This window comes from Adiantum capillus-veneris, chromosome 2 (assembly GCF_014529385.1).
Source record: "Adiantum capillus-veneris isolate H3 chromosome 2, ASM1452938v2, whole genome shotgun sequence".
Taxonomy (NCBI): Eukaryota; Viridiplantae; Streptophyta; class Polypodiopsida; order Polypodiales; family Pteridaceae; genus Adiantum; species Adiantum capillus-veneris.
Genome location: NC_140932.1, coordinates 160,027,048 through 160,099,136, shown reverse-complemented (window position 1 = coordinate 160,099,136; position 72,089 = coordinate 160,027,048). Strand labels below are relative to the sequence as shown.

General features: G+C 40.5%; 2 protein-coding genes and 2 pseudogenes across 2 annotated transcripts; all 4 read left to right on the top strand.

The window, feature by feature from the left end:
- Nucleotides 1–33,320: 33,320 nt before the first annotated feature.
- Nucleotides 33,321–34,137, top strand: LOC147463957 (uncharacterized). Its single transcript, XM_086529828.1, has 2 exons — nucleotides 33,321–33,435; nucleotides 33,545–34,137. Exons 1-2 carry the CDS (start codon nucleotides 33,322–33,324, stop codon nucleotides 33,968–33,970), a joined length of 540 nt encoding a protein of 179 aa, XP_086385954.1. The 5' UTR covers nucleotide 33,321; the 3' UTR covers nucleotides 33,971–34,137.
- A 5,954-nt stretch (nucleotides 34,138–40,091) lies between these two features.
- Nucleotides 40,092–41,833, top strand: LOC147463956 (uncharacterized; annotated as a pseudogene).
- A 10,758-nt stretch (nucleotides 41,834–52,591) lies between these two features.
- Nucleotides 52,592–55,294, top strand: LOC147463955 (uncharacterized). Its single transcript, XM_086529819.1, has 3 exons — nucleotides 52,592–52,885; nucleotides 53,114–53,128; nucleotides 54,512–55,294. The coding sequence occupies exons 1-3, from the start codon at nucleotides 52,592–52,594 to the stop codon at nucleotides 55,292–55,294; spliced, it is 1,092 nt and encodes a 363-aa protein (XP_086385945.1).
- Nucleotides 55,295–56,643: 1,349 nt separating this feature from the next.
- LOC147463954 (uncharacterized) lies at nucleotides 56,644–57,270 on the top strand (annotated as a pseudogene).
- Nucleotides 57,271–72,089: the final 14,819 nt, after the last annotated feature.

The following is a 72,089-nucleotide window of genomic DNA, read 5'->3' as shown; positions in this document are numbered from 1 at the left end:
AGTCCAAAACTTCTTCAAGCTTCACCATTACAAGGATTTCCTCACTTCATTCAACCATCCACCTCATTCTACCCATTGTAAATATAACATTAACTTTCTAGTGATTACTAACACTAACCACTAACATACTAACACAAAATAGCCATGGACCTAACCATAAAAGACACCTCACCTCAAGACATGTGCATAGTAACTCTCTCTCTCTCTGTCTCTCTCTCTTCTTCCTTAAAACTATAATTTCACCTTATCTACCATTAATTATGCTCTCTTTTGAAGCCACATCATGACTCAAGCAGACAAAGAAGGCCCGCAATGTTTTGATATTCATAAAAAATCATAATCCTGATTTGTTAGCTTGTAAATTAGAATTTTCAATAATCTTAATGAGGGGTCTCCAACCTATAAATAGGCTCCTCTCATTTTTGTAAAACAACCTACAATATCTCACACAACACCCCAACACTCTATGTGTGAGGAGAGACTTAGGCGTAGCAACCAATTTGTGAGCTTCACTCTTGGTGTGAGAGAAGCTTTTAAGCTACACATTGCAAGTGAGAGAGAGTGAGTTCAAAATCTCAAAACCACTATTGTATATGTTCCTCCATCATCAATAAATTGAGGTTTGGTGCATCAAAGGCGTGATTCGACGTTCAAATCTTCGTCCTTCCACTTGTGCGGTACGGTTTAGTGAATTCAAGGTGACTTGTGTATTTTGAGTTTCTATCATTTAATCTTGTTTTAGAAAGTGTTTTAGTGTGTTTTTCATTGCCAATTTTGTGTCCATTGTAAGAGGGTATTGTAGTGAGAGGTCTCCCACACCCTAAGACAGTGTGAGTGTGTTGGCAATGTTTAAATAAGGTATTATGCAATATCCATTCCTCTCTCTCTTCCCTTTGCTCTAGCTCTCGCTGGTCCATTTTGTGTGTGTTTTGGTGTGAGGTTGCTTGTGTGTGTTTTGTGGTGCATCTTCTTGGTTGTGACAAAATCTCTCTCGCGTCCTAGTTCGCATACCATAAATAGGTGGTGCTCTTATCTTGTTTGGGGTTTGGTTGTGGGTTTGTTGTTGTGTTGTGCTTGTGGTTTCCCTAGTCCCAATTGAGCAGCATGGGAGCCTTGAGGGGTGTTTAGAGGTCGCCTCTCTTATTGCCCGCCCCGAACCGCCTCAGTACTATAAACGCATCATGTGCATAAATCAGCGTGTTTAACATGATGAAATAATCATGGGGCAACTTTGTACGTACTTGGTTAATCCATACATGCACTCGTATGCGAAAAAACAATCACCGAGAGGGTGACTACTCAAAAAAACGACATAGAGAGAGAGATGATGGCTATGGAGTTTAGAGCCTCTCACCGTGCTTTAGAATCTATTAGAGGCTGTCGAAAGGATTCTTGCTTTGCCGCAAGAGAGCGGTGATGAGAGCTATGTAGAGATATCCGCCATGAAAGCTTCCGGAGAGCGTGTACACCGTGAAACGAGAGAGAAGATAATAAGCAAGTAGAGAGAGAGTGTGTCCTTCTTCTTCTTCTTCTTCTTCTTCTTTTCAAGAGAAGAGCTTATGGATATGGTGATAAAGAGCTTGCACCACTCCGTAAAATAGATACGTATAGCCTTGCGGTAGTAGAGGCAACAGACGACTGAAGACTGAGCACTCTATGCCAATTTATAAGTTTTGTAGTTGCTCAAATTGATGCCCAAGCTACAGGTAGCGCTAGATTTTTGCCTGGAATAGCTTTTGGGAAAAGACTACAGTCTTTTCTAAAATCATGGCACAGCTTTTGGTGGTCAACTGCCCCACTTACCATTCAATTTTTTAACAACAAAATTGGCCATCTGAGTAGTATCTGGCCAATTAATGGAAACCGTAGCTAGACTATGCCGCACCGTACTCTCCCGACATAATTATGAAAAATCCCGTAAAAATCCGGTCTGGTCCCATTTTTGGTCTAGGTGATCATTTTTAAATCCGACAGAGACTAAAATTAACATTTTTAGGTTTAGGTCATCATAAAAAGCACATTGCTTTTCAAAAACACCAAAAAGCACGAAAAGCTAAAAATAGCATAAAAAGAAAAAAAAGAGCAAAATTTTTTAAAAATGAACATGGATTCCCCTCGTCCACTAGAATAAGAAAGCGGACCTGCTTTTCACTAAAAAGCACTAAAAATCGTGAAAAAATAAAAATAGAGTAAAAAGCACTCAAAAAGCAGGTTTTTATATTAAATTAAACCGTAGCTTCCCCGAAACACGTAGATTAAGGATTCGACCTTGCTTTTTGCAAAAAAAGCACCTAAAAGCATGAAAAAGCTAAAAATAGCACATTTTTCCAAAACTGAACCAAACGTCCGTCTAATCTACTGGAACATGGAAACGACCTTGCTTTTTACTTTAGAACCTTCCAATACTGTCAATCTAACATCTTAAGTAAAAAATTTGGCAAAATAAATATTGAAAGCTATTTTTCTTATTTTTAGAAGAGACCCAAAAATTGGGGATCTTACATCCTCCCACATTTGAAAAATTTGAGGTGTCGTTACCTCGACATGAACTCTGGATAATTTAGTCTCATTACAGCATCACATTCCCAAGTGGCATCTTCTGGAGGATACGTTGACCATTTAACAAGGTGTTCAATAATGGTCTGATTATGTAGAGGCTTGGTTCTGCTCTGAAGTATTACTTCGGGATATACTTTGAAAGTTCCATCAGTAGATGTAGATAATAGAGAATCATCAAGAATATTTTGCGGACCAGGTACATACTTTTTGAGCAAGCTGTCGTGGAAAACATCATGTACCTTTATGTGTGGTGGTAACAAGAGTCTGTAAGCTTGATCATTAATCCGTTCTGTGATTACAAAAGGTCCACAATATCTGGCACTTAGCTTCTTACACTTACCCATTGATAAAGAACTACATTTGGGTTTCACTCTAAAAAATATCATATCGCCCTCTTTGGCAGATCGTTTTGGATCAACATAACTCTTCTGTCTATCTTGAGCATTCTTAATATCTTGTCGTATAAGATTTATTTGTAGTTGCATTTCATCCAACATTTCTTTGGATGCTTAAACTCGTATGAGAGGGTCTGTCCATTTGAGTGGAGTAAGACACTCTTCTCCATACAATGCTTGAAAAGGAGACATTCCAATTGAGCGTTGAAACGAGGAATTATACACAAATTCAACCAAATACAAATATCTAGTCCATTTACTCTGCTCATGCATACAATAAGCTCTTAACATGTCGTCAATGATTTGATTTGTCCTTTCTCTCTGCCCATCAATTTGAGGATGATAAGCAGTACTAAAGGCTAACTGGGTTCCTGTAGCCGAGAATAAGGCTTTCCAAAAATTTGAGGTGAACTTCGCATCACGATCAGAAATTATCCATTGAGGTGAACCGTGATACATAAAAACACCTTTCATGAAGCCTTGAGCTATATCTTTAGCCATAAATGTTGTCTTGACTGGAAATAAATGTGTCATTTTTTAAAGCATATCAACAACCACGAAAATAGAGTCATATCTCAAAGATGTAGGAAGTCCTATAATGAAATCCATGGATATGCATTCCCATTTCATTTGTGGAGCATCAATAGGTTGAAGCTTACTGGGGTATCGAATACGTTCTGCTATAATATGTTGGCATGTTAAACATATTGTAACATATTTCAACACATTGCGCTTTAGTCTTGCCCAAAAGAAACTCTTTCTTATAGTAGAGTAAGTCTTAATGTATCCTGGATGTCCTGCTATAGGTATATCATGAGCTTCTTGTAATCTCAAGTTTGACTCCCACCTTCATATGGAATACAAAGACGATTACCAAAGTAAAGGTCATCACCTTCAACATGAAAGCCTTTGATTTGCCTTTCTTGTTTCTCTGTGCAATTATTTAAGTTCATCAAGTACTGGATTTTTAAGTAATACGGGTCATTAGTCATACCTTCTCAAATAAGGTCAATTAAAGAAGTAGTAGAGGTTGTGATAGCCACTACATTACTCTTCTTGCTCAAATCATTGGCCACAAGATTTTCCTTCCCAGGTTTATATTCAATTCCAAACTCAAAGTCGCATAACAACTCCATCCATCTTCGTTGCCGTGTATTAAGGTCAGGTTGGGTGTAGATCTCCTTTAGGCTTTTATGGTCGGTATGTAGTTCAAATCTCCTTCCAAAAAGATAATGTTTCCATAATTTAAGAGCATGCACAATGGCCAATAGTTCCAAGTCATGTGTAGGATAATTTAACGCATGTATACGTAGCTTAGAATATTTATAAGCTATTGGTTTTCCTTCTTGAGAAAGAATGCCACCAATTGCTTGTCCTCTTGCATCAGTGAGCACAGTGAATGTCTTTGAGAAGTTTGGAAGCTGTAGTATGGGAGAATTCACCAAGGCTTCTTTGAGTTTCTCAAAAGTAGCTTGAGCATGTCCATTCCAAGTAAACACTTTAGCCTTCTTAAGCATATTAGTCAGTGGAGATGCAATCTTAGCATATCCTTCAATAAATATACGCGATACCATCTTGTCAAACCAAGAAAGCCACGTACTTCTCGTACTGATTTTGGTGTAGGCCAAGCTATGACAACTTACTTGAATATAATAAAGCCCAAATATTCCACCTTGTCTCATTGAAGAAGGTGCATTTGCTAAGTTTGGCACAAAGTTGATTTTGATGGAGAAGTTCAAGTACTCGCCGCACATGTTGTTCATGTTCTTCTCTGTTTCTTGAGTAAACTAGGATATCATCAAAGAAGACAAGAAAAAAATCATCAAGACGCTGTGAAAATATGTCGTTCATAAGATGATTAAAAGTTGCAAGAGCATTAGTAAGTCCAAAAGGCATAACTGTAAATTTATAATGTCCAAAACGAGTATCAGATCTTGTCTTTGGTATGTCCTCCTCCTTGATTTGGATTTGGTAATACCCTGACTTAAGATCAATCTTTGTGAAGATAGAAGATTTGTGTAATCGATCAAGCAATTCATCAATCCTTGGAATTGCATATTTATTCTTGACTCTTACATGGTTCAATCTACAATAATCAATACAAACGTAGAGTATTATTCTTCTTCTGATTAAAGAGAACAATAGTACTCCATGGAGAAACGTTGGGTCGAATAAAGCTTTGCTCAAGGAATTGAGTTCATTTCTCCTTGAGTTTCGTAGATTCAGGTATTGACATTTTTTAAGGTCTACAAGAAATTGGTTGAGCTCGTGAAGTAAGCTCTATTGCATGATCAACATTACGCTTGGGTGGTAGCTGTGAAAGTTCTTCAGGAAATACATCATCAAATTTTGATATCCATTCGAGTTTGGTTGAATCTATCTTCTTCTCCTTAGGGTTAAGCTTCACTGTGTAAATCCTCTCATTCTTCCTATGACTCTTTATAATTTTGGTAAAGTTCACTAGTCTGAGCTTAGGCTTTCCCTGTTTCCCAGTAACTGTAACCCTAGAGTTTTGGTCGTTTTTGAAAGTCAATGAATCATCTTTACAATGTATGTGAGCATCATTGGCTTTAAGACAATCCATTCCTAGAATTCCATAGTAAATTCCTATGGGTAAGACTTTGAAGTTTGCAGAAGTATTATGACCATCAAAAACAAAATTCAAGTTACCCACTCAAGTAGAAGATCTAACCTTCCTACCCATAGCTAATTCTACTATAAGGTCTGTATCAGGGTGTTCAGGCAAAATGAGGTTTCTAATGCACTTAGGAGATATGAAAGAATGTGTACTCCGTGAATCAATCAATAAGGTAAAATGGTTACCTTGATACTCCGCTGGGGTTTGTATTACTGAAAATTTTTCATTCACTCCTTGATGTTCAATTGCAGCATGAACATACGTGTTTTCCTAATTTCCTTCACCTCTAGCCCCTTGAGCTATGTTAATATGAGGTCTTCCTTGAGGTCTTTGATTTCCTCCTCCTCCTCCTGGACGAAGTTGATGATTAACATTCCTATTGTTATTATTGTTGACAGGCGGTCCATTTCAAACAAAAGGTGGATTGCTTGGCCTAAAATTCCTTTGGTTTTGAGACTGTCTCTGGTTTAGGTTAAGTTTTGCTGATTGAAGTCCCTGTCTAAAATTTCCAAAGTTTCGATTTGGATTGAAGTTTCTATGTTCATAATTGTCCACCAATGTTGTGAAGTTTGAATTGTTAAATGGAAAATCCTTGAATTGATGACCAGGATCAAGATAATTGTAGCACAAATGATCCTATATGGCTTTCATACATAATAAGTTCTCTCTTCTTTGCTGTGGATTTCCAGATCTTTGTTCCTCCTCGGGACAATGTCTTTTGTTTCACAAACAGGAACAGGTTCTGGTTTTCTCTTTTTGGTAGTAGATAATTCTATTTCAATGGGTTTTCCTGCATCAAGGATATCTCCAAAATTGGTAAGACGAAGACTTTGGAGTCTAATATTCATAAGATTATGTAACCCTGACACGAATCCAGCTACCTTGACCTCTTGAGTCATCCCTGTTGGAGCATACTTGACAAGAGTTAAGAAATGTTGGTAGTATGATTCTAGATCTCTGGTTCCTTGAGTACAATCAAGAAACTCATTCATAAGATCTGAATGATAGACCTTGTTTTAATAGTTCTTCTGAGTTTGGGTCTTAAGATAACCCCAAGTTGCAGCATTAGGATCAACATTGTTGTCTGTGCAATGGTCTCTCCACCAACGCTTGGCTATTTTCTTTAGTTTGAACTTAACGATAATAGCTTTGTTTACTGCTGACGAATGGGCTAAGTCAAAGTAGTCATACATGCGCTCAATCCAATCTTAAGAACTTTGTCTACATCTTTGCCTTCCCCGCTAAAATTTCTGGGTTGAGACTTGCGAACCATAGCATTGATGTCTCTATCGATGATGGTGTGTTGAGGAACAATAGGTGTATTTGCGTTAGCAGCAGCCTCATTTCCTCTAGGAGGCATGGTAACTTAATGCACTATATCAACCAAGGTCACATTTAGTAAAATATTCTATTTTGCTCGAAGTTCTTAAACGAGATGGAATAGACTTTTAAAGATAAGATGAGAAGAAAATAGGAGAAACAATAATGAATAGATTAATCCAATTTCTATATCACAAAACTTTGGGTTTTCAAAAAGTCTACAAAGTGTCTTGAAAGTTTCTAATAAATCTCAATGGCTCTAACATAGTGCACGTGGTAATATCCATTGTGACATCCTTCCACCAATGGAGTATAGTTGTCCCATTCCTTGAGTATGTCTGATGGTTGATTCCAATAATTCTTTATGATCTTTGGTTGAAACATTTCCTCGTTGGCGTGTGAGTCATACCATTCTTGAGTTAGAGATTTATTTGTTACAGATACTCCCATTTCTGTATGGATAATTGCCTTCCTGTACCCGAAGTAGTCATAAAAGAAAGCAGATTATTTTGAAAACACATACGGTGTGTCCCATCCCACTGAGCTACATATATTTGCACAATCTGCAAGGCACTAAGGTCTGCACTCTGTATAAAGTTTTTACATTGCGAGGATTGTAGATCAGTGACTTCCCAAATAAGTCAAAGAATAACTTCCAAGGTACTGGACGAAAGGAATGTCGGTCATTATTTTTGCATTGTCAGCCCCATACATTAAACATAACAATGTCAAAGTATCCCGTAGCCATTACTAAAGGAAGTATGTTTCTAGCCATCCACGTTTTCTTTGTCGGTCTTAGGATAAGTTCATAAGCATTTATGTACAATATTTGATTAGTGACTACAATCTTTGTCCCCAACTTAGATTGTATCCACTCAATACTCCCAATAGGCGAGGGTTCATGTTGACGTAGTCTAAACTCAGGATTCCTTGCAGCATAATGATACCAAGCCCGGAAGGTATTTGATACAATGAAATCCGTAGACTATTGGGGTATAGGTGCCTGTGCCTTGCCCGACCGCCCAGAGTGTGGGCGCCCACTGACTTGTATACCTTATACATAGCATAAGTGTATAGGGGTCTGCTCACTCTTTGAGTCTCCCCACCCATATCCGTGTGTCGTGTGTCTCCTTCTCTCTCTCACTCTCCGTCTGTGGTGCTCTCTGATCCCCTTCAATTGGTATCAGAGCGACATGTGTGAGAGCGTAGATAGACGGGTTCGCGATGAACTCGTCGGCTATGGTAGAGAGGTCACAGATCTGAGCAAAGAAATAGAGGAGTCTTGTGGACAGCCATACAGAGGCTTGCAGGAGAGCTCTCAGGAGATTCCTAGTGCTCACAGATCAGTCCACAGTTCCTCTACAGATCAGCCCACTGTGTACAGCATCTTCCCTCTTCTCGGCAAGCTTTGCAACGGCTACATCGGCGACAAATTGGAGCTTGGAGCTTCTATAGACATGGAAGCATTGTGAGATTGATACATTCAGCTCACGATCGAGGTGGGAAGTGAGTTTGAGCCTTTCTATGAGCTCAAAGAAGCACAGAAGAAAGTTGTTCAATTTTTGGCAGTTTGACAGCGGTCTACTGTTTTGCTCATAACTTGAGCTACAAAGCTCCGATTCCAAAACTTTTTGGTTTAAAACGGAGCTGGTTTCAAGCTCTACGACTTTATAGAAGGAATTGTTTTCTGATTCGGAGTGCAGGTGGGTCTGAAATTAAAAACACAGAGACTGTTTTTCAGGACACTTTTGGGCTCTGTTGTTTTCTTTGCTACAAACAGCTTACCCGTGCACATTGTAGGTAGCAGGCACATATGAGGTGTTACAAGATTGGGTGTGACTCCCAGGTATAGGTTGAGTCTAGTACTCCCACACGTGTTGTTAGTTGCAGTTGAGTGGTTCTTCTGCAGTGTTGTGGCTTGCATACATGGTCTTTGAGCGGGTAATGCTCTATGTATGCTTATGTGGTGAGTAGTAGATCTTGTGAGCAAGTGCAGAGGTTGGTTGTGGATGATATGTATGGTCATCTGTGGTACTCTTTGTGAGCATTTGCTGGACACAGGTTTGCAGAGCTTATGCATGTATGTTGGGTGTAGTTTGATGCGCATTGATTGCTCATTGTATTGAGCTTGTAGGACAATGGTTATTTTGTGTTGATAGCCATTGTGCGTCGAAACTCTGATGAAATTTTCCCAGGAGTTTTATGCGCATCATTTATGCGATCTAGGTAGAGATTGCCGGTTGCACTCAATATTTGTGTGCGGTGTTCTCTACAGGTGGGAGATTTGTGCGTGTGTATGCATCGATACCGCACAATGTGGGCTTGGTGATTAGCTCACGGTTTGACAGGCGTACAATTATCTTGGCACACTCACAAGAGTGAATATTGTGATGTATGCTTGTGTGGGTACGAGCTAGGTAGCCGGATGAATGGCTTGAGGTTTTTCAGCAGGTTTCAGCTACAGGTTTACAAGTTTACAGACAGGTTTGAGGGCTTATTTGGACGCTGAATTTTCAGCCATTGTTTCCTCTTTGCAGGTGTCCATGTATGGCTCAATTGTAGGCTGATCTGGGACACGTTTGTGACTTATTTATGCAGTTGTTTAAGAGTTGAATTTTGGGGCTGTTTTGGGGCTGATTTGCAGCCATATTTTACAGCCATACAAGAGCTTGGTTTACTCTACAGGAGCCTCGTACACTTGGCATTTGAGATTTGCATCATTGCCATTTGTGGAGCACAGTGTGGTTACACTACTGCGAGAGATTTTATGTGTGGATTTGCATGAGCATTGTAGGTGCTAGTGAGCTCTTTTTTTGAGAGAATTTTCTCGTTGCAAGTTGCTTCTTTTGGATCAGTTGAGTGCATTTCATTGCTACCGTACCTAGAGTAGAGTTACAGCTCTTGGTTAGTTTTGACATTCACTTATAGTAGTCAATATGTGTGAGACTTTTGAGTCTAGGACAATGACTCATGAGAAACGGCGTTCTCGTTCGTGTCGACACTTGAGATGTTGGCATTGTGGTCACACAGGGCACATTAGATGGCGATGCTTTCGTCGTATGAGACAGCACAGGAGACATGCTAGTCTCAAGGATGCAGTAGATGCTATAGGCTCCGTTGACTTAACAGTTGCAGGATCAGATACAGAGTCTGAGTACCCTAGTGATAGTGAGTTCACATTTGCTTCCTGTATTACTCCTGATTTTTTGATGTCTGAGGATAGTGCACTTCTTTTGCAGTGGGTGCTAGACAGGGACGCTACTTTTCATGTCACTCCGTATCGTGACTGGTTCTGTAGCTATTCTAGCAGAGTGCATGGTAGTGTGCGATTAGCAGATGGGTCACTGCATGAGATTGTTGGTTCAGGAGATGTGAGACTATCATTACCGAGTGGTGCATCGTACGTGCTCAGAGATGTGCGTCATGTGCCAGATTTGACGATGAGTTTGATCTCCGTTGGTCAGCTCAGGGATAGTGAATGTCGGGTATCGCTGCTTGAGCAATCTTTTGCGTTGCATTTGGGTTCGCTAGTGATTGCGAGAGGTGCTAGAGTTGGCACATGGTACCCATTGCACGTAGTACTGGTGCCAGATGTCGAGTCTCAATCTTGTTACAGCCATGCAGAGAGCGAGAGACCCGGACAGTCTCTTTTGCTCATGGGTTGCAGGGTGCTTTGCATGGAGTGCAGAGTAGTGAGCTCGTTGTGCACACAGTTGGGGCACGACTTGAGCTTGAGCAATCTTTTGCGTTGCATTTGGGTTCGCTAGTGATTGCGAGAGGTGCTAGAGTTAGCACATGGTACCCATTGCACGTAGTACTGGTGCGAGATGGTTGAGTCTCAATCTTGTTACAGCCATGCAGAGAGCGAGAGACCCGAATAGTCTCTTTTGCTCATGGGTTGCAGGATGCTTTACATGGAGTGCAGAGTAGTAAGCTCGTTGTGCACATAGTACTTGGGGCATGACTTGAGCAGTCACACAGAGAGGTGACAGAGTCAGACATGCATGCTTTGCTAGTGACTCAGCAAAGCAGAGAGTCAGTTGTGCGAGATAATTCTATGCAGGATAGATAGGTAGAGAGATCTTGCTCTAGTGAGTCACGACAGGAGGAAGTTGTGCAAGAGTCTATGCATAAGGAGTTAGAGCATGAGAGCTCTAGTGAGTCACAACAGATTGAGTGGTCATGTTTGCAGTGGATGATTGCAGAGGAGGCTGAGACGTCAACGATTATGCAATCATTCCTTTCTATGCTCGTTAGTGAGCATGGGAGTATAGTTGTGCAGGATATATTTTCCTGCAGACACCTAGAGCAGCTGGTTTGCTTTGAGGTTGTACGACAGGTTGATGCGTCTTTTGCGGACAGTCAGGAGATGCATGTGGCTGATACGCCTTGTCCGTCAAAGATGCCTATTGCCAGGGATATATATGTTGATGCATGCTCCGTAGAGCTAGTAGGGCCCTCTAGCATTGCATCGGCATTCGGTGGTCTCATGTATGAGATGCTCATCTTGAGACCGGATATCACAGCTGCAGTTGGAGAATTTGCAGTTGGGATTGTCAGTCGTTTGTTGACTGATGATGGCATAGTGCACGAGGGAGATATGCAGGCACTGCGTACATACTTGCAGTACGTGTGCGGTACGTCTGATGGTGTATGGACTTACACGGGAGTAGGACAGCCGGATGCACACGATCATAGCCAGCCATTGGGCATCGGTTGAGAGCGATTTTCTCTCGCCTTTTGTAGTCTTTAGACTAGGTTCCCTTGCTTAAAGGCACAGTCGCCTTTAAGTGGGAGGTTGTTGGGGTATAGGCGCCTGTGCCTTGCCCGACCGCCCAGAATCTGGGCGCCCACTGACTTGTATACCTTATACATAGCATAAGTGTATAGGGGGCTGCTCACTCTTTGAGTCTCCCCACCCATATCTATGTGTCGTGTGTCTCCTTCTCTCTCTCACTCTCCGTCTGTGGTGCTCTCCGATCCCCTTCATAGACATCAACTTTTTCTTCTCTTGCCCATTATGCGTGGTAGTGACAAGTCTTTGTACTTCCACTCTAGTTTGGAAATGCTCCTCCACCATAAGGCGAGAGTATATCGGCCCATATCCCTCGAGGTAAGATATCAGTCATCTACATACACACCCCATCACTCAAGTTACTTAGAATGATAAAACCAAGATTCAAACTCAATCATTATATCTTCAAAACAATATGTGTTATATCAAAATCAAACTTTTATAACCACAAAAGACTAAAAGATATATAGTGTTTCTAGGGAGATACATAAATACAAAAGGGTCCAATGAACCAATTTTTGGTTCCTACAACTGAAGTTCTACCCCTATATTTGTTCACATCTCGGGTGTCAAAGTTTAGAACTTCAACCTGTGCACTAAAAGTCATGTCTTTCTTTTTGTACCATTCTTCCCCTTGTGATACATGCTTGGTTGATAATCCAGTAAAGCAGTTTACATGAGCATGTCATTTGTTTATATCATTTCTGTAGAAATATCTACTCGAGTTCACTACCATTGGCTGTGCTTGGGCAAAGTCAACAATGCACCTTGGTTTCTTGTAGTCATCAAAGGTAATGGTGACATTGTGAGGGTTGTATTTGAGGATAGGTCCATAGACTCTATTGAACCAATCTTAGGGTATATAATAGAAGTGGTTGCCGCCATTTGACTTCTTCCATACTCTGATTATTACCTTCTCACAAAAGCTGTATCTTTGGTTTAACATAAGGGCTTTCTTACTAAGAATGAGTTCATGACTCGTTATGTCCAAAAGAGAGCATAAGTCAAGGTAAAGAACATATACTTGCACTTTAATATGGCCTTCTTGGATCTTTTCCTTCACCCAAAGCTGTGGGTTGGTCATAAACCTATCAGGAACTTGAAATTTGATGTTCAGGCTGAGCTTCAACATACAACTCCCATGCTACGTAAGCGTTGGGTACAAGGGAATCTCTAGTCCCCTTTGAAACTTGAACCACTTCAATTACCCAATGGGGATTGAATCCAGCCGCATAACTGAAAAAGACTCTATGTGCAAAGTCACTTGGGAGTTCATCTAGACAATTAAGAAGATCCATCTAAAACAAGACAATGAGAGAGAGAAAACTTAGTACATATGTGAACCAAAACTGAGTCTACGCTTCTTTTATTCATCAAAATTTTATTTTTATGATCTCATTACAATATTATGAGTGTCTTAGAGCTAGTTCTAGTTAAGAAGATCCATCTAAAACAAGACAATGAGAGAGAGAAAACTTAGTACACATGTGAACCAAAACTGAGTCTACGCTTCTATTATTCATCAAAATTTGATTTTTATGATCTCATTACAATATTATGGGTGTCTTAGAGCTAATTAGCTAAATATTCTTTTAACTCTCATAACAGGATATTCTCTCAGACCTCCCACACGACAACGTGGTCTGTAATTATCTTCCAACTTTTCTCTTCCTATGATAGTTGTAAAAGCTTTGAACTTCTTAGCGACCTCGGCAATTCTTTACATTTGGGAACGTAGAACATGTCTTCTAGGCCTAGCCATATTCTAAGTTGAAGTAGCCTGAGGTTGGAAAACTAATCTCTTGGACTATCGTCAATATAGATGAAGAATTGACGGAAGGATTCTTGGTGACGGGTAAGGTAACTACGGTCACACTCTTCCAACAAGTTGTGCTCCTTGGTATGCCAAAGAATTTGGTCCCAATTTCTAAGTAAAAGAGTTCCCGTTCATCCCTGGACAATCGTGTCGCCATATTGTTGAATATTATGGCCAAAACCTCATTCCCCTGGCTAAAGCATTCAAACGTCACTCTGGGAGCTGCCATTTGTTACTACAAGACAAACATTCCAAGATATTACAACGAAGTTGTTTGAACACTTTAACCATAACTCAAACCAAACACTCCCACTCACGAAGACAAATCAAACAAGTATCACCAACTATGTCACTTATAGATGCATCATGAATACAATATCTTTTCTCAAACAACATGCATGAATGTGTGCATGATGCGTAATCAACCCGACTAGTATTAGTCTTTAGGCTATCCCCATAACCTTAATCATTGACTTTGATACCAAGTGAGAGATACCCCTCGCCAGGGGTCTATGCACAAAATATACAATTTACACTTTTATACAATTTTCAATTTACATCAGAGTTGTGGAAGCATTTTCATAGAGAAGGAGTTCTCAGCGCTCGACCAAGGATGGAGTTTAGGCCATGAGCCAGACTGCATCCAGAGGTACCTAGCGACGACTAGTGCTACCCCTGAATGGGTGTTATGAATGAAAGCGTTCTCAAGAAAAATATAACATTGTGGAGGGTGAATATATGTGTACACTGCGTTGTGGGAAGAGAGAGAGAGAATATAGTGGAGGGTGAAATAGAGTGCACAGAGACATGATAAGATGACAACAAAGAATCTTTAAATGAATGGAACATGCAACCATGTATTAATGCAATGACAAAATCTGGGTATACCATAACATCAAAAAAAGAGATTAGGACAAAATAACTAGCAGAGCATCGGACCTTGTGTAGGGATTGACCGGTCCACCCATCCACTTTCGCTCTACTACTGACAGAGAGAATTTCATTTTCCTGGGAGCAAGCCAGAACACCTCCAACCTACCTGAGCTGGACATAAGCTGAGGCCGCTTCGCCTCCCTCCATGAACCCGAGCTCTGAAAGGATCCCAAGTACCAATAGGTGATAGGCACCACGCTTCTTTGATGCCCATCACCGGGTGTTTAGGCAAAGCCAAGGCAAAATTCTTGATGCGTTAGCCGTGTAGGTCATTCAACCCCCGATACACTAATCGTGTAGATGATCCTAACAAAAAGAAGAAGACCTAGACAACACTCCCAATCCAGCAAAGCCCCAGGTTAACGATCCTTTAGTCTAAAGCTAAGCAATGTAGGTGATCCTAGTCTTGTAGCGACGCTGCCATGAGAAACATAACATGTGAGTCCAATCACAATAGCACTTTCCATATGCACAAATAATCTTTTCTAAGCAGTTAGAATGTACAAGGTCTCTATCCTTACACGTCTGCCATAAACCATCCAAATCACTTCATGGTCCAATTCCAAAACCATAAACCATAATCCAATCATATCACACGGGCGATCACTCCACCCAACTTGGGTGAGGCACGACCAATCCTCCATAACCACTTTAGAACATAACATGGCTGCGAAAAAATTCGGCAGCATAACCTTATCCAGGAAAAAACCATGAGCCACACTCGCTCCTACCATAAAAACCATAACCATAATCCATGAAGGAATCTCAACCCTTAACCATAAGTCATAATCACAGACTGAACCAACTCCCACACTTGGAGTTTGACATATCCCCTGCACTCAATCGGAGTCTACACACATGTGACCCTTAAAATGTGATTCTTTCATGCATAAAAAGAGTCCGACGAGAAACTAATCATGATATAAAATTCCAATTTTGACCACATCCAACCATGCAAAGTTGATGCATCACATCTGCACTTCACCTCCCTAGCACATAGAGCTAGTTTTGACCAAGGAAAGTGGAAAGCAATCACAACAATGCATATGAGACATCCACATCAATCCATGAGTTACCATACATCATATGATAACATTCCATCATCATAAAGATGATGCAAAACAGCTCCGACCTTTAGGTAAACCATAAACCATAACTTCACACATATGCAATTTTTTTTTTTTTGGCACTTTTGGATGCATGAAAAGCATGAATTGAAAGTATTTGACCTCAAAAAAATACATCAAGCTCAGATCCATAATATAGACTATCACTCTATCACATCATTTCACCCATATGGTACTCACACAACAAACGGTAACCCCAAAAGAAAGCCACTTTATTCATATCTGCCTATGCGGTTCGGGATGTTTAAACATTTACTCCACATAAGTTTATGGTCATCTAATAGTTGAAATCAAATCACCAAAACAAGACATAAAACATGTAAAAGAAACTCGGTTAACTCACGACGTCATATGGTACCCCCCCCCCTCGGTAGCACCCCTACGCATGTAGGTAAAATTGGTTATAGAGCGATTACTAACTCGCATTCCTGAGGTGATAACGGATACCTAAATTTATTTATCATAAAATTTCATCAAGATTTTTGATTGGTTAAGTGGGTTTTCCCATCCGGTGAATCTATATAGTGGTTGTCCAAGGAGCCTGGAGTCGAAAAAATTGGTTGTGCAATGGGCAGCAAGCTGTTTTTTGACCATATCTCTTAGCTCATGAGTATTTTTCACATGACACCAAAGAAAGAAAATGTTCTAAATGATGTGTTTTATCTCTGGTCAAAGGGTTTGAGCTGATTCATAGCGGTTTGTGATTTATGACCAAAACAGAGTTCCTACTGCCTCTATGACGTGAAACGAAAAGCGCTTTCTATGCACGTACGTGACCATAAACACATCATGTGCATAAATCAGCGTGTTAAACATGATGAATAATTATGGTGCAACTTCTTACTTACTCGGTTGATCCATACATGCACTCATATGCGAAAAAACAATCACCGAGAGGTGACTACCTAGAAAAACGACATAGAGAGAGAGAGAGAGAGAGAGATGATGGCTATAACGTTTAGAGCTTCTGACCGTGCTTTAGAATCGATTAGAGGATATCAAAAGACTTCTTGATTTTCCACAAGAGAGTGGTGATGAGAGCTACGTAGAGGTATCCGCCATGAAAGCTTCCGGAGAGCGTGTAGACCGTGAAACGAGAGAGAAGATAATAAGCAAGTAGAGAGAGAGACTGTCCTTCTTCTTCTTCTTCTTTTCAAGATAAGAGCTTATGGATATGGTGATTAAAAGCTTGCACCACTCCGTATAATAGATACATATAGCCTTGAGGTAGTAGATGCAACAGACGGCACTGAAAACTGAGCACTCTATGCCAATTTATAGGTTCTACAGCTGCTTAGAGTGATGCCCAAGCTACAAGTAGCGCTAGATTTTTTCCTGGAATAGCCTCTTGCTTTTGGGAAAAGACTCTAGTATTTTCTAAAAACATGGCACAGCTTTTGGTGGTCAACTCCCCCACTTACCATTCAATTTTTATATAGCAAAATTAGCTATCTGAGCAGTATCTGGCCAACTAATGGAAATCGTAGCTAGACTATGCCGCACCGCACTATCCTGACATGATCATGACTTTCCCATACTGTCCCAGCGTAGTTACGATATTGTTTTTTGTAAAAATAATTCACGTAAAAATCCCGTCTGGTCCCGTTTTTGCTCCAAGTGATCATTTTTCAATCCAACGGAGACTAAAATCAATATTTTTAGGTTTAGGTCATCATAAAAAGCACACCGCTTTTCAAAAACGCCAAAAATCATGAAAAGCTAAAAATAGTGTAAAAAGAAAAAAAAGAAAATTTTCTAAAAGTGAACCATAGGTTCTCCTCATCCATTAGGATAAGAAAGCAGACTTGCTGTTCACTAAAAAGTACTAAAAATCATGAAAAGCTAAAAATAGAGTGAAAAGCACTCAAAAAGCAGATTTTTACAGAATTGAACCATAGCTTCCCCAGAACACGTAGATTAATTTAAGGATCCGACCTTGCTTTTTGCAAAAAAACACCTAAAAGCATGAAAAAGCTAAAAATAACGGATTTTTCCAAAACTGAACCAAACATCTGTCTAACCTACATGAACATGGAAACGACCTTGCTTTTTACTTTAGAACCTTCCAATACTGTCAAAGCATGTTAAGTAAAAAATTTGGCAAAATAGATATTGAAAGCTATTTTTCTTATTCTTAGAAGAGACCCCAAAAATTGGGGATCTTACATTATCAAAGATTAAAAAAATTGGCATTTTTTCATTCTCCAAGGGTATATTATAGGGTGGTAGCATGAGTGGGTGGTACACTTTTATGGGTTGAAAGCTGTCTTTCCATAATACCTTAATAGCTTAGTCCTTAGCTGCTAGCTTTCAAAAAAGTCATATTTAAATAAATTCAAGAAAAGTCTTTATCTGCTAAATTTTAAAAAAAATCACTTTTGAAAAAATTTCAAGAAAAGTAGTGGAAAACTGGCTTAAGCGTGTGAGAGAGGGGGGAGTACTCTGCGTGGATCCACATTCTTGCATGGGTAAGAATTCTATAGGAAGGCAAGGTTCTCTTACGAGAACAGCGCGCGCTATGTCTCTAAGGTTCTCTCTCTCTCTCTCTCTCTCTCTCTCTCTCTCTCTCTCTCTCTCTCTCTCTCTCTCTCTCTCTCCCTCTCTCTCTGGATGTGATTTGTTTCTGTGTGGGAAAAGTATGGTGTGATGGCTAAGAGATATTTATAAACTCAAAAGAGTGGTGTTTCCATGCAATAGAATAGCAAACTGTTATTTCTAACATTTGTTGATAACTTATTGCATCAAAGGTACCTGTTAGATAGGGGCTCATATATCGTGTTAAAGCCAATTGTTGGCAGTGCTATTTTATATGTAGAAGAAGTGCACGTTTTGTAAGACTCTAGTTAGAGAACTTTAGATAGAGAGTGACTAGGAAAATAAAGAAGTGAGATAGAGAATTTGCATTGCTGGAAGATCATCTTCTTGAAAAATTAATAACATTAAATTGAGAAAGAGTCAGATGTAGTAGGGTCTGGATGTCACAACCTACTTTTGATGTTTGGTATGCTCAATTTTTGCATGGGGTAGCTAGTCTAAAGCAATTAGACTACCAAATAGAGAAGTGCCTGAACTAACAATGAAGGCAGGAAGACTGCCCCCAGTTCTCATTCTTTTATCACAAGGAGGTCGATAGAGATGCTGTAGTTATGCACATTTTCAAAAATGGAAGGAGATTGACTTGTCTACATAAGCTCCTCATCTATCATGATCACACTATCATCACTAATTAGCATTACTTGCATGGATTGTGTTGCAATAGAACTCGAATCTTGTTTCTCAATGGGAGCATCGGTACTAAGAGTGGCAAATATGACCATCTAATTGTCGTCGTCATTAACCACCATAGCTTGTACATGCTCTTTTGCAAAAGAACTTTGTGCTGCTGTGTGAATGGGAGTATCCATACCTGGAGGGGTTTTTGAATGTGTGCTCAATTGCCTTCTTGTCTCTACATCAACAGCATGTTCATTGATCACCATAACTTTCAAAGAGTCCCTTGCGACAGACCTCGAAGTTGTTGTGTGAATGGGAGTAGAACCAAGAGGTGCAATTGCTCATGATGTTCTCATGTGTAGTTTGTGTATTTATGTGTATGTGGTTGTTATTTTCTTGTTATATGCACTTGTGTCATTGTGCATGTCCATGTGTGTGGTGTGTGACGTGTCATATGCTTCATCTTTTGTTGCTAATGTTATTGCTATTGTATATTCAGGTGGACCCCACCTCCATACACCAAAATACAGCATGCAAAGGTTTGCACTACAAAGGTGGAGTTTCATGAACTTTAAAATCTCAGCTTGGATGGGGTTGACAACACGCATATGATGGATGTCTCAGACATAGATTGGTTGTCCGTGTTCATAGCAGTAAGAGCAAAAGGGTGGTTGTCCGTGTGCACGGTGGTAAGAGAAAAAGGGTAGAAAGTGAAGCTCCACACTATGGCTAGAGTTTTTCAACAAACTCATGGTGCTATATCAAATGGTCTACCAAGAGTTACTTGTAAACGGCGAGTGTACTGCCTAGTTTACAAAAGCGTTTGCTTTCAAAAATTGCCAACAGGCAGAGTTGTCTGAGGACAAGTCCAAGCACATGGTTGCTTGGGCAGCCGTGGCTGCGAGCTCAGTCAGTCAGCTGGGAGAACACCAGAAGGGGCTCTCCAACAAGAGGGCTAGATTAATGACGCGCATGAACATGGGGGAGATGATGAGCACATTATCATTGGAAGGTGCACCATTGAAGGCCAATCTATGAGCAACAAATACTCAGCATGTGGATTTGGACTGGCCTTGTTGGCTGATGTATATGCCAAAATAAGGTATGGGGAGACTGATATGGGGCAGATCATAAAAGAAATGCAGCAAGATGAAGTGGCAATGCAGGTTCAGTCAAAGGGAGACACCTTTTTGTAGCAACTACAGGAAGCTAGAGAAGAACTAGCCACATTAGAGGCTAGTGGGAACGCGCCTTTGGAGCGATCGATACAATTGCAAGCTGTGATAACTGCAAACAAAGTTGTCCTTGGTCTTCTTGGAGTGATCGAGAGTGGCATGCCCAAAAACGACATTGTTGTAGACATACAAATCGAATTGGGAACACTTTATAGTTATTATGTTTTTTACTGTGTGTTTGAAGAGTTAAGACTGTTTTTTTTTTGTCTTTGGACATCAGGAGAGGCTCCAACAAAAGAAACTATTGTTGGAAACAAAGGTTTAACTATTGTTGGAATATAACTTCCTCTATAGAAGACAAAGGTACCCCAATAGGTATGTCCCCAATAAGCCAGTGATAGCTATATTGCCTTTTTCATAGCTGTTGTACAATGGCTATTGTTGCTTATGTTATGATTATAACAATAGCTGTTGCTTGTGTTATGTTGCCTAGCTATTAACACCCAATAATAACTGACCAATAGCTATTAATAAGGAAAACAGGTATGACATATCCAAAGTTTGCTAAAGATGTCTCACAAGAAGCTTTTAACCAGCTTTTAGCTACTATAGACTTTTATAGCTAGAGGGTAATAGCTATTGCCTTAATTGGGTAGCTATTAATACAATTATTCCCTATTGAATACCTTATATAAAGCTAATAGCTGTTGGCTACCTTATATAAAGCTACTGTGTACATTATTAACCAGTTAAGACCATTTTTGAGAGCTATGGAACAACTTCTAAATGCTAATAGTTTCCCAATAGATACCTCCAATAGCTTGTAAGTAGCCATGACCAATCCAAAGTTGGCTATAGGTGTTTGACAAGAAGCTTTTAACCAGCTTTTAGCTGCAATTGAATTTGATAGTTAGAGGGTCACAACTCTGGCCTTAATTGAGCAGCTATTAACATAGCTATTGCCTTGCTAGTAGCTATTGGCCACCTTATATAGAGCTATTGTGTAGATCATAAATTCCTTAAGACCATTTTGATAGCTATGGAAGAGCTATTAACTGCTGATAGCTGCCCAATAGTTGCCTTCAATAACTTGTAAGTAGCTATGTCCTATCCAAAGTTGGGTATAGTTGTTTTACAAGAAGCTTTTAACCAGATTTTAGCTGCAATTGACTTTCATAGCTATAGGGTAATCGCTATGGCCTTAATTGGGTAGCTACTAATATAGCTATTACCTGTCTAATAGCTATCTAAAGCTATTGTGTAGACCATAAACTCTTTAAAACCATTTTATAGCTATGGAACAGCTATTACTTGCTAATAGCAGCTTGGTTCTTGTTATATAGCTCAACAATAGGTTGATAGAAAGCTTTTAACTAGCTATTAGGTAGCTATGTCTTGAATAGCTAGGTGGTGATAACTATGCCCATTTTGACTAACTATTTATATATCTTAATTAGATATTACATAATCTATTATAGCTACATAGAGCTCTTGACTAGCTATCACACGGCTATTATGTAGAATACTAACTCCTTAATAGGTATATGGTAGCTAGGAAGCAGCTATGGGTTGGTAATAGCTACCTCATACTGGATAAAATAGCTCAACATTAGCTATTAGTTGTTTGTAGGGTATACATTCTCATTTCATTATTGAAAATACAACTATTACCTATGTAATAGGCTATAACTGCTAATAGATGTTTGATTCTTGTTTAATAACTGTACATCATGTTGAAAGAAAGCTTCTAAACAACATTATGTTGATATTTTCTTTTTTAGCTAGTTGGTTATTGTTTTCAAAAGGTTAACTTTGTTTTTTTTTTTTTTGGAAGCTTTATGTCCTCTCAAAATAGTTGATAATGTTCCAAGCACCTCTGTCTTCACTCCATTGAAGAGCTTAGGTGGACTTGGAATGTAGTCGATAGAAATTACGATCAACTCTGAATGTTGGCAAGAATCTCCAACAAGGTTTTCTTGCAGCCAGTTAGGTAGCGATGTTATCTTGCAACCAGTTTCAGGTACTAGCTTTAGCCAATTACTTGCTAGCTACTACACAATTATTGGTTAGCTTGAAGGTACTTACTACTTTTTATCGCTTATTCCATTACAACTGCAAAGATTCTTGAAGCACATGATAATGCTGGAAAGGCAAAGGGAGATGCCACAGAGGACAAGGCAAAATTGCAAAAGCTTGCAAGAGGTGGGAGGTAAAAGAAAAGCTTGCCTAGGAGGTCAATGAGGTTGACTATAGTGGCACTCAAAGAGGACAATGAAGATGTAGGCAATGATACATTCACAGAAAAAGGTACACCTGATGTCGGGGAAGATTGTGGAGACACTCTAGAAGACATGTTTGTGCAAGAGAGAAAAAGGAAACAAGGTTCGGCAAAGCCACCATTCAAGAGGCGGAAGAAAACCTGTTCAGTGAAGCTTCTCAAGATGGTGGGGATTCCACTGAAGTCCCTGTTGGCGATGTTACCAAGCAAGTAGTTGACCAGCCCCTTGCTGATTGTGCAAGAACGAGAAAGAAGTGAGTCTCTTGCCACCTCAACGGAGATGGCTCCACAAAGAAGACGGGAAAAACACTCTCCAACACCCCCTAAACGGAGAAGACCATCGCATACTTCTCTACACCATAATTCAAAGAGGGATGAGAGAAAACAAGAGAAGAAAAAGGCAAGAAAGAGGTTACCCTCTTCTCCATCTTCTTCGTCCTCTTCCGCTTCTGAAGAAAGTGATGGTGCAGACAAGGAGGAACAAGGGAAGAAAAAGGAAAGAAAGAGGTCACCCTCTTCTCCATCCTCCTCATACTCTTCCTCTTCTGAAGAAAGTGATGGTGCAGGTCTTGAACCACCTAAAAGAAGAGGCCATAGGAAATCCTATGCCGCATGGAAGAGGTTGTCCAAGCTCAAAAATTTCAAAGAGGGAGGAAAGAACATCTCTTTCCTTACCTACAATGGAACCTTTGGTGCTACGGACAAATTCTTTGCCTTCGTCGAACAATTCGATGCGGCGTTTGGAGATGAGGGCTTCACGGAGTCCTCTAAGCTACACCATGTACCTATGCATTTTCAAAAATCCACCAGGTAATGGTGATCTAGCCTATGGGAAAACAGTGAAGCTCCACGAACATGGAAAGCTTTAAGAGCTTCCATCATAAAGCAGTTTTTGGCTACCGATGCCAAAGACAAAGTACTCACCGAATGGCAAAACTTGAAGCTCTCTCCCTACAAATCTATTCACAAATATGTAGACAAGTTTTGGGATTTACATCTCAATGTCACTGTCTTCAAAAAAATGGATTTTGGAGAGCAAAAACAACAATTTTGTCCGTGTTTAATTGAGGATATGGCGGATTATGTTAACTCTCAAAGGACACACACCATATCTACGGTCATACACCATACCATGGTGGCTTCATGAATCAACTTCCAACAAGGGGCTAAGAGAAATCTTAAGCCCACAAAAAACAAGGATTGTAACGAGCCTAAGGGGAAGGACAACGTCCAAAAGTCTCCCAAAGGCAACACCAACAACCACAAACCTAGGGAAAGGGAGTTTATAAAGACAAAATAAACTCTCTCTTGAAGAGCTAGAGCGGTATCGTAAAGATAACCGATGTTTCAAGTGCGGGGAGCAAGGGCATGCTTATTGAACTTGTCCCCAAAAGAACACACAAAATGAGCCTCCTAAAGCTACCTTGGTCAAAATACAAGAAGAAGATGCTCACCACAAAGGATCTCCACTATGCCATGCTTGGGAAAGGTAAGAGAACATGATGCTTTTATTATCTTTGACCCTGGTTCTACTCACAATTTCATATCCACAGAGTTGTCCACCAAGCTAGGCATCCAAGCCTTTGAGATGGGATATGTCCTACCTGCTATCGATGGTGCTTTCAAGGGGCAAGAAGCCGCAGTCACTCCCTTAATTGGGAAATTGAGGCTCCATGTCCAAATCTATGTGGACAAGGAGGATTTCTTAATCTCTCCTCTCAAGCACGAGGATGTCATCCTGGGGGCACCATGGTTTGATTGCATGGCTGCCAATGTTAAATTCCTTGAAAGGCAAATCTACTTTAGGTTCATGGAAAAAGATATGTACATAGATGCTAAGGAGTTGGGTAATAGCATACCTCTTGTACATAAGCAAGCTTTCATAAGTCAATAAAGAGCTCTATTTCTGTGTACATGATTTTTGTTATAGATTCTCAAAATGAACCTAATGCTTTAGCAAAAGAAAATATAAACAATCACAAGGAATTAAAGTTATCCAATTTTCTCAAGGGATTTCAAGATGTTTTTATTGACGACATCCCTTGTGAACTACCTTCTAAACGAGGCAATGATAAACATGCAATTGAACTTCTTCCAGAAAGTTCGCCGCCTAATAAACCTCCTTGTAGAGTTTCTCAATCTCAACAAGAGGAGATTATGCGGCAAGCGCATGAGTTAGTTGAGAAGGTCATGGTTAGGCCTAGCTCATCTCCATTTTGTTCACCGGTGTTATTAGTGCAAAAGAAAGACGACACATATCGTATGTATGTCGACTATAGAGAACTAAATAGGATCACTATCAAAAATAGGTTTCCCATCCCACGGGGAGAAGACCTATTTGATAAGCTACAAGGGTTGACCTACTTTAGTAGGATTGACCTAAAAAGTGGCTACCATCAAATAAGGATAGTTGATCAAGACAGTGTAAAGACCTCATTTTGCACTTTGTTTGGTCTTTACGAGTACATAGTCATGCCTTTTGGCTTGATCAATGCACCAACCACATTTAACCGCTTGATGGAGAAGCTGTTCAGGCCTCACCGAACCTTTATTGGAGTGTTCTTTGATGATATAATCATCTACTCTAACTCACTAGATGAGCACAAGTAACACCTCCAGGTAATATTTCAAGTTTTACGAGAGAATAAACTTTATATTAATCGAAAGAAAAGTGAGTTTTTCTTACAAGAGATTCAGTATTTAGGTCACATTATCTCTCAAGATGGCATCCAAATGGATCCATCAAAGCTAGAGGTAATAAAAGGATGGCCTAGTCCAATAAATCTACATGAACTAAGAAGCTTTATAGGTACGTGTGCATAAAATAGATGCTTCAAAGAAAAGTTCCCACAAATCGCGAGACCATTACATGACCTAACAAAGAAAAATGTTAGGTATATGTGGTCTACCAAGGAGAACAATGCTTTTGAAAAGCTTATCTCTCAACCTGTGCTTACACTGCCGCATCTCTCAAAGCCATTTGAGGTCCAATGTGACACTTGTGGTGATTGCCTTGGAGCTGTTTTTCTCCAAGAAGGGCATGCCATAGCCTATGAAAGTCAAAGGCTCAACCTTGTTGAGCAAGCTCTAGGCATATATGAAAAGGAACTTCTCGCAGTTCTACATGCCTTAGACTCGTGGAAGCACTACTTATTGGGGACTCCTTTCATTCTGCGGACGGATAACCAAAGCCTTACGTACTTCATGACCCAGACCAAGCTCTTTGACAAACAAATGAGGTGGGAAAATTTCCTTTTGCAATTTCATTTTCATATTGCTCACATTGCTGGCAAGCATAATCAAGTAGCCGATGCACTCTCAAGATGACCAAGAGTGAATGCGGTTTCCATAGCAACTCACAATGATCTATCTTCTATGATAGATGAGTACGCTATTGATCTTGATTTTAGAGATGTGATTTCAGCCCTTTCACTAGGGAAGAAAGAAGAACCATTTACCCTACAAGATGGTTGTCTTCTCTATGGCAATAGACTATTCGCTACTAACTCACTACGTGAGAAAGTAATGTATGAATCTCACGCTCCTCCTTATGTGGGGCATAGAGGGATTCAGTCTACCCTAAAGGGAATTGAAACATATTTCTATTGGCCTACTATGAAAGCAAACATACAAAAGTATGTTTCAAAATGTGTGGTATGCCAAAAGAAGAAGTTTGATAGAGGAAAGCAACCTGGATTGCTTCAATCTTTGCCAATCCATAATTCACCATGGGAGAGCATATCCATGGATTTTATTTGGATTGCTTAAGTCTATCCATGGAAATACGGGAATATGGATGATAATAGACAGGTTCAACAAACAAGCTCCTTTTATACTTGTCAAAAAGATAAAGCCCATCAAATGGCAACCCTCTTCATATCAAAAATCTTCAAGTACCATGGCTTGCCAATGTCAATCGTGCTGGATAGAGACCCTGGAATGAACAATAATTTATGGAAGGGTCTGTTTGAGAATTTAGGAACAAGGCTAAATTTCTCTTCGGCCTATCACCCGCAAACAGATGGCCAAATTGAAATAGCTAACCTAATAATTCTTGAACTACGTACTAAATGCCTATGTAATGGAAGTAGATTAAAGGTCCCAATGGGAGAAGTAATTTTTTTACACCTTGCTTCTACCATAGGTTGGCTATGAGGGAAAGAAAACATTGGATTTTTCTCCATGTCAAAATACAAGCCCTATGGAGAGAATTGTGGTAATTTCTAAGTTGTAATTTTTTTGTAAAATTTCAAGCTGTTTTGCCAATAAAATCATTTTGTAGAGGATAGCTTTTTTATGTTTTTAAAATCAAAGTGCTAGTACTTAGTGTTACAAAACAATGGGATGACCTTCAAGGAATAGTTTCAAATTCAATTGCAAGCTATAAGTATATTTTCATACTTGAGCACGTGCTGCCTAAGAGCATAATTTTGGCCTTTCAAAGGTCCTCTCATGGAATTGGGGCTATTCTAGTGCAATTTGACAACATCAAATGACTTTATATGTTAAAACCAAGAAACTACGTATTTTTCCGGCTCCCTAACTTACTAAAATCTTGTCACTTATACCCTATCTTGAAATTTTGATTGTGCAAAAACTCTTGAAAATCTTGAGTCCTCCATAATAACATTGAAACCAAGGTTCTAGGTATCCCATTTGTATTCATACCATGCATTTTGATACATTTAGTTGATATGTGTGGAAAGCTTGAAGTTATTTGAGGTTTTGAATACTTATGTCTCAAGAATTAAAATATCAAAATTTTTACATGTGCAGTTTTGAATATCTGAAATGATCCAAAAATTGTTTCTTACAAAAGCACTTCTACTTGCCACCTTGAGTCCTCATTGGAGAGAGTAAGCAATGTATCACTTTCTAAAACTCAAAAACACATTAGAAACATATTTTTCTATGCATACAACAATATGCTTGAAATGACCATGTCAAACACATAGAACTTCCCATTATTTTTATATACTCTCAAGTAACTTTTTTTGACATGAAACTTGCAATTATGTATAGCTCAATTATAGAATATTTGTGTACAATTTTCTACAAGGTCACTTAATTTTTTCTTTAGCTTATAAAGTTGATTTTTTCAAAGCATCAATCACAGTCTTATGGGCATCCACTTGATGAGTATATCTTGATTATGATAGCTTCTAAAATGCAAGGTTATATTTTTCAAAGACCCTATAGCTAACATATTTAAGCATATCAAGAGGGCTTTCTTAAATACACCGTCTAATGCAAGTAGCATTTAATCTAAATATGTAAAAGAAGGACACTTACTTGTCCTGTTTTGGTACCAAACTAGTGTTAAGGGAACTACGAACCAAAGTTTTGGTGGATGGATTGTTGGGATATAGATGACCTATAGAAGATAAGTTCATAGTAAGTAACATTGGTATAATTAATGCTACAAGGAAATAAGGGTAAAGAAGGTAGTCACTCATGTGCTCACAATTACGTGGCAAAAGTAAATTGTCATACTTCCCTATGAGATGCACACTAGAGTCCACCATGTAGAGGCCATTCTCATACTGTCTAGACACATTTGTAAACCACTTGCAGTCAAAGATGAAGGTTTGAAATGTTATAAAACTAACCTTTAATATCCTTTCAATAGTCCCACAATACTTGGCTTCATCACCATCTGTGTCAAAGCTGCCCATGATGCCACAGTCCATGGTGGTTCGATGCTCGTCAATGTGGCGTGTTTGAAAGTGTCGACCCTTTCACCACATAGAGTTAAAGGAAAGGGACTACAAAATGAGAAAATATCTTTTATCAATTACAAAGATAAAATCAAGAAAAAACTATACCATATGGTTAAGTATATGAGTACTCTTTCTTTGGTACGCAACCTCATGCATACTCCCATTCTTTGTCGGTAATGTCTTCTCCGTGTGCTTTTGCTTCGGTCATTCTGTCATGAATACACTCGGCACTAATGAGATCTAGGAAACATGCAAGGTATGGAGGCACTAGAGATTCCCTCCTGCCTCCATGCACTTGCTTCCATGCTTCACTCTCCTGTAAACACCTTGCCTTTGCTATCCACAAGTCCACCCACTTGGTCATAACTTTTTCATTGAGGATACAAAAGTTATTGACCACTCGGGATAGATCCATATCCATGTTAAATAATTTTCTCTTTCCACCTGGCAAGAGTGAAGTCATCCTTGCATCCTCTGTGTCTAACCACATGCAAGGCATTGATGGATCAATTTGTGAAAAATACTCTAAAATATAAACAAATGCCTCTTGCATGATCCACCCTTTGGCCAAACATACCTTTGGCTGGCACCGTAGCTGCTCAAAATCTTTGAGGGAGGTGGTTTCTATCCCCCTGCTACCTCGGATACCTTTGTATCTATTTGAAAAGGCCTCGCTGTAATAGTCACGATAATGTTCACAGTTATATTCATGGTAATGTCCCTGATACTAACTAGCACCTAAAAAAGAAGGTGAGAGCAGAGTATGCTGCGTATTTGCAACATACCCTACTCAAACTCTCCCCCTCTATCACACCTACTCTCCCAAGCATCTCCCCTATTCTACCTCTCCCCAAACTCTACATCTCTCTCTCTCTCTCTCTCTCTCTCTCTCTCTCTCTCTACACACACACACACACACACACACACACATACACACACGCACAAACTATTTTGGATCTCTTTCAAAGGAGTTTTCTTAGAGGGGGCTTACCATGAACTATTTTAGATGCTCAACCAAACCATCAACCGCCTCTACAAGTCAAGGTAAAACATGACCCCCCCCCCCCCCCCCCCCCCCCCCCCCCCCTATTGTATTCTACCACACACACACACACACACACACACACATAAAGAGTAAAGCAAGAAGAGAAAGAGGAAGTCCCTATACCTCGTATGAATAAATTAGGATTAGGGTTTATGGTTTTTTGTTGTAGGTTGTTTGGGTAGAGTAGATTAATCTCCCCATAGTTGTGGTAATCTTCAAAAATGGTGCTTTGTTTGTGAATGGATTGTGTTTGAGATTGTGTTAAATAGTTAAAGATTAGAATAGAAGAGAGAGAGAGAGAGAGAGAGAGAGAGAGAGAGAGAGTATAGAGAAAGAGAGGAAAGAGATATAGAGAAAGAGGGAGAGAGAGAGAGAGAGAGAGAGAGAGAGAGAGAGAGTAGAGATAGAGAGAGAAAGAGGGATATAGAGGGAGAGAAAGAGAGTAGAGAAAGAGAGAGGGAGAGAAATAGAGGGAAAGGGATAGAGAGGGAGAGAAAGAGCAATAGGAGTAGATAAATCTCCTATTTCTCTCTCTCTACTCTATTGTCCTCTCTCTATCATATTGCCCTCATCCTACCCCTCTCTACATCTCTATAAAGAGAATAGAGATAGATAAGTAGTGATTAGAGCTTAGGTTTCTTTCTTATCTACCTAAGAAGAGATGCACTCCTCTAATCTATGAAAGGTTGGAGTTGTTCATTGCAATAGGGTAAGTGGGACTGGGATTTATTATCAAGGTTGACATGCCTATTTACAAGGTTTAAGAGACACCATCGAGAACTATGGTCTTAATAATGGAGTATTTTTAGGTTTTCCTACGGACTAATCATTATTGAGCTATTAGAAAGCTGAATAGGAACCAGTGCGAACTTAGCATTGTTAAATCCACTCCACTACTCTTTGCAATAAACAATATATTAAACCATGGGTGTAGTTACTTGAGTGCATATTTTTGAAGGCTAAAAGAAGTAGTAATTGAAGCTTTAATCGCTATCTACCTCTACCCTCTCTATACATTAGAGAGAGAGAGAGAGAGCGAGAGAGAGAGAGGGAGAGAGGAAAGGGGTAGATATAGAGAGACATATAAAGGGGTAGATGAATATGTGTGTCTAGGTTTAGGTATACATATGTTTAGGTGTAGAGAGAGGATTGGATGTAGATATGTAGAGGTATGAAGATTAGATATAGCGCTAGATCCTGATACTTATCAACCTTTAATGTAGATGTCACATGAGAGACCATCTGGTGGGGAGAAACCATCACATTCTTCTTTTGGTTGGTTCACGTCCAGATGGGCTCCCATCAAGAGTGGACGTCATCTCTAGTGGACCAAAGTCTTGAGGCGATAAGTCCAAGCACTAAAATTAGGCTTATATATGGCTAGTTTCTTGTGAGCATGAGTGTAGGTTTCTCTTTGTTATTTGCAAGCATGGCCCTCCTACACCTATGGAGGTGTTGGGCCATCTACCTAGGTTCCTCCATCAGTGATAGATTCAGACCTCCAACGGGCATTCTCTTTATAAGACGAGTACCTCCATTTGACGGAGGATTGTTTGGCCGCTTATACACTCCACAGCAGCTTGCGACCTATGGTCTTTCTTAGTAGACCATGCCATGGAGGAGCTAGGGAGGGACTCCTTACGTTCAGATCCTCGCATCAATGGCATCTCCTTCTATGGTCCCTTCTTACCGACCTACTCCCCTTCCATCACAGGGTACCACTCCCCTTCCATCGCAGGGCCCCACGCCACTCCATTCCACTCCTGCTTCCCTCGAGAATCATCGACACACTTCTTCAGACAGCAAGCGCCGACGTTCATCTCAGGGCAGCGAGCTTCGAAATAGGTGGAGCAATGGGGGATCCTATGGCTTCGCTTGTTTTAGTTGTGGAGAGGGGGACGGAGTCCCCTATTTCAGAGCCTGCTGCCCCTAAGGCAGACACGCATGGGTGCTACTATGGAGTAAAGTATGGCGGCAGAGTGGAATTTTGTTAAGTCTGGTACTAGTACAACATAGGACAAGGCGGTTTGATGCCATCTTCAGACTCTACACTCGACGTATAAGCATTGTTTTGTAAAGCTCAAAGACCAGCAACCCAATCATGCATGCTATATCGAGGAAGCTTTGCATGCTCAATTCTCAAATGCCCCCAATGAGCGTTTTTCAGCACAATGGTTGGAGGGCTACATTACAACATTTTTGAAGAACAAGCAATCAAGTGTACGACGTGTAGCGACTAACTTGGTCGCAAATTGAGACAGGAGCTATCGCAAAGGCAGCATGGCATATGTGGAGTGGGAGTGTGCCATGCAGGAAAAGGGCTAACAAGTTTCAATGGGCTCATCCTATAGACAACATCACGCTAGACAAACTCCCACACACTATGGTTTGGGAGGCAAAGCAGCTTGGAAGGACAAATATGTAAGTTTTTTTAAATTGGAGCCTACACTGTTCAAAAAGGTTTTAGTCTAATTTCTTTTTTTATTGCTAACTTAGGAAAATATCACTTTGAATCACCGACAATAGAGATGGTCAAGTATCAAGAGCAGCACACAAAATTCGCTACTTGACGATGGTTGTTGGAGAACTATCACATCCCTCGCAAGTAATTCGACTCAACAATCGGATCTCTATAGGTAGTAAGTGTAAGAAAATCATATTGTATTAATTGTTTTGAGTTGCTAATTTGTCTATTGTGATTTTGGTTAATGTAGAGTCAGAGTGATCAAACGTATGAACCTATAGACGATGGAGTCGCTTGTTTTGGAGCGTGCCATGTCAATCACAAAGGACAAGGACACTCACACGACCCATGCTAGTAGACACATGGATATGAGTGCTACTATAGGGTCAAGTATGGTAGCGAGGTCGCCTTTGGTAGTCCATAGGGCAATAAATTTCAACGCCATTTGCAGATTCTTATACATTTTGCGTATGACAATTGTTATTAAATTCAAAGACCAAATGTAAGTAATTTTTAATTGTGCAAGTTTTGTATAGAAGATGTTTTAACTTATGAAACTTTTTTGGTTATTGGTAACTTATAAAAATATCACTGTGACCCGTTCTACCAGCAGAGAGATGGTCAAGTATTGAGAGGGACACACAGAGTTTGATACATGGTGATGGTTGTTAAAAACCATCATATCTCTCGTGAAAAATTCGACTCAACAGTTGGATCTCTACAAGCAATAAGTGTAGATAATGAATATTGCATTAATCATTTTGGGTTATTGATTTATCTAATTTATTTTTGGTTGTTGTAGAGTGAGAGTGATCAAACTATGTACCTCTTGACGAGGATGAGGAGGACAAGAAAAAGGACTAGGATATATAGATATCGTTTTGTAGTCCTCTTTTACAAGTGCAAATATGGCACAACAAACCCTCATGATTTGTACATAAAACGTATTTGAAATTTTGATTTTATTTGTGATTAAATTTAAGTATTGTTCTTTTGTGCTTCAAATTATAAAGATAAGGTGTGACTTGTAATATCAAAGTGTATTATCACTATTTTTGTATACGTACACTTTTCAAAATACAAATGTTTTATGCAAGTAAAAAATAAAGATGCTCATTTTGGGTGGCTCAAATCAGTATCTTTATTTTTGAAAAGCCCAATAATAGTCGCGGATATATATCTGTCACTATTACCGCGTATATATCTGACAATCGACTACATCTTGCTTTGTCACGGCTAATACTGCTCACACATATTTTTTTATTTCTTTTACTTTTCTTTTGTTAATCCACGACAATGATGACGGTTCTCGGACACCTAATTGCTTGGACCCCTTATTTATTTAAGGGAAAATTATCAAAATATCCCTCTAATTTGTGGAAATTCCCAAAATACCCTTGTATCTATTTTGGTTGGATCGTTCAATATTTTCTAGTCTTTATCCGTTTTTGACAATTGAGGTCTCTTTTTGAGTGCGACATAGATTATAATTTGTCACAAATTACTGCGCAAAAAAGGGAAATTATGTCGAAAAATAATGAATTAAATCATCTCCAAAGCCTACATAACCAACTCAAATTCTAGTTTTAGCATCTTGTATTGATTGACAACTAGTCTTCTTATGAAAAGCTAAACAAAAAATTTAATCTTTAGAAATTTAATCTCACAACTAGAGATATTTTGGGGATTTTGGAGAATTTGAAGGGCGTTTTGGGAATTTATGACAAAATATTGGGGGTATTCTGGTAATTTTCCCTTTATTTAATGTGAGATCGGGCGGGCTGGCTAGGTTATATACGAGAAGGGAGGACCATTATAATCAAAGTCGGACTAATCCAAGAAGATGGGCAGCACGAATTTGATGCAGGCGTTTCTAATGTTCGTAGGGACACTGCTGGTGTTTTCATCGTTGCGTGCGCTGCTGCTGATTCAGGCTCAGCCGAGCCCGGAGGGTCGGGTGAGATGGTGTGTGTGTGTGTGTGTGTGTGTGAGAGAGAGAGAGAGAGAGAGAGAGAGAGAGAGAGAGAGAGAGGATGATTGGCGTCATTGTATGAGTCTGTGTGTAGATTGAGTGCGCACCAAGACAAGGACTCAGTGGGGAATATACGAAATCGTGCGCGGAGATACAGCTGGTGGACGATGGGAAGAAGCTGGAGGCGACATGCGAGACGGAGGCGGGGGAGATGCCAGGGACAGACTACCAGACGTCGACGCTGTCTCTGGACGACAGGCTGCTCAACGACAACGGGGTGCTCAAGGTCTCGCGCTGCTTCACGCCCGGCCCGAATGCTTTACTGCCCTGCCAGTTCACCGCTTCCTGCACCGGCATCACCCTCCTCCAAAACGGCAGCGTGTTGCAGGCCACCTGCAACGACCTCGACTTCAACGGTCACCCCGCCCTCGTCCGCCTCGACACCTTCGTGGCCAACGTCAACGGCAGCCTCGTCTGGGACTGCCACACCGTACACGACTTCCACTTGGTAGCGACGTAGTAGGGCCCCTTTTCCGACGCTTGGTGTTGTTCCTACCACACCTTTTACTTACTAGGTCTTATTGAGCAAATTGGGAGTGAGTTCTGATGGTAGTGTTTGGTATCTTTGCTTGAGTTTGTGAAGAAATAAAAAAGAAATTGTGAACAATATCATTAACGATAGGACTATGTCACAGAACGTTGTTGATTCACGTGTACTTTAAGAGCAAATTTCTCTTCCTCCCATGGCAACTCACTACCACTGTTTATTGTTGTCTTTTGACGTTAATTGAATGTAAATGTCCTTTAAAAGCACATAATTTTATGTTGCCCATAATTGTGGTCCTTATCCGGCGTTATTGTTGTTTTCTATCATTAAAGTTACTAATCCAAACAATTACAAAAGTGGTCAACTCATGTGTCGACATTGATGGTAGCTCATTGTCCACAAGGATGTCAAAAGTACATTTACCTTCAATGAGCTTTTCTTTATGTATAAATATGTGTGAATATACTAAGAAGAGAACATTTTACATCATCATCACGAGACAAAGCTCCATCGACTTGGCATATTACATCGTACAGTCTAACTATCTGAGTAAATAGATCAATTACTTGAAAAATACTTATGAGATTGGTTTCGGTCCTCTCGAAAGCTTGAAAACAGCTTGCCATAAGCCTTTGAAACTTTGTGGATGTGTTCATGATAGATACCTAGCTCAACCAACAATGAATCTATAGCCTCTACTAGTTCACTCACATGATCAATCAAGTCCTCCTTGCATCTTTTTTCTTCATCTTCACATATTTCTCACAAGATGACATAATTGGGTAAATGTTTGATTCTCACTCTTGTTGTGCATGATGCTCTTCATAGCTACCATCTACTCTCTCTCTCTCTCTCTCTCAAACCTGTAGCACATGAACCTCTCTCTCTCTCTCTCTCTCTCTCTCTCTCTCTCTCACACACACACACACACACACACACACACACACACACACACACACACACACACACACACACACACACACACACACACACCTGTAGCACATGAAGCTCTCTAGAGCCACCATCTACACCCTCTTTGTAAAACACATAGCACATGAATCTCTCCATAGCTACGATCTATAGCCTCACTCTACACTCTCTTGAGCTTAAGCTCTCCTACCTACCTTGACTTCTCCATAGCTGCCATTGACACTCTCCCCACCTTCCCTCATATCTCCATAATTGTTATCTACATCTCTCTCTCGTTCCACCTATCTCCTTAGCTACTGTCTACACCTCTCTCATTCCACCTCATCCTTGTTGTTGAGGTATACCTAGAGCTTACACTCAGTGAGAACAAACTCTTAATCAAAGCATGCACCATTCAAGTGCATAGTCACATTTTCCCTATGAAACATACAAAGCCCCACACATGCTACTCATTCCCTAAACACATGCTACGCATTTGATAGCCACATGCTACTTGTGGTAGCTCACATGAACCTTTCCATTTCCAATTGTGGTGCATATCCATCCAACCATTGATTGCACTTCTCCACATTGAGCCTATAAATCGCCAATATCCAAAGCTTGTAGATCTCTCTCCAATTTTAGTCAATCAAGCAAGTTATTTTCATTCTATATTGTGTATTGAGCTCATTCTCTAATCTACTCCTAATTATTTATTGGCTATGTTGCAATCATGAATTCCTCATTGGTCTATCCACCATAGGTTTACACTTGTGACTTAGCGTCTTGGATGAATCCTCCCACCTGCATGTGGGGGAGAATCTTCTCGGGTGCATTGGGCTCCCTTTGTCATTAAAAAGAGGAACATAGCCTGGTCTAGCAAAAACTTTGTGTCTAGGTTTTTTGTCTTTGCTTTTGCCACTTGCTTAGATGGGAGCTCAATGAAGTGGTTGGTGTTGCTCTCTATCTCCTCAAAACATTGAAGGCAATGCTTGAAAGAACAATCTCTTTTTTATATGTGGAGAAGAACACCCATTTTCCAAGGTAGTCAGGCAAACGGATGGTGTACTTTGTAATGTATGTAAGAAGTACACCAAGGAGTTGGAGAAGGTGCAAAAATGGAGGTCAAATGTGGTTTTTAGGTGAGGGTGGATGGTGAAGAAGTTGTAGAGATCTTGTTTCTTAGCATAGTCGGTCGTGGTAAGGAAATCCAGTAATGCTTGCTATTCTGTGTTTCCTCTTTTCATGCCTTCGAGCACAACCATGGATACAAGTATAAATGCACACATGGCTACAAGTGTGGAGAGAGATCTAGTGGTGGAAGTGTAGGGAGAGCTCTAGTGGTGAAGAGTGAAAGAAATGGGAAAACTATAAATGCGAGGATAATGGGATCTTTTTATAGCCATCCCCCTTCCCAAACAAAAAGATTCTGAGCTAAAAAATTAAAGTTGAAATTATAGAATCTTCATATTTCCCACATCACATTATAAAATCGAAGATTTGCAACATGCACAATTATATATCCAAAAATTGAGTGAAGAGAGGTTCGAATTGCAATTGACAAAGTAAAATAATTTGATTGATTAGAAGTGGGGTTCATTATAAAAGCGACAATTTCCATGGTTAAGCTGAATAGATACTAAAGATTAGCTCTCCCACACACCATGAGGGTGCAATTATCATTTTGTTCTCTTTCCACTTGCCTATCTGCAAAGACCAAGCATTGCAAGAATCAATCAAAGTGCTCTAACAAAACAAATTGAACCTTACGACAATTCAACTTGAAACTCACATCATGTACCCCATCCACTCCCATTATGAGTAGGTGCTCACAAAGATTAGCAAGACTCTAATGTTTGCTAACTTGCTTAGTTTCCTAGACACCATTAGGCAATATCGATGTCAAGTCAAAAGTTACCACCTCTTTGGTAGCTGGAAGAGGAGTATATTTCTCTCTCTCGCACATCCAACGCTCATAAGAAAATGGTTCGTACAATGTGGTGTGATTTTTCAAGTGCCTAATGCAAAAATTGGAGGAGGCAGCCACACACTTGTATTTGTTCTGTTATAAAGTCCCTTGGAGATTATCCATTTAGCCCCTAGTGTTCTTGAAAACAAACATCATTGGCATTTAAGCAAGGGGCAAGGCCCTAAAACATGCACAAATAGATGCATGGATAGCCACCAACTGTTGAGACTAATAGATCTAGCAGCTTTCCCATACTTAAGGTTAGATTGAATATCACCTAATTTCTTTTGTTGAAAAGTAAGTATTGACCATTCATATGGCTATAGCCACTCATTGCATTGAATAGACGGTATGTCAATTGGTATTAGCATATTATAGCTTGATGTCTGGCCATTTTAGCATACAGGTGCCCACCTAACCAGACACTATATTTTTAATATATTCATACTCAATTATTTTTTCAAGCTAACTTGTAGCTATGCTATGTGCAAATCCTGATTTGCGAGTAGAAGATCCATTCTATGAGTTGGAATTCTTTCTATTATTTGTAAAGGAACACGCGAGTCTACCTAGTGGCCATTTAGAAAGCTCTAGGCATAAAAGATAATAACATTGGTATGACAAGGAGGCTTATCATTTAGAGAAGAATAAGCTTTTTGTACATACCCTCAAGCAACCAAGCAGCTTAGATTTCTAATCAGCGTATCTCATGATTGTGTAATCCTATTTTGATTTTGAAAAGTGTATTGTGTTCCTCTTCTCTTGCTCTTTGAATCAAGTGTAAGCATTTCAAGTTCTCTTATGGTTTGTGACTAAAAATTTGCGAGCCTAATCTTCAGTTTTGAGTGCTTAAATTGTTGTTTAATGTCATTTTGACCATAGGAGAGTTATGGGACGCATGTCTAACCTCACCATCCTATCTTATTGTAGTATTAGCGAGAACCACAATTAATTTGTCAAACCATGGGACAAAGCTGACTCGACTAGTGCATAGAGGCTACAAGGTTGTCAATCTCTCAAGAAACAACTAACAACTCGCATCTAACTCAAGCTACACTGAAGTGACTGAAATCACTAAAAGCCAATCGCTCATCGGCAAGCAAATCACATCCGTTACAGTATCAAATGACATCCAAACGTAACGAAACTTCTAGGATAAGTTTATAAGACCTAAGCACACATGCCTATGGCCTCAAACCCCAATTTAGGTCAAGTTTCAAAAACGCGATTATTAACAGCAATGGATTTTTGAACTGGTCGTTTTTGACCCAAAATGCATCTAAATGGTTAGCAATGATGCCCCAATACCCCGTCTATACTTAGTTTTTTATTTAAAAGTATAAATTCCTAGTTATGATGAAATTAGGCCGCGGGTTGGCAACGCAAAAAGCTACGAAATACTGTGAATGGCTTACGTCAATGCGTAGAGCTCTTACCTGCGGTTGCAATGCAACAAACGCAATCGCAATGTGACAACCGGAGAGGGAGTAGGAAGCGCGAGAAGGAGAGAAGTGAGCGCCCTTAGCTCACGCTATGTATTTCTTACCCAAAAACTTATAAAAAACTTACAAAAATTGGCTTTTATATACCTTAGCCAAGGTTTTTGGGTGGTCAAAACTAATAATCTAGAGTTCTACCAAAGCTAGGAAATGACTAGCTGATACAATCTGGAAGCTTGTAGCCCTGGCTCATTAATTACAAAGTTTATCTGAGAAAATAGGAGTTACAATATTCCCGATTTATCAACATAATAATTGTTTTACAAAGAGAACTCCGAAAATGGTGTCCGTGTTAGCTTACTGCTAACATTCCCCATGCTGTAGTTGACGAGGAGTTACACAGGGGTGGAGCAGCGTTGCGTGATGAGAGAGGGCCACTTGGAGCCTGCATGCGGGGAGCACGAGCCAACGAGGGGGTGAGAAGCCGCCACTTGGGAGTGCATGAGGACGAGAAGGTGGTGAAAGGGAAGCCAGTATATAGAGGGGAAGACGACCGCTATTGGCTAAAGAGAGGCAACCTCCTTGCAGAGCAAGGCCGAGAGCAGCCTGGGGAGCGTTGACACCGAGGGCCGAGGGCTGGCCGGTGGCGAAGAGACGAAGCAGATCAGCCAGTTGAAGTCGAGGGGGGATGTTGACATGATACCGACAGGGCTGCTTTTGGAGAAGGGCGGCATTTGCAGTTGGCCGCCAAGGGTGTTGGGAGCTGCAGTTGAGAGGCAGGCCACCTTGGCTGGAAGAGATGAATCCGTAAGCAGGAAGGGGAGGTTTGTTGAAGCCTAGCCAGGCTTGGCGAGGGGCGTAGAGGGCTCAACTGCAGAGGAGAGAAGGATCACTCACCATATGAAGAACCGCCAGACGAGGAGTTGCACTTGGAGGATGGAGGCTTCAGGAGCATCACAGGGGTGTGGGATGTAGTTTAGGTCGGTTGCCGGGAGGAGTTGGGGAAAAGAGAGTCGAAGGGAGTGGGCAAGAAAGAAGGTCAAGGAGAAAGTGGCCTCCAAGGCTCCTCAAAGAAGGATATCAGGGCTGCAAGTAGAACAGAGGGAGGAAAGCATTGAACCGTTTTGTTCTTCTTGTTACCTACCACGGACTGGCTTTTATACGTTTCCATCATTGTACACACTCTTTGGGAGCTTTTGTCTACTTGATATTGGTTGCATCTATCCGCAAATTTATCAATCTTTTCTCTCTCTCTCATCTAGTGGTCTAGTATATGTGTATCTCCGAAGGCGATCGGTGTATATGTGCTTTCTATATGGATGTTCTTGTGTACAAGTCTGCAAGCTTGAAGATAGACGGGTGTATGTCAAGGATTGGGTAGGAATTTGAGTGTCGATTGTTATTGGACTGCCTATATGTCATATGGTGCTCTACAGTGTTATAGATGGAGGCTATCTGAACCTACATTGCAATCGGATCTATCTAGTCAGGGTTGGTCGAGATCGGGCTTGGACAGTATTTGTTTGCAGATTGGGAGTCGAGTTGTGTGTTTGCTAGGGGATGGGGCTGTTGTGAGATCACTGGGCTATAGAGAGGCATCGAATTCATGTGCTGGTGGTTTTTCCATTTCCTCCTTTCCATCTTGTGGTGCCCCCACAGAGGACCCACTGATTGCGACCTGACCGAGTGTTTGTGAATCAAGATGAAGCAGGTTGCTTGGCCCGTGTTCAAAGGAGATGAAGATGCTGATGATTGGCTTGCCGATTTTGAGTTATTTATGCTGGTAGTCTTGCAGATGCCAGGTGATGAAGCAAAGCTCCAAACTCTACCTTTGGTGCTGTGAGGTAAACCAAAGGTTTGGTTCGATGGCTTAGAAGAGGTGCACAAGCAGAATTGGCTCGGATTTCGGGAACAGTTCTTACAAAGGTATCGAAAGGTGGTGTTGGCCTCGGAAGCAGATGCAAAGATCAAAGGCTTGCACAGGAGGTAAGTGCCAATTTTGATGCTTTTGTTGATAAATTTGAAGCTTATTGGGGGGATTTGGCAGCTGCTACCCAAGCAACCAATGCGGGATATTTGAAGCTCAAAAGGTTTCTATCATGCTTGCATCCCTATGTTCGTGAGAGAGTCAATTATGAAGATCCAAGAACTTATGATGAAGCCGTGAGAATTGCCAAAGCAAAGAGTCGAAAGATGAAGAAGAAGATGGAGGCAGGATTGTTGCAGTCTATACTTGCGGTAGCAAGTGGACCTAAGCCCAAGCAAATTGATGAGAATCAAGAGGTAAAAGCTCCTTTTTTTATTGATATGAATGTGATCAAAGCATGTGAAGCTGATGCCAGGCTAGAGAAGGTAGAAGAAGTGCCAACCAGGCCTCAAAGGATACAGAGGGGTATATTCGGGGTGCCACCCAGTTTGCTTACTCAAGAGAGCGAGGTGGTAAAAGATCTTAAAGAAGAGGTGTCACTTCCAGAACCAGCAATGAGGAAGGCAGTAGTGGTCCAAGAATTGACAAGATCAGAAGAGGAGGTTGACAGCTCTCAAAGCTCTAACAGTGCTTTGGACATAGATAGCATGTGGGAGACAGAGTCCCGGTCTTCTAGGTACGAAACTTATGATGTTTTTGGTGTAGATGAAGTGGAAAAAAGTGTATGCAAGTTGCCTACCAGCCATTTGGAGGTCAAGGAGAAGCATAGTGTAGGTGTGGAGATGCCTTGTGTGGATCTTCCCGTCGAGCAGCCATCTCTTGTGTCTTGTGAGGGTGAGTCCCTATTGGAGGAAGAGGTATGGTTTGATTGTGCATCTAGTTTAATTGAAGAGCAGGTTTTTGAGGATGATTTGCAGGAGCTAGAAGTAGAAACAGAGGTATGTCGAAGTGATTTGTCTATGCAGGGGGTGGGACAACCTTGCCTTGATGAGCATGTCGAGGTGTGCTTTGAAGTTCCAGAGTTTGTGGGTAGCCATGGAGAGTTAACTCCGGTAGATGACTCTATGGAAACTGATGCAGGTGCAGCCTATGAGCGCGAGGCTCCATGCAATAAGTAAGGTTCCAACCTTGCAGGTGATCAGGTGTTTGAAGAACAGGTTGTCGCTCTAGTAGGTCATGTTCTTGAGTATAAAGAGATGGTTTTGGAGTCATTTACAGAGGGCTTGGATACAGGTTTGCAAAGGGCTCAGGTTTGCTTGGCTATGCAGCAGGTGGAAGCAAATGGCATGGTTTTGAAGCTATGTGTTAGGCTATTGATAGCTATGTTGTTCCACATTGCTTTGCAAGGTGCTTCAAGTGAGCAAAATCATGCTTATGGTTGGCAGCAAGGGTTGTGGATGCAGGGTGACAAAGCTCAATGCTATAAAGAGCTGGAAGGATGGCCTGTCTATTGGCCTACAAGGGCAAAGGAAGGTTTGACAATACATTCTTTACAGGTGGATGGCCACAACCAATGTTTTATATCTGATCCAGGTGGACTCTATGCCATACTTGGGGAAGCTGTGAGCTTTTTGTTTGTCCCTGGGGGGTGATGCAATAACAGATGCTCTTCTCTCTATATCTATCCTATCTATATAGCCACTATATTATCATTTTTTCTATGCAGTCTATGTAGCTATTTATATCATTCTCTCTATACATACTTATTTTACCTAAATAACACTATGGTTGAGCATAAATGCTCAACGAGGGGGTGGGAAATGATGGTACAGCCAAATTGTGTCGATCTATGGAAGTGCAGGAAGTCGAGGCATGGCAGTTTACATGAAAATAGCAAAGACCTTGAGCAGATATTTGATGGAGCTAGGAGCCAGGTACACTGAGTTGGAGCACTCGCTAGTCAAAAGTGCAAGTGTTTTTTGCTATCATAGGAGGCAGGAGCGTATGCTTATATCACAAGGTTGCGAACAAGGCAAGGGGTGCTGGATGCAGGTGCCATGAAGTTTATGCTATGGGATTTGGAGTGAGATGTCTACAAGAGACACTACTTGCCAGGGTATGTATGCTAAATGTGGAGTTTAGAAAGGTCAAAGATGTTTTTCCAACTCAACTGGTCGGAGAGCTTGAAGGTACTAAGGATCGAACGATTTATCTCCAGAGCAAGGATGAATTTCCACCATATGGGTTGGGTGCAATCATCATCTAGCACCATGGTATGTAATATGATTGGATGCTTTCACTATCTTGGCAATTTTGAGCCTCTCTGGATGCATGAAGCCCACTCAAGCAGATGATGTTCGAAGGTTTCCGACACTTGTAGCAGTCGTGCTTTTCTCTAAGTGGTGGGCGGGATTGATTGTAACCCATTTGCATTCCCGAGGGACCGACTACGAAGGCTTTGTTGGATTGGTGATCTTGGCGTGTGCAAGGGGGCTAAGCCCGAAGTTAAAGCTATCAATATAAAAAAAAACGTATTCCTGTCATGCTGCAGTCGACGAGCACAAGGAGCTTTGGACGTGTTTCTAGATAGCAAGTTAGAGTACATGCTCAATAATTCCTAGTTACAAGTAGGAGTTTTCACATTTAATCTAGCAACGAAGCTAGCAATTTTCTAATTCATCTAGCAAATCACAAACTCCTATATAGCAACTTGCTCTTGGACATGTTGATCTAGTAAGTTCATATAGTAAGTCATAAACTCCTATATAGAAACCTATTCTTGGACGTCCTTATCTAGTAAGTTCATCTAGTAAGTTATGAACTCCTATATAGTAGCCAGCTCTTTGGCATCCTCATCTGGTAGTTTATAAACTCCTATATAGAAAAGGGTGTTTCATCTAGTTATTTATCACTTACAATGGATCAAGTAATTGTAGTAAGTTTGTCTGTCCCTAATGTCATTTTAGTAAAAATTCATTAAGCATAGTTAAACAACTAATTATTGAGAAATATCATGGTTACTCGTTCGATATCAATAAGTTTCTTAATTGATATATTTGTTACTAATACAAATAAGAAAAAAAAATAAAGTCTCATAGTTGTAGACGAACCTATAAAAGGAAAGGGATCAAAACATTTTACATCTCACACACTCTATCATTGATATGCAAGTACCACAACTGCACACATTGTCCTTAGAGAGGAAAAGATATTACAGAATGATGGAGATTATTGTAAATTTTTTGAATAATTTATGTTATATTCATCCAAATAATATTAATGATACAATTCTTAACACAAACTAGATAAAAATCTATACGAAAAAAACATCCAATTCAAATGTAAGTTGGATACCCTACAAGTACAGTCCACGTTGTGTTGATTATTCAAAAGTCTCATTAACTTCTTCACAAGCTTGGGCCACTAGCATCAAGTTATAAATTTATTAAATCAAAATATTTACATCTTCCAGATTATGCTAGAATACAAGGTCAAAATATCAATGTGGAGGTATATTTAAAACCTAGATTTCTTCAAAGTTTTCAACAAGCTTAGTTGATAACACCAATTTAGGAATTTTGGGACTTATTCAAGTCCCATTTTTAAAAATGAGAGTTGAGCTGTAACATTTAATGGCCTAATAACTTATGTGTAGCGGAAATTAGCATGAACATAGTGGGCATTTCATTAGAATAGATTCCTAATGAAAATTACAAGAGTGCTTGGGTGGAGAGAGCAACAAAAAGCATAACACCTAGTTAGATAGCATCGACAATACTTTCAAAAGAGAGAGAAATTAAGCTATTGACAATAGTTGAGGACCGGATTTTCATGGAGCCAGTCCCCCCTCCAAAAGGCTTTGTATTATGGTTTCTCCCATCAAGAGAGACATTGTACAATACAATTCTTTGTGTTCCTTCAAGACTAGCTAGTGCAATGAAGATGGAAACTTCATGCACTAAGCAAAACACTTAACAAACACAACTTGAATTATCCCCGTTTCAGACCCAAGACCTCACACACCTTCAAAGATGGTGAGAGATAGCAGGGTCTGAGAGTAGATTGAGAGGAAGAAGAAGTATCTTACGAGAAAGATGTACGTCTCCTCACATAATCACTCATATGTAGCATAGCTTAGCTTAGTAATTAGCTTGGTAGAGGAGATGAGCATGCATTGAAGCTTGGCTCTTGGTTGGATTTGCATCCACATGCCAAGAGAGTGTTGATGTAGGCTTCTATCTCACAAGCTTGGAGTAGGTGATGAGTTCTCCATTAAAGCTTGGGAAGAGATAGTCTTCTCTTTCTTCACACATGAGCTTGTGTGAGTGTGTGTGTGATAATGCCTTGCAAAAATCAGCCCCTTCTCTCTCTCTCTTGGGCGAGCCCTCTTGCTAATTGCTCTTGCTGAAGCCTCATTGGCCCTCCCCAAGTCAAGCCAATTACAATTAAGCAGCATAAGTGATAGCCTTCTGACATGTGTCCCCCTTTCCCCTTTTGTGAGAGCTTTAGGTAATTAAATAATTAAACTAAACTCTCATTGGACCCCTTTGCCTCCTGGCCAATAGGAATCAGGCAAGCCATGGGGCTCCTGAATGCTCATTGGACCCCTTGGGAGACTTCCCAATAGTCTTCTAGGAGACTTAATTCTCATTGGTTTCTTTTATTAAATGTTTTTAAATTAATTAGACTAGATTTACTCTAGCTTAATTCTCATTGGTCCACTTCAAGGGTCATCCAATAGAAATTGGGCACACCTTGTGGGCATCTGGCCTAGGGAGCTGACATGTGTCCCTCATTCCCTTTGTGTAAAGGGAGCCTGTGTGTGTGTGTGTGTGTGGCTTTCTCTCTCATCCCCTACCTTTAGGGCTCGCCCCCTCCCATGTAGGGATGTGCAAAGACTTTTAGGGCACACACAAAGCATCCAATTTTCCCTAGGGTTGACCTTTGGACACAACCTTTGAATTTTGGAACCTTAGCATTTTGGAAGTCTTAATGGGCTGAACCTTAGGGTCTTTTCAGCCCATTGTTGCACATGGCTCTTTTGCAGATGGCCCCCCCTTTGGATCCCTATTTTACCTCCTTTGGATCCCTACTGTGGCCGGTCTGCTAGCTTAACCAATATTCTAGCTTTTTCTCCCCTGGCCTTCCCCACATTAAATGATCAGTTTAATATGAGAAAATCATTTAGGAGAATTAGATATTGATTATTATGACATGAGATTTGAGATTTTATTGGCTTACTTTGAATACTCATACCCTTTGAATAACACCAAATTGTTACTAGAACACCGATTTAGGTTTCATTTTCAAAAGGGTCCCTGCAAGGTAACTCTTATTTGACACGTTAAACTATCTAAACACACAAAAAAACCACCATTAATCATAAAGAAAACATCAAGATAATTTGCACCTTTTCAAGTACATATCTTAAATAATTCATGCAAAAAAACAGTGGATTATTTTAATGCTATGACTCTAGAAGATCTTATCAAGTGCTGATTTTTTCTATTACAAAAACATGAACTGTCATGTTTTCTATTCGAATGTCATTGCTAGTTATTTGAACCCTTTGTTAGGGATTCACAAAAGCATTTTATTCATTTACTAAATGCAAGATACCAGACATCCTTACTAATATTTGGAGTTACACTTTGCAAACTTTATCCCTTCTTTTATCACAAGAAGTACATAGGCTTCAACACATTAGTATGGTAAGCGTAACAAGCTCTGTTCTATATCAAACTGAGGGTGAAAGAGAGAGTACATAAATGATCACAAGGACGCTGATGAATTTAACTAAATAATTTCTACAATGAGAAAGAGGTTTCTCCATATGGGTATGATTTGTTCCATCTTGCTAGCTTGTGATGATACTCTCTATTGACCAAATAGACACTTCAATAGCATGTGGTCAACTTCACCTTTTTATTGGGTCTAGAAACCTTAGTGTTGTGTTTGTGGCTCCTTAATAAGCTGTTTGTGATGTTATTGTGGCTCATGAGGTTTCTCTTGTTCATTGAAAAATCCTTTCACTTTTCGACATGCTATTCCACACATCCACATTATATTTTAGAGGTTCTTTCCATCAATGTGATGCACAAGTAGATCTACCTCAAGTCTCCATTGTACATGCAAACTTCAAGCTACTCATCTAGACCTCGTCTACAAATGTGGGGACTAAACCATTAGTTCATTTTTGTGTCACGCTCAAATTAAGATCTAGAGCATTATTCAAAAGATTCATTACTTTGTTAGCGTACAAGGTAAAATCACAGCACTGCGCTCTCATTAACCCACGTGGCTACTCTTTAAAAATGTGGGGACTAAACCATTAGTTCTTTTTTGTGTCACGCTCAAATTAAGATCTAAGCATTATTCAAAAGCTTCATTACTTTGTTAGCTCGGAGCTTTGTTTGCAGGTTTGTCTCTGGCCACTGTTTGAGAGAGAGAGAGAGAGAGAGAGAGAGAGAGAGAGAGAGAGAGAGAGAGAGAGAGAGAGAGAGAGAGAGAGAGAGAGAGAGAGAGAGAGAGAGAGAGAAGGCTATAAAGCGAGTAACATCTTTTTGACGCTCCTCCTTTCAACCAAAGCCATCATCACAGCACGTTATAATTTCCACACACATATTCACAGGAGTAATTGCTACAAGAGGCTGTGACTTTTTTCTAGCTAGTACTAGCTAAAGGAAGTAACAAGCATTGCTGGATGTGGGTCTACAGATTACCCTTCTCTTTCTATGCTTTTCTTCTGTGCTCCAAAATAGTGTGCATTTACCCTACGCTTAAGAAACTTATTAGGAGATTAATTAGCTGCTATGGCCTGGAAGTCAAAATCCAGATGCAAAGTGAGGGCCTCTCTCCAGCTGCAATCACCTACGCACAGGCATCTAGAAGGCATGTGGCTCTGTCGCGCTTTTCTAATCGTTGCAGTCAAAATTTAGATGCAAGGTGAGGGCCTCTCTCATGTTGCAATCACCTATGCATGCATAGATGCAATCACCTACACAAGCATCACATGTTGCAAGATTTTTTAATCACACATCGATCACAGGCGTTGACGACTTTCAAATCTATCATGCTCCCTATCAGGTGTTCTGTTCACAATGTCAGCAGATGCGAAGCGAGGGCCTATGTTTCGATGCAATCACCTACGCATGCATCTTGAAGGCATGTGGCTCTTTGCAAGATAAAAGATGTCGTGCCTTGCACCGTCTTGGTCGACATGTATGCTTAATGTGGTGCGCTTGAGAAAGCACAAAAAGTGCTTGGAGTGTCACCTCTTGGAATGCATTAATTGTTGCTTGTGCCCAACTAGCTATTGTACTGGCACCTTATACCTGTTCACATGAAAGCAAAGAGCCATGAAGAAAAGACTACCTCGTTGACATGGTGAGCGCATTCTTCAGTAGCATAGAGTCTCTAGGCCAAAGCTCCTCCCTATTCATTCTAGCAATAGAAGGTCGACAATGTCACTGTTTGCCTCATCGGCATATTGGCATCGACTTTCTTTTGCAGTGAAGCCTCTGTGACTTCCCCGTGTAGCAATCATAGCAGCTTTGTGTGCAACAAGACCCAGTGGCTAGATGAATAGTATGTACAACTTCAACTACCTTACTCAGCTTGTTTCTGCAAGTGCAACTAGTTATGACCAGCATTATGCCGCTCCAAGTATAGCACATGGAGATTCAACAACCCTGTGCCCTCGACCATCCTTCAATGTTCATGGAAATGATATACAACAGGTCCCATGCCTAATTCTCAAGATTCACACCATTTTCATTCCGCGTAGTATGCCCGCGTAGCAGCAAGCCGGACAGACCCAGAAAGGAGTATCAAAGATCTTTCAAACCGTGGTAATATTTCATAGATCATCAAGCTGGACAGTACTTCAGATGCTTGCCGACATGATAGCACTCCCAAAGCTCAAATATTTCACTCAGATATCTCATCAACCTCCTCCATGGTCAATAGTATGATCGGGCGTCGTGCATGTCGAGCCATAGTGATCTTGATTCTTTGATGCGGCCTCCCTCGATGCTGTGTAGTCCTCTGCCAGTCGTGGGCATCTGGATCTTAATCCTAGCTCTGTCACTTGGTTGATCAATGTGCCTCTGGTGTGAGGAGAATGTGGGATCTGCTGTGGTAGTAGCTGCTCCGATGGTTTAGTGCCCGCTCTAAAGAAGTCTGTGATCCGCCTTGACACTCACTAGCTTCTCCTCTTGTCAGGCTCTTTCTGTGCGTGCGCAGCTCGAGCAAAAAAAAATCCCAGGCATCGGTTATTATCTCTGGTCCTCATTCCCCATGACTCTAGAGAGTGGTCCAAATCCCGCTCTGGACAAGCAATGGAAGCGGCCTCATATCTTATAGTTAACAGGACGTGTCCTGACCTCTGTTGGTACTCCGTTGTATTGAAGCTGGTGTCTTGTCACAACGTCGTCCTTCGCAAGCTGGAGAAGGCGCGCTATATAGAAAGCCATCTTCGTGCCTAGCTCATGTGTGGGTTGTATCCAAGATCACAATTGTGTACCATAGTTACCCAACTCTGACAAGCCCCAAAGTGTAAGATCACAGCTCGAAGAGGTGAATGCACCCATTCGTAGGAGAAGGCCCACGTTCACACCTGAATTGAGTGGTAGTTTACATCTTGAATAGAGGGAGATCACTGATTCCTTTAGAGCACTTCAGAGCCAACTTATACCAGAGGTATATTAGTTGATTGAGCCATTGAGCTTAGAGAGCTCGATGCCTATGTCTACGAGGGAGACCACAACATCAATGGAGGCTCCATAGAGGGTCATGACAATTCTAGAACGACATATATGGGAGACGCTCAGTACGACTATTTGCATTGGCGGACATTGACCCGATGCCGGTGTCCTCGGGCATTGATGATGATGATTTTAGTCTCACTTTATGTCAGTTTTTTTTATACCAAGGCATTGGATTAGATCCATCAATATTAAAAAAAGGACCTTTTGAAGAGGCCAACTGTATTAACATTTTATTTCATTTCATTCATTCTCTCTCTCTCTCTCTCTCTCTCTCTCTCTCTCTCTACCCTATCGCTATCGCCAGCACATCTTTCTGCACGCGGGAAACCTCAGTACCGCTTTGCTAATTGCAACTTGCGAAGCTAGCTGCATCCATGGCGCCCTGCATTTAGCAGTCGAGCTGCACCGCGCCAATCGACAGCTAGCCGTGCGAGCTGCTACTCAAGCTCCAGACTCATTCGCTGCCCTCCCAGCCGACGTCGAAGATGTTGGCACGTTGGAGAAACAAGTAGTATGTTAGTTACTTAGCACTGCACGCGCGCAGCCCGCCCACCAATTGATTATTGCTTTGATACAGAACCCAAGTTTACTGTGTGCTGATAACATCTCTAATGAGAATGATATTGCAGGGAATGCGGATGCTGCTTGCAGAAAAGCCGGCGAAGGTACGCAACAGCTTGGAGGGAAGAGTAAAAGGGAGGTCAAGAGAAGGGATACAGAAGGATACGTCCACGAGCTGCAAATTCGCAAGGTCTTCGCAAATACACTATCTTCGCAAGTTCTGACACACAGTGTATGTTGTTAAGCAATAACTACTTCCATTGTCCATGGAAACGTCACATGGCTGTGTTTCTGTAATTGCCTCGTTGCAGTCTCCAAGTGCATATCCAGAACGTCGGCAGGGCTGATCACTTGAACACCACACCTAGAAGCTTTCTGCTGCCAGGACCTATATATGGTCAGACCAGTTCGAGTTTTCAAAACTAGACTCGTCTAAGTTCTCAGGACGTGACCAAGTAAAACAGGCTAATGTTGTTTGCTTTGTGCAGCAATAACGAGTACATCCACTGGAAGATGATTACGCAAACATAGGTTCACCACATAAAATAATTCCAAAAGCGACGTTCTGCAAGCCCACGTTGTCCCCACTCGATCTGCAACAAATTTCCAGCAGTAAGTTTTTTGACGCATAGTCACTCTCACTCACTCCGAGAGAGAGAGAGAGAGAGAGAGAGAGAGAGAGAGAGAGAGAGAGAGAGAGAGAGAGAGAGAGAGAGAGAGAGAGAGAGAGAGAGAGAGAGAGAGAGAGAGAGAGAGAGAGAGAGAGAGAGAGAGAGAGAGAGAGAGAGAGAGAGAGAGAGAGAGAGAGAGAGAGAGAGAGAGAGAGAGAGAGAGAGAGAGAGAGAGAGAGAGATGGTTTTTCTACAGAGTCTGTTTTTCAAGTCATTTTTTTCTTGCATTCATGCATGTCAATAGGTTCTACATTACTCTGAGCAAATGCTGCATCAGATCAGTATCCTTCTAATTGAAAAGCTTGTGTGCTTGTTGCAAAGCTACAATATGACACAATTGGCTAGAACATAAATCCAAAAACTTTAGCTTATCCATCCTAATAGAAAGCACGTGTTCTCCATGTGTCATGGACTCTGGCTCAGACAGGTTTAGACCACCGTCCACAAATAAAATGGTCCACACTATGGAATTGTGCAAGCTTTATACAAGCTGCTCAACCTGTTGCTACCCCATCCTGGCCAGCTAGCATTGTCTGACCGACACAGCCTTGACTGCCCCTGCCCTGCCTTCCCTTTGTTGCTCGTAGCACCTGCCGTCTATTGTGTTGGCTGTCACTCCTTTCTTGTAAGCCTTTACATCACCCTCGCTTGTGTCAAGTAAACAATGACACCTTGTTGGCTCCAAATGTTGGCACCTCTTGTGGTATTTCTTTACTCTTACTGCACTTGAGAAAACCTGTAAACAATGACACCATATTGGCCCCAAAGGTTGGCACCCCTTGCCGCTCTTGGAAGCCCACGTGCACTCTCCACACCATCTCCGAGGACCCCCATTTCGCAGCTCCTCCTACTGCCTTTGCTAAGATCGCGTGCTGCTTCTCGCACAATCAAACCGCTAGCTAGCGCTACAGTGCAGCCCGACTTGCGTGCCCACTACATGTTGTATTAATAAGCTGCCTTTTAATATTCACTTCCTAGCTATTTATCTATATTGAACTGCAATATATTATCTCCTCTCTACAAGGTTATTCCCGCAACGTCAAATCAAAGAAGGCCGTAATCGTCAGGTGGTCCGTGCGAAGCTACAAAGAGTATAGTGGTTCGCTTCTTTGAAACATCTGCTAAGAGCGCCCTCTGCCAGCAGCAGCTGAGCGTCCAAAAGCCAGCTGCGCGCCGCTGCACAGGGCCCGACTCATGATCATATGAGCTGCATAATATAAAGCTGCGTGCCCACCTGCTGTAAGCTCTTGCTAGCTAATTAGCTGGATACTGCATTCGACTGCAACATAAATTGTCTGTAGGAGGTTATTCCTGCGACATCAAATCAAAGAAGGCCATACAACTCGTCAGCTTGTCCGTGCGAAGTTGCAAAGAGTTATACGGTGGTTTGCCGCCCTAAAACATCAGCTATGACCGCCTTTTGCAGCAGCTAGCTGAACGAATTCCTCTTGCAAGCCTTCGGATGTGCGCGTCTTCGGTTAGTTGTGCGGCGCAATTGGTGGCGGACCGAATTGGAAGCTAAGCATCGTCTCTGGATCAGTGCCGCCTTAACAAGTTTCCATTACCAGCCAGGTATTTATTTCCAATTTTTTACCAGTGCTCGAAAAAAACATTTTTTCAAAAACTTGCCAAACCTACATATGTGAAACAACACAATTTGAAGGTTTTTATACCAAATTACAGTAAATTTTTCCAAATTTTGTAGGTTTTCTCACTTTCAAATATAAAATTTAGAGGTAAATCTCAAAATTGGTAGGTGGGATTACACTAAACCTAGGTTTTTTTCGAGCTTTGTAAATTTCCACCAAAGAAAATACATTTCTTAGCCAAACAGAGGAATGGCACAAATTGGTAATTTCAAGCATCGAATCATGTCGGTTTTTATGTCAAAAAAATGAAGCCTTTATCACAATATTCTACAAAGTGTGCACCTTTTATTTGCATTTACGATTGTATTGAGGGAATGTAAATGCTGCTGGTATTGAAATTAGAATTGGAATGTAAATGCTATTGGTATTGAAAGTTCATTTGGAAATGGTGGTTGGTGCCATAGTTGGGAATGGTATAAATTTATCAATTCAATTTAGCATTGCACTCTAGAGTCTTTGTTTGTACTCTTGTTTGTAGCGCGAGACCCTAAAGGGTCTTCCCTAACGACCCTAAAGAGTTGTATTTGCTACAAAAATATATTCATTTTACATTGTACTTCTTTGATTATTTTAAGCCTCTGCTTTGTAGGTTTGTAGTAGTATTCATGTCTAGCTGTATTTAGCTTACATTAGGTCTTGAGAATATAGCTTGATGTGAATTATTCAATGTGAATTGTAAATTGAGAGGGGTAAGATTAAGCTTTCAAGTTGAAAGGGGTGTCACTCTGACTAGCCAGTGTTGCTTGTGGTATCCACTACAGATGGCTGGTCAAAGTGAGCAAACACTATGTGATGACATTGATAGTGAAAGTATAAGTGAAGTGCGAGAATATCCTATAGAGAAACGCAGAGAATTTGTAGACTTGCAGTCACAAATCTTATTTCATGAGTTTGGGCAGGATAGTGCTTGGCCAGAAGACCAATATCTATTGTTTGGAAGGTCTGGGAGAAAATGGAATGTTTTAACCATTTTCATTGACGATGTAATGGCATGGGATGTAAATGTAAAGCTTTTGACTCTCAAGAGGAAGCTAGGACTTGTTGACCGCTACAAGGTAGTATACCGCTCAAACGAGGAGACCATGTCTATGGTCACCTTGATGGACAGAGCGAAAGTGATAGGACATATTATTCCTAGAAGAAAAATTATTTTGTATCGACTGCCTCCACCATATCCCACTGCACAACCACCTTATTAAGTTTACTATGTACTCTCCTTGCAAAATGGATGACTATTTCAGCATCTCTTAATAATATTTGATCACTAATGTACTTATTTAAAGGTGTTTATGTTGTACGTTCTTTGATTTGTACAAAAGTTCACACGTATATTTATATTTGGTCTGCAGTCATGGGCACAATAACTTCTTGGAAGTGCGCGTGTAATTATAAGTGTTCACACTCTATTAACGGTTGGGAGTTGGTGTCAAAACGGACCTTTTATTTTCATCAAAATCAAGACTCATTAGGAAAGCTACATCCTTCTGTGACCAAGCGTAGAAGGGTACAAAGTGACATTGATTTGGATGTCACACATAACATCACAGAACGAACAGAAGATCGACATGTAGAAAGAACTAAAGAGTCCAATAGTGATGGAAGGAAGGCTTTCTGCAACTGTTCTTTCTATTGCTATGGCGGGCGGTTTGTGCATACTTCAACCCTTTATCGACACCAAATTCTTTCAAAGAGATTTGGGAGCTTGAAGCTCCATTTTGGTTTAGATGTGCCACATGTAGCACCTTCCTGGAGTGAAGGTCTCAACGTGGAGGAAGAGAAAATGGAAGATTCAAATGGCGGTGACCATCATGCAGATGGTGATGACCATTTACAGGCTGATGCTAGCGTGCAAGATAGCAGGGAGGAAAATGAGGAAGGGACATCTAATGTTCTCTTTGAACTAATAGAGAGAATAGTAGAACTTCAAAGTTTATGGGATGAACATAAAATGCCGATAGGTGTTCAAGATCAAATGCTACGTCTTCTGTTTGGTGACCTTGGTGGAGCTAGGGTAAAGAGTCGTAGATGGTATTCCGCATGAGATGCAAACTTTAGGAATCTTGTTGGTGGACATAGCACATAGCTTTTATGGCTACAGTCGAGAACATGGAATGTCGGCTACTGACATTCAGGTTATCAAATCCTTGATGCAATCTTGGAGAATCCGAAAGGAGGAATACTCAGGAGCAAACTCATCACCCTTGGAGCATGTAGCTGGAAGTGGGGAACTACTTGAGGATATTTTGCGGCATGGACTACATGACATATATTGGTGCTATATGTTCGAACGTTTAGTGAAAGCGTACAGTGCTATCAAAACAAATAGCATAAATGATGAAGCATCTTTTGTACAATTCTATGTGAGAATGTTTTTCACAAAAGTATTCCAAGCAATCCAACATGATAAAGATGCCCTGCTACCTTGTGATAGAGTCCTACAACAATTGCATAGTGTATTGGGTCAAACTACTGCAGCTGATTGTGCAATCGGGGCCTCCATTGAGTGCTGCACTTCACATCTTGATGGACTATTCAACGTTACTTCTATTGGAAAGGCAAGATCGTTGTGGAACGACATCTTAAAGTATGGCAAGAGAGCATCTTGTACTGATAACATTCTTATGAAGGGTATTGCAATATCAAAGAGGAGGGGTAATTATAGGGTTCCAACATCTGAGGAGGTTACCTACTTAAGGAGCTTTTGGAACATCGATGATGAAATCTTTTCATTTGGTGATGTGCAAACATATGACAAAGTCTTCTATAAAGGAGAACTTTTCAAGATTGGCAATGATGTAGTTGTAAAGGTGGACGCGTTAGACACCTTGTCTGAGGAGAGAGGTCATTGGAAAGCTCGCATAACCTCTTTCTTCTCCATGCAGTTTGATGGGAAATCAATGATGTTTTTTGGTGCAACTTACTACAAACAATGTATTACAGGAGACAATTATTCAGAGGAACTAGTCATAGATACAATGACTGGAATGAGCATTCTTCAGAAAACATCGCTTCCATTTACTTGGGATAGTGTGCGGCCTATCTATTCTTTGCTTCATAAATTTATCCCATTGCCATTACCGAGGAGCCAAAGATTGATTGCATATGAAGTTAAGGACCTAAAGCAGAGGGCTAAGCTACTAATGGAAGGCAATTGTGGGAATGTACCCTTGTGGTTGGAGCATGATGACATTGTCAAAGTCCATTTAGAAAACAATGGTACAATACAATTCAAGCATGCTGTTGTAAGATGTGTACAATGTGACAGCAAAATCACAAAGCTTGCTATTTTGAAATCTGATGCAAGTGATCCTCATATATGGAAAGTTCATGAGGAGGAAAACACATGGAGAGATTGGGATTCTTGTGTTCTTTTAATCAAAGATTGGATTGTACTAAAACGTAAAAAAGTTAGAAATCTTGGAGAAAGTGATCGATGGATCCCTATTTTATGGAGATGTCCATAAGTCAAGGACATGAGAAAAAGACATTCAAAAAGTACTTGATCACATAAGGCTTTTGCTATTAAAGAATTAAATGATTTTGTGGTTTGAATTTTATTATATGGTTGAGCATTGTTCTCTCTATGATTTATTTTCATCTTAACTTTTTGTATTGTTCGAGTTATATCTCAAGTGGCACAAATTGAAACTTTTTGGAGTCTATCTTATCTGCATATGTCGACTACTCTTGTAGGGCTCGCATGGATCTTCCACAGTCAATTTTTCAGCAACTAGTTTCACTTCCTCATGAGGAGACTGTGAAACTACTCGACGCTTGGAGGGAACATCACTCTTTGGGTAACAAAAGGGTTGTTGGTAACTCAACTAGTTCTCTTCCATATGATCCGATCATATATGATCAAGTCTTTAGAGCTCCTCCTCCTAAACATAGAGAGCACAATAAGTTGTATGGTAGAGAATTTCTTAAAAAAGAGGATCATGGTCAGTATAGAGTGTTGTTTGCAAATTATGGGATGGTGCGAGGGTGGTTTGCAAAGGTAGGGCCAATTGCAGATTTGAGACATAATAGCAAGGGTAAAGATATGGTTTTGAGTATCATGCGAGAGAAGATGGGTGAGCTAAAGCCAGTGAAAGTATATGGTGTGGAATATTTGTGGAAAGAGTCCGACATTTACAATTGGTGTATAAAGTCATTGGCGTCCAAAAGAAAGTGGACCAAACAAAAGGCTTGCAAAGGCACTATAATGGTATAAGTTTTTGTATTATCTTTTTATTTTGCTTTCAAATCATATGCTATGTAGATGTTTATCTTATTCTTGAGTTATGTTACATTTTTAAGGATACTCATGATGTTCAAGAGCTTGACAATGATGGTGTAGAGAAAGAGACAGAATTATCATCAAAGGTAATAGTATAGAATGATTTTTAAGAGTTTTGATATTAAGTTTCTTATTGAGTAATTTTTATTAGGACGAGGATGCTTCCAAGCAAAGTTATGATGATAACTTTGTAGATGTGGTAGAGGGCGATAAAGACATCTCAGAATCCACACTGGTAATTGATATATACTATTCTTTATACAAGTGTAATGCCGATCTTTTAAGATTTTTTAAAGTTTTGTGTATGTCTTATGTATTCAGAAAGAACCTGATGTATACATTCCAGAAATATCTTGGGACAATGATGAAAATCATATGGCTGCATATGAGGTATATGAAGATCATGCTACTTCTTTTGCTCTCTCTCATTTCATATCTACATGATGATTTATTTATGTGAAAATGTTGGCTTAGGAGTATCAAAATTTTATGAAAGAAAATATCTTTTCTAGTGCACTAGGAGATGTGGATTCAATGTCTTTGTCTGCTGGTGATAAGTCTCATGAAACTTCAATCGAGAAGCCGGTGAGATTTTGTTCATGTTTTTTTCCCATTGTGTAACATTTTTAGAGATGTAAAAAATATCAAGTTGTGTTTTTTGTGTTGGTAGATATCGGATAAGTTAAATAAAGTTGAAAAAATTGCATCTAAAGGGTGCGATGAAGAGCATTCTAGAAAGAGTACTCGAAAACGGAAGGTATTCAAATTATACTATTAAACTAATGCTAATTGTAAACTTGTTAAATAAATGTCATTAAAGTAAGCTTGGGTTATGTCTTAGGCTACAACTAAGCTTGCTGAACTCCTTCAACAAAAAAAAGAAGGGTCAAAAGCTAAGAGGATTCAAAAGTCAAAGGTAGCTGTTTTGTTTTTTGTTATGGTAATAAATCTAAAGTAATGTGTCTTGTCTCTCTTTTTAGGATGTTGAGAAAGATGTTTTTGTTTCTAATGAGAAGGCTACCTTGGAAGTGCAGGTTTGTTTTCAATCTTACAAATATATCTTATGCTTACTCTCGAAAAGATTGCAACCATATTCTCTAATTTAACTCTTTATTGTGTAGGCACGCAAACTCACTAGAGAAGATCAAGAAACCATTCTGATGAAATGGTTTGGGGTTAGAAGAGTGGAAGAAGTGTATCCATTTGTGAAGCCTACTTACATGGCTTTAAAAAAAACGAACTCCTTTTTTTGTAGAAAAACGTGTGAAACTAGCTCTTCTACTATGTGTGAAGATTTGGTAGCTTGGCTTTTATTAGAAGGCATGATGATTGTAAGACTTGAAAATATTGGCTCTCTTTCTTTGAAGGATGTAGAAGTAGCTAATGATAAAGACTAATGGTTGTATGATGGACTTTGTAAGAATTTTTGAGAGACATCTATATGAAAGTGATCATTTTTAGTTTTCTATTTAATCTTTATCTCTTTTAGTCAAAAAGTATGTGCTATTTTGTATATGTTATGTTAAATTGATTATTTATGTGGATTATTATAATACAACTACATAGATAGCATTGTGTGGTTACAACTATGTAGATGAAAGAAGAATTTCTTACTATATGGTTAGTTAAAACTCCCATATAGCTATAATATTATGGCTACAGCCATATAGGAGAATCCGAGTCAAACTAGTAAGAAATATTGCTATATGGTTACTTAAAACTCCCATATAGCTATAATATTATGCTTACAACCATATAGGAGTATTCTCATTATTACTAGTTTGCACTCTTACTAGATATGTGTATTCAATCTAGTAAGTTGCCTAGTAATTATATTTTTTTTGCTATATAGAAATGCGTCCAAAGTTCCTTGTGGAGCAGTTACATAGGGGTGGACGAGCAGTTACATAGGGGTGGAGCAGCGCTGCATGATGAGAGAGGGCCACTTGGATCCTGCATGCGGGGAGCACGAGCCAACGAGGGGGTGAGAAGCCGCCACTTGGGCGTGCATGAGGACGAGAAGGTGGTGAAAGGAAAGCCAGTATATAGAGGGGAAGACGACCAATAGCGACCTCAATAGCGACCTCCTCAATAGCGACCTCCTCAATAGCGAGGTCGCTATTGGCTAAAGAGAGGCAACCTCCTTGCAGAGCAAGGCCGAGAGCAGCCTGGGGAGGGTTGACACCGAGGGTCGAGGGCCGGCCGGTGGCGAAGAGACGAAGCAGCTCAGCCAGTTGAAGTCGAGGGGGGCTGCAGACGTGATACCGCCAGGGCTGCTTTCGGAGAAGGGCAGCATTTGCAGTTAGCCGCCAAGGGTGTTGGGGGCTGCAGTTGAGAGGTAGGCCGCCTTGGCTGGAAGAGATGAATCCGTAAGCAGGAAGGGGAGGTTTGTTGAAGCCTAGCTACGCTTGGTGAGGGGCGTAGAGGGCTAGAGTGCAGAGGAGAGAAGGATCACTCACCATATGAAGAACCGCCATGTGCAGTAGTGGGATGGCCATCAGTCGACGAGGAGTTGCACTTGGAGGATGGAGGCTTGAGGAGCATCAGAGGGGCATGGGATGTAGTTTAGGTCGATTGTCGGGCCGGAGTTGGGAAAAAGAGAGTCAAAGGGAGTGGGCAAGAAAGAAGGTCAAGGGGAAAGTGGCCTCCAAGGCTCCTCAAAGAAGGATATCAGGGCTGCAAGTAAAACAGAGGGAGGAAAGCATTGAAAGCATTGGCCACTGGCTGTTTTGGTCTTCTTATTACCTACCATGGATTGGCCAAATGTTGCATCCATCATTGTACACCCTCTTTGGGAGCTTTTGTCTACCTGATATTGGATGCATCTATCCACGAATTTATCAATCTTTTCTCTCTCTCTCTCTCTCTTATCTAGTGGTCTAGTATATGTGTATCTAAGAAGGCGATCGGTGTATATGTGCTTTCTATATGGATGTTGATGTGTACAAGTCTGCAAGCTTGAAGATAGATGGGTGTATGTCAAGGATTGGGTAGGAATTTGAGTGTCGATTGTTATTAGACTGCCTATATGTCATATGGTGCTCTACAATGTTATAGATGGAGGCTATCTGAATCTACTTTGCAATCGGGCTTGGACAGTAATTGTTTGCAGATTGGGAGTCGAGGTGTGTGTTTGCTAGGGGATAGGGGTGCTGTGAGATCACTAGGCTATAGAGAGGCATCGAGTTTATGTGCTGGTGGTTTTCCCATTTCCCCCTTTCCACCGTTCCGGCGAGCTGTCAGCTGACTCGTCATCAGATTTATGTAATCTTTTACCTGATCTTGTAGCTCGTGGAGAGGGTTGTGCTGCCAAGATCCATGTATTCTGATCAGGGGCAGGCGGTAGGTTGTCGGCCATGCCGTTAGCATGATATGCTATTCTAGTCAACACCTCTAGCGCACCCAAGTACGTGATTTTGCCTTACTTCTTGGTTCCCTTCAAGGTTATCAAGACATACTGTGCGTGGTCCACGAGCTGTCTTGTTGTTGACTTAAGAACCTGAGCGAAGGTGGTGGCCACGGCGTGATTTGGTGTAGTGTACCTTGGTGGCCTTTTTGCCAGTAAATGGAAGTGTTGATGGTACAAACGGGCTGGCTCTTCCACCTGTTTGTGGATAAGATCGGCGAATGTAGCCGCGGATGTCTCTTTGGTAAATGTACCTACGGTTTTCCTGTCTCTTGCCCGCATGGTCATTCCTTAAGTGGGCAGTCTGAGTGCCTCTGCCACTATTTCTTTTGTGATTACTACCTCGACCTTGTTCCCTTGGGTGTCTGATATCTGTGGGGTTTCGTCTTCTTTGATGGTGGATAGAAACTCATAAGCTTTTTAAAAGTCCACTCCGCGAGGCTCTTGTTCGTAGAAATGCCTGAGCCCCAACCTGTGGTTAGCCTCTTTTGTCTCTGGCTTGGCAGCTACATCATAGACCTCTTTGGGCAGGAGTTGCAACCCTTATCTGATGCCCCTCTTCACTCTTGAACCTGCCAGTGAAGACTGTAGTGTGGTGCTCTTCCAGCTGGTCTCTAGAAAGGTAGGATGTCTTTACCGCTTTGACTGACTCGGGGTCTAGTTGATACATAGGCAGTTCTTGTAGTTTCTCTTTCTAGTGTAGCTTCTTCTTGGCCCTCTCCGCTGCTTGCATTGCTCCTGTTTAGTGAATAGAGTGCAAAGTTAGCAGATTTGTTGGAATTTTCTCTAGAATGTCCTTTTAAACTGAAATGATGACAATTTGGTCCAAATTGCTTCAAATCAATTTTTGAACAAGCAAAAATGTATAAAATCATGCAAGGAACAAAACTGTATGGTCAAAACAAAAATTTGCAACAAAAGTAAATAATTGAGATTATGTACAGTTGAGGAAAATTTCCAACTTTTTTCAAACTTGGCTTTATAATAGGCTTGAAGTATATACCAAATACATGCTCTGAGTGAATTATGGGCTCATTTGGATACACAGGATGAAAATGGTACCAGATTTTGGCTTTAGGCCTCTAAAACAGTAGATATAAAGGAAATTTGAGATTTGGAACTCAAATTGATACAAAATTGGCTAGTGGGCTTAACACATCATGTACTGTGGATGTATGATGACAAAATATCCAAATTTCCCAATTTTGACCAAAAAGTAAATAATCGCGATTATTAACTTTTCTTCCAAAATTAACATTTTTTGGTACAAATTGGTTCTAGGCATTGTATGGACCTTGGGTATGAGATATGAAGTGATTTGGATCAAAAAATGTGGTCCATAACCCAATTTTTGGCTTGCAAGGACTTCTTTGCGTTTTTTGGAAATTTTACAAGTAATGGGTGGTTATTTTGGCTGATACTTGATTTTTGGTATGTAATAGGTGTGTACACATGATAGGTGAGGTGATCTGACAATTTCCAAGCAAAACTGATGCAAAAGTAAATAATCACGATTATTTACAACAGTGACAAAAACTTTGCAAAACCTACAAATTTTGACTTAGACATGTTTCATACACCTAATACAAGTCCTAAATTGAATTTGGTCAAGTTTGGCCATGCCGGCATCACTTTGTGCTCCGTCGACTCTAAAATCACCGTTTTTTGTGACTACTCTGTTTGTTGGGTTGGTCGATCAACTTTGAGGCTTTGGACTTGTCCGTAACATAGTCGTGAAGCAACCTATCCAATTCTGGCTCATTTGGAGTCAGTTTGACCTCGTATGTAGAATTTGACGCTTCGAGCCGTTTTTTGCTTTTCGAGGTCTTTGCTTGATGTATTTCACCAAACCAATCATATACATTGTATATGGACCTCATTAGCAAGCCATCTGTGGAGTCAAGTCAGAATTCTGATATTTTCCAAAAACCTAACTTTTCTACTAGGGACCCCCTTGACCCTTGCTGAATGGTGTGGAGTCAAGTCAGAATTCTGATATTTTCCAAAAACCTAACTTTTCTACTAGGGACCCCCTTGACCCTTGCTGAATGGTCATTTGATGGTATAGAAAGATTCTATTACGTTAGGGCATAATATGGTTCAAATCTCATCCGATTTGGTCAAGCAAGCAAGCCGCTATGGTCAGTTTTAGGTCGTAGGTCTTTGTGCACTGCTCGATTTCTAGGGTTTTTTCTAGAGCTTTAGACTAGCTACCGGCCATACAAAATAGATCATTGTTGAGTAAAGAACTTACCCCTCATGTCTCGTGTGAGACGGCACTAAAAATGGTTAACTGTAGGCTCCGAAAAAGTCGCGCAAAAGAGACCAAAATTTCTCTCTACAATGGCTCCAAGTGGAAATGAGGTGGTTTTAGCCTACCTCGGATATCTATACCTGGACTTCCCAAACCAAATTTCCCTAGATTCCCCTGTGGGTCCTTGTAATATAAATGGCCTATGAATTTAGAGAATAGCGGAATTAAGAGAATTAGAGTGAGCAACTTTGAGAGCATAGAGGGTGAACTTAATTGGTAGTAGTGAGGAGTGTCAATAGATCACCTGAGCATTCTGTTAGCCCGGTATAGTCATGCATGGTCCACATTAGAATGCCTCTGATCAAAGCATTCCGTCGTCCTGTGTGTCGGCTCATATCCACCACCTCTATGCCAATCCACAATTGTTGTAGCTCTTCCAATAGTGGATGAAGATACACATCCAGATTCTCCACTTTATATCGCCCTGGCACAATCAAGCTTAGCCATAGGTGCCCCTTCTTCATAGTCAACCACGGGGGAATGTTGTAGTTGACGATGACAACGGGCCATACACTGTAAGATGTTGATCTTTGACCAAATGGATTTACGCCATCCATAGCCAGGCCTAAGCGCAAATTTCGAGCTTCCCTGGCAAAATCCGACCATGTTCCATCTATATGTTTCCAGGCTGCGCAATCTGCAGGAATTCGTAGCACACCATCCGAAGATTTATTCTCCTCATGCCATGATGCTAGGGCGGCCATGGACTTACATTCGAAGAAATGCTTGATGCGAGGAAGCAGAGGAAAATGTCGCAAAACCTTTTGTGGAATTTTTATCCCGTGGAGATCTACTCGATATCTTTCGGAATCACATTTTGGACACTTCTCCATGTCTATGTATTCCCCTCTGAAAAGAATGCAGTCATTAGGACAAGCGTGGATAGAATTGTAATCCATCCCCAAGTTTCGCAAAATCTTTCTTGCTTCATCTCGGGAATCTTGCATCACATTGTCAGCTGGTAGTATGTTCTCTTTAAGCAATCTACACAACATAAAAATACGATATAGTCGTGTAAAAATCTATCAGATCATTATACATTTAGAGTTTTATTAAAGTAAACTAATTGTAATAGATCACCTGAAAAGCGCTGTGACGCTAGTGTCACTCCATCCAAACTTTTCCTGCATGTTGAGAAGAACCAGGAGTGCTTTCAATCTAGACATACGTGCTCCATTATACAATGGCGTATCGGCTTCACTTTTCATATCATCATAGATAAGCCTTTCTGAATCCATGATCATCTCGATCATTTCATCAATCTCGGGCTCAAACATTGCCTCGTTGGGAGTGTGCTCTGCATGATTATCCCCCGAGCTGTCAGAGGCTACATCTTGTGGCCTCACATATGCTGCTTGACCAAAGCACCTGCGAACACGTCTATTGGGTTGCAAGATTGCTGTTTGTTGGCCAGCGTCAGAGTCCGACGAGTTATAATTGGCAATAACTCGATCTATAATAGATGGATCGAACTCGCCAAATTCGCGAACGTGCTGCAAAGAAACACGTCTTGTCCGTCGCACAGCATGCTTGCATTGATTACAAGGACATAAGACCCTCATTGAGAGATAGGTGTTTTGGTTGGACGGTCCCACATCCTCGTCACTACTCATAATGAGGATAAAAATCTTATAACCTGGACAACAAATTTAATATTCTATTGGCATTCTTCGTCTAATCTCTCTCTCTCTCTCTCTCTCTCTCTCTCTCTCTCTCTCTCTCTCTCTCTCTCTCTCTCTCTCTCTCGCTCTACCTCACATTCTCTAGTCATGTCCAATCCCCGCACACCTCGGTCTAGAGGTGCACGGAGATCAGAACCACCGGGTTATAATCTCGTCTTTATTGGTCAATACCTATATTTGTGGGTACAAGAAATCTACAGACCCACGTCTACATGATACTGCATGTAGTGGACAAAACCCCTTTGCCTCTTCTCTAGCTGTAGCACTTCACAGCATCTTAACATCTTTTCACAGTAGATCTTTTCACTGTTCGTCTAACTCTAAACCCTAAACCGTAAGTAATTTTTGCGTGGACTCGATCTAACGTAAATAAGCGTAAATCTAAATAAACGTAAATCTAACTAAAAATAAACCTAAATCTAATTTAACGTAAGTCTACATCTAACTTAATCTTTAACGTCTTTTGGGATAGTTTCCTACGACGTTAAAACTCTCTTCTTCTTGTGTGTGTGTGTGTGTGTGAGTAAACCTAAATAAACCTAAGTCTAATCTAATATAACATAAATCTAAATCTAACGTAAATTATGTTATATTAAAAACAAAGAACTAAACTAATAGGGATTATAAGAACCTTAAAACTGATTTAACACATAATTTTTCACATAACTCGGCAAGAGTTGGCATTCTCATCACTAAAGATGTGAGAGTTAACTTCCGGCGGTGACGCTGCCTCATCTCCATCCACATCTGACGACAGCAATTGGCCCTTTGGACCGTTCTTGCTCTTGTTACTAACTTTGAAGTTGCTGTTGAATGACTAGAGGTTGTCTAGATGGTCATTGTCGGGGATGTAGTGACTCTTGCTGCCCTGAAGATCCACCTTCTTCCCTATCTTTTGAAGACATTTCACCAGTACTTTTGGATCGACGGAGCTCACCATGAGTGAAGACAGCAATACCCTATATTCCATTGAGGGCTTTCTTCACCCGCTTCATGCAGGCATCGCAGTCTATGGAGACCTAAATCTAATCTAATATAACGTAAATCTAAATCTAGCATAAATAAACGTAAATCTAACTAAAAATAAACCTAAATCTAATCTAATTTAACTTAAATAAACCTAAATCTACTTTAACGTAAGTCTACATCTAACCTAATCTTTAACGTCTTTTAGGATAATTTCCTACGACGTTATAACTCTCTTCTTCTTGTGTGTGTGTGTGCGTGTGTGGATGTGTGTGCAATAAAAAGAGATAAATGGTATAACCTTTCTATCACCCATGCCAAGTATGATAGATTGGTTATGCCATTTCCCTCTTGAATAATAGGTCTTGAGTTCAACTCCTCGTCGGCTAGATCTTTAGGTCTTTTAATTTTAATTAGTTTCCTACGACGTTAAATTAGTTTCTCTCTCTTTCTCTCTCAATGTGTGTGCGTTTTTTTGTTTATGCATGTTTTCTCTCTCTTTTCCTCTCTCAATGTGTGCGTTTTTTGTTTATGCATGTTCTCTCTCTCTTTTCCTCTCTCAATGTGTGCGTTTTTTGTTTATGCATGCTCTCTCTCTCTTTTCCTCTCTCAATGTGTGTGTGCATTCTTTGTTTATGTATGTGTGTGCGTTTTTGTTTATGTTTGTACTCTCTCTCTCTCTCTCTCTCTCTCTCTCTCTCTCTCTCTCTCAAAAACACTATGTGTGTGTGTGTGTGAGAGAGAGAGAGAGAGAGGGAGAGAGAAAGAGGGGAAGGGAACATGAGAGTGAGGAGAGGGAAGGAGCATACCTGGCTCTCCTTCCTCTCCTCATGTGTGTGTGTGTGTGTGTGTGTGTGTAGAAGAAAGAGAGAGAGAGAGAGAGGGAGAGCGTTACCTGCTCCTTGCTTGAGGACGCCGAAAAACTCAGATCTGAGATCTGAGTTTTTGGGCGCTCTCTGTTATTTTTTTTAGCCCAGCCGGCGTCGCTATGAGCGTCGCAAATTTACAAGTAAATTTGCGACGCTCATAGCGACGCCGGGATTTTTTTTTTTTGAGCGCCGCTAATATGAATAGCCTCTTGTAGTGTAACTCAAGCTACACTCAAGTGACTAAAATCAACAAAAGCCAATCTCTCATCGGCAAGCAAATCACATCCGTTACAGCATCAAATGACATCCAAACGTAACGAAACTTCTAGGAAAAGTTTATAAGACCTAAGCACACATGGCCATGGCCTCAAATCCCACTTTAGGTCAAGTTCCAAAATCGCGATTATTATCAGAAGTGGATTTTTAACCTAGTCGTTTTCGACCCAGAATGCATCTCAATGCTCAGCAATGATGCCCCAAAATCTCACCTATGCTGAGTGTTCGATTTAAAAGTGTGAATTCCTAGTTACGATGAAATTAGGCCGCGGGTCGACGACGCCAAAAGCTACGAAATACTGTGAATGGCTTACGTCAATGCGTAGAGCTCTTACCTGCGATTACAATGCAACAAACGCAATCGCAATGTGACAATCGGAGAGAGAGTAGGAAGTGCAGAAGGAGAGGAATGAGCGCCGTTAGCTCACGCTGTGTATTTCTTATCCAAAAACTTACAAAAATTGGCTTTTATACCTTAGCCAAGGTTTTTGGGTGGTCAAAACTAATAATCTGAAGTTCTACCAAAGCTGGGAAATGACTGGCTGATACAATCTAGAAGCTTGTAGGCCCGGCTCATTAACTACAAAGTTTATCCGAGAAAATAGGAGTTACAGTATTCTTGATTTATCAAAATAATAATTATTTTACAAAGAGAACTCCGAAAAATGGTGTTCGTGTTAGCTTGCTGCTAGCAAGAGTGGTGATAGACCTTAAGGCGACTTGTTTATGCAATTCTATTTTACAATTTTTATGGCCTGATACATGATTGATCTTGATTTTTGTAGGCTTATTAGATGGACACCAGACCTCAAGCACTAGACTTTGTAGACTTGCTCCCTTAATCGTAATATAGCTTCCCTTAGAGTTTTGTGACAATCTGAGTCCATTTTGTCATCAAAATGGCATCATGATCTGGAGAAACAAGACAAAGTATAGACCAATTTTTTTATATGGGAGTGGTGGCTAGCTTGTTGAGTTGATGCATTTGCTTGTTAGGTTTGCTTCTTGAGGACTGACAACCTCAAAGAGTCTCCATGCGCCATCCAAGTTACTTCCCTGAGTATTGACATTAGTACATTAGTGCCATATAGCTATGGTATAGACGTCCATCCTAGTGACCCGCTAACATTGGTGTCATTGTCAGGGAATGATCCTTATGTGGTTAGTGACTTAGTGCATCTTTTGAGTTTTATTGTCTAGAGATTGATCTTTAGATTCCATTTACACTAGCAGCAAAGTATCTAAACGAGAGTTTAGTACTTGATAGAGTTTAGAAGTTGGGGACTTGCTATATCTATTCCCAAGATGTGAGAGAGTTGTGAGTGAGATAGCCAAAAGCATTTCATTCTTTAGTTTTCTCATTACTTTTAGAGTTTTGTACCGTTTTCCACTATGAATTTGATTTGCATTATTTTGTTGCTTTTTGTTTCAAGTTTTTTTCTAGCGCATAGAAGTAGGATAAGTAGAAACCATCACCATCAAATTGGGATGAAAAGATCAGGGCAAAAAGGACCAAAAACTATATTTGGAAAAAAAAGACCATAACTCTAAAAAACTAAAAATTTGATGGTGGAGACCTCAAAGTTGATCCACACTCAAAAAGTTGGTGCTCAAGGCTTCAACAAACTCATCATAAGCAAGCTAAAAATTTGGACATGGATCGTGATTTATGTACCCTAGAGGCTATGTTTGTAGGAAAGTTGTTAGTGACACTCTATATTAGTAGAACGTTGCTCAAAGATGTTCGGTTGTAAGAAAATTTCAAAAAACACATCAAAATTGACTGGTAGAGAAAAAACATCAGAAACAAGGATTTTAGACACAAAATTGCACATATCTTGAGAATTTGAGATCCAAATAGACTACAAGTTGACAAAGTTTCATCTTCAAAGGAGGTGGAACATGGATCAGGATCCATGTACCTCATTTGACAATTTGATTAAAAATTGGACAATGAGTAGGAGCGACATATAGAAACATATTTCCAAGGTTGAATTTGCAAAAAGAGTTGAAACAAATGACCACCAAAATAGCCTAAAATAGAAGATAGCCAAAAATCACTAAAACAGAACTAGGATTTTACTTTTGGCTAGCTTTTTCTTCCCCAAATCCAAGAAGATGTTGGAGACAATCTAGAGATGCTTTCATCTCTAAGTGGTTCAATTTTGGGATCAAAATCTCTTTTAACATGGATCACGATCCATGTATGTCATAAAATCTAATATCTAGCTTACCCAAATGATTTTCTCATATTAAATTGATCATTTAATGTGGGAGAATAAATGGGAACAAGAGTTAGAATTCAGACATGTGCTTCTAGACCTATCCCAATAGGGGACCAAAAGGAGAGATGGTTGCATCTCAATTTAATGAGGAAGGTGCTTGAGAAGCTTCCCATGCATGGGGGATAAGGTGCTTGAGTCAAAAAGAGACCCTACAAACTTAATGAGGAAGGTGCTTGAGAAGCTTCCCATGCATGGGGAGGTAAGGTGTTTGTGTCAAAAAGAGACCCCACAAACTTAATGAGGAAGGTGCTTGAGAAGCTTCCTATGCATGAAAGTCCCAAAATTAGGGGAATCTTTTACTTAACCTTCCACTCACCCAAAGGGCACCCCTTTTCTCAAAGGGCACATGGAACACGTGTCAGACTCTCCCTATGCTTAACCACATGGTGTGCTTGAATGCTATAGGTTGGGCTAAAGAGGGGTCCAATGAGCTTCTAGATCCATCCAACAACTATCTAGATATTTTCAAGTTCTCTTTGTCTTTAAGGGATAAGGAGGACACTTGTCCAAAGACTACCCATGTACTTCAATGCATGCTGCATGTGATTGGCTAGGGGGGAGAGGGGTCCAATGAGCTTGAAACATGTGTAAAAGCTACAACTTGGCCCAAGCAAGCAAGGGGGGTGATGGGGGGATTATACACCACACACACAAACACACACTCATTTTGTGGATTCATTCTCACTTGGTGAAAGTTGAGGAACTCCACCTCCTTCTCCAAGCTTGTGAGAAGTGAGAGCCTACACCAACACTCTTGGCTATGGAATGCAAATCCAACCAAGAGCCATGCTTCAATGCTTAAGCTTGACATCTTCTCCATGTTCATTACCATTCTATTATGTATGCTAGCAAGAAGAGTGATGATAAGTGAGGAACTATTTCTTCTCCTATGGAATGTTTCTTCTTCCTCTTCCCTATCCTCATTCCCCGCTAGCTCTCTTCACCTTTGAAGGTGTTTGAGGCCTTGGGACTGAGGCTTGGGATAGTTAATGCTTTCTACAAAGTTTATGTTATGTTTTTGATACATGAAGCTTTCCATCTTCATTGCATCACCTAGGTCACAAGGAACACAAAGATTGTATTGTACCAAGTCTCTCTTGATGGGAGAAACTATAATACAAATGCCTATTGGAGGGGGACCCGGCTCCGTATGAATCCGGTCCTCAACTATTGTCATGTTCTCTAAACTCGCTCTGTCTTGCAAAAGTATTGTTCATGCCAAGTTAACTAAGTACCTTGTTTATGTTGCTACCATCAAGCTACCATCAAATAAGTTCACCCGTTATGCTCACAAAGTAATCTCACAAAAGTGCTTTATCTAATTTCCTAATTCCATTACTCTCAAAGTTCATAGGCCATTTCCATTACATTGGTATTAGAGCATTTGGTTTCTCTTTTCTTGCTTGAGAAGAGAGGTCCTTAAGTAGCCTATTAATGGTTGATTTTGGTAATTATATCAGGGTAAGTGGGATGGGATCTATTATTGGTTTTGTTGAGCCCACTATGTGAGATATGGTGCACACCTCGAGAGATTTGGTCTTAATAATGGAGTATTTTTAGACTTGCCTACGGCTTTACCATTATTGAGACATAAGAAGTCCAAAAGGAGCTACCCTCGACAACTTTGCTATGTTAGATTCACTCCACTACTCTCTATAATTAACCAATTCGAGCCGTGGGTGTAGGTACTTAATGCCTATTTTCAAAGGCTAAGAGGAGTAGCAACTAAGGTTTTGAAGTTCCAAAGCATACACTAAGTAAACACATAAGTTTAATTAATGTGGCTGACAATAACCAAGAGAGTAGAATGAACATTGATAACTTTGATTTTGCACATGAAGGTGCTAATAATGATGCCCCCATGTTTGTTAATTATCTTGTCACTAGGTTGTAACAAGCTATGGGCAACCCCGCTTTGCAAGCCGAAGTTACTCAACAACTTCATGCTTATGGGATTTCCTTTCCTCTCCAAGAGGAGAGAAAGCTTAGGAGGCCTCTTGATGAGACCCCCAAAAGAAGACTGTCTCCCATACAAGAGAAGGAATCCAAAGAGCAAGAAAGTAATGAATCCCTAAATTCCTCCAAAGATGTGGCTCCATGAAGAAGGTGGACTAAACGATCACCAACTCCTCCCAAGAGGAAACGGTTAACCCATAGTCCTTCTCCTCGTCACTCCAAACGGAAAGAGAGGAAACAAAGGAAGAAAAGGGCAAGAAAGAGATCACCCTCTTCTCCTTCTTCTTCACCTTCCTTCTCTACCAATGAAAGCTATGGCTATTCTCCTAGAGAATACAAGAGGGGAGGACATTGCAAATCTTACCCTGCATGGTGAAGGTCATAAAAGCTAAGAATTTCAAAGAGGGAGGAAAGAGTATCTCTTTGTTCACCTATGATGGCACCTTTGGTGCTACCGACAAAGTATTGGCCTTCATCCAACAATTTTATGCAGCCTTTGGAGACGAGGGCTTCACAGAGTCCTCCAAGCTACACCATGTAGCTATGCACTTCCAAAAAATCGGCTCGTCAATAGTGGCTAGCCTTCGTGGCAATGGCAAAGTCCCAAAGATATGGAAAAATCTACAAGTTTCCATCATGAAGCAATGCAAAGGACAAAGTACTCACCGAATGGCGGAGTTTGAGGCTTCTCTCTCATGAGTTATGTGGACAAGTTTTGGGATTTATATCTCAAGGCTATTGTCTTTCAAAAGATAGACTTTGGCGAGCAAAAGCAAAAATTTTGTGCGGGATTACCCAAAGAGATGGCCGAGTATGTCAACTCTCAACGGCCTAGTTCTATCACCAAAGTAATCCACCACACCATGGTTGCTTCACGCATCAATTTCCAACAAATGTCTAGACGGAATTTCAAGCCCATGGAGAATAAAGACAAAAGTGATGCAAAGGGAAAATATTAATGCCCAAAATTCTTCCCAAGGCCATTCTAACCACAACAGCAACAATCGGTCCAAGGAGAAAGGAGTTTACAAAGGTAGAAATAAACTCTCTCCTGAAGAGCTTGAAGCTTTTTGTAAGAACCACAAATGTTTTAAGTGTGGAGAGCAAGGCCATGGTTATCGTCCTTGTCCCAAAAGAATTACCCGCAATGAGACTCCTAGAGCCTCTCTGTTTGAAGCTCCAAAAGAGGATCCTCATTGCCAAGGATTTCTCCTTTCCTCTGCTTGGGGAAGATGGAAGAGTATGATGCATTTATTTTGTTTGCCGTGGTTCAACTCACAACTTCATATCCACGGAGTTGACCACTAAGCTAGGCATACAAGCCTACGAGATGGGAGATGCATTGAAATCCAATGGAGCTATCAAGGGACAAGACGTCTCAGTTACTTCTTTAATTAGAAAATTAAGGGTTAATGTCCAAAGCTATGTGGACAAAAATGATTTCTTCATCTCCCCTCTCAGACATGAGAATGTTATCGTTGGGCCACCATGGTTTAATCGCATGGCTCCCAACATGAAGTTCCCTAAAAGGAGAATCTACTTCACCTTCAAGGAAAAGAGCATGTACATAGATCACCTTCAAGGAAAAGAGCATGTACATAGATCACCTTCAAGGAAAAGAGCATGTACATAGATGCTCATGAGTTGGGGAACACCATATCCCTGCAATAAATGGAATCAAGAGGAATTAGAGTTGTCTAATTTCTTAAATTAATTCCAAGATGATTTCATTGATGACATCCCTAGTGAGCTACCTCTAAAATGTGGGATGATGACCATGCAATTGAGCTCCTACTAGGAAGCTCACTGCCTAACAAGCCTCCTTATTGAGTTTCACAAGCTCAATAAGAGGAGATCATGAGGCAAGTGCATGAATTGGTGGAAAAAGGGGTGGTGAGTTATAGCTCCTCTCCATTTTGTTCACCATTACTTTTAGTGCAAAAGAAATGGTGAACAAAATGGAGAGGAGCTATACCTCACTGCCTAACAAGCCTCCTTATTGGGTTTCACAAGCTCAACAAGAGGAGATCATGAGGCAAGTGCATGAATTGGTGGAAAAAGGGGTGGTGAGGTATAGCTCCTCTCCATTTTGTTCACCATTACTTTTACTGCAAAATAAATACGACACATATCACATGTGTGTCGACTATAGAGCACTAAATAAGATCACTATCAACAATAGATTTCTCGTAATGTGGGTAGAAGATCTATTTGATAAGTTACAAG

Excerpts from the sequence above, each read along its gene's own strand:
- LOC147463957 (XM_086529828.1), top strand. The coding sequence starts at position 33,322 with ATGGGCAGCACGAATTTGATGCAGGCGTTTCTAATGTTCGTAGGGACA. Across the intron at positions 33,436-33,544 it reads AGCCGAGCCCGGAGGGTCGG|ATTGAGTGCGCACCAAGACA; the intron begins GTGAGATGGTGT and ends GTCTGTGTGTAG.
- LOC147463955 (XM_086529819.1), top strand. The coding sequence starts at position 52,592 with ATGGCTGGTCAAAGTGAGCAAACACTATGTGATGACATTGATAGTGAA.